General features: G+C 44.6%; 2 protein-coding genes and 2 pseudogenes across 2 annotated transcripts; 2 read left to right on the top strand and 2 right to left on the bottom strand.

Moving 5' to 3' along the window:
* The first annotated feature begins 37,595 nt into the window (after positions 1-37,595).
* LOC136475039 (transcription termination factor MTERF4, chloroplastic) lies at positions 37,596-39,167 on the top strand. Its single transcript, XM_066472597.1, has one exon. It carries the CDS (start codon positions 37,704-37,706, stop codon positions 39,165-39,167), a length of 1,464 nt encoding a protein of 487 aa, XP_066328694.1. The 5' UTR covers positions 37,596-37,703.
* A 3,051-nt stretch (positions 39,168-42,218) lies between these two features.
* On the top strand, positions 42,219-46,856 carry LOC136475037 (pectinesterase-like; annotated as a pseudogene).
* Positions 46,857-46,977: 121 nt separating this feature from the next.
* LOC136475038 (uncharacterized) lies at positions 46,978-47,669 on the bottom strand (annotated as a pseudogene).
* A 997-nt stretch (positions 47,670-48,666) lies between these two features.
* LOC136478214 (protein TONSOKU) lies at positions 48,667-61,659 on the bottom strand. The gene is given in 21 exon segments (XM_066476572.1): positions 48,667-49,273; positions 49,276-49,389; positions 49,473-49,590; positions 49,678-49,848; positions 49,991-50,111; positions 50,193-50,259; positions 50,354-50,458; positions 50,640-50,751; positions 51,316-51,428; positions 53,813-53,936; positions 54,043-54,143; positions 55,175-55,294; positions 55,453-55,600; positions 56,511-56,753; positions 57,161-57,192; positions 57,282-57,781; positions 57,854-57,952; positions 58,495-58,586; positions 58,756-58,932; positions 59,779-60,576; positions 61,314-61,659. Coding segments are annotated over 21 exon segments (4,059 nt in total). The 5' UTR covers positions 61,614-61,659; the 3' UTR covers positions 48,667-48,869.
* Positions 61,660-72,089: the final 10,430 nt, after the last annotated feature.

Raw genomic sequence — 72,089 nt, 5'->3', positions numbered from 1 at the left:
TGCCTATGTCCTTGTGTTATGTTGTGTTGTGTTCCCCTTTTATAGAAGAAGGGAAAGATGCAGGTTACATCAGAAAAAGAGAAGAGAGAGAGAGAGAAAGAGGAAGAAAATCGAGGAGAAGAAGCCCTCTAGGACCGCTGCATCCTTCTTCTCCTTCATGCGAGTCCCATCGATGCTGTAGATGGTGACAGGGACAGCTCCACGTCAGGCTCCTGTTCACCACTAGTGCTATGCCTCAACATCATCAGTTGGTTGTGGTGCTCCATCCTGTTCTGGCAGACGGCATGGTGAACCGACATGCCTATCAGTGGTCGTACAGGGATTAGACAGCATAGCACCCATGCACCCGTCACTGTTGGTGATGCGAACCCCTGGGCGTGGCCTATCATGGCCATGGGTCACGTCAAGGCGTACCCGTACCCCTTCTAGTGTCAGAGGCTAGACCCAGGCCCATACGCTTGGACCCATAGTGGTTGGGATGGTACGGACCCGCCGAGCGAGGCGAAGCCCATGCCTGAGGGGTCAGGCGAGACGGCTCCCGTACCCTCAGGGTCAGGCGAGACTGGCTCCCGTACCCTCAAGGGTCGGGCGACATGGGGCCCAGTGCTCGAGGGGTCTGGCGAGGTAGAAAATCGTCCCTTCAGGGTTGGTCGAGACTGAAATACATCCTTGACTATCTAGGCGAGTTGTCATCCGTGGTATCCCTAATACTGATACCTGACAATACCGGTAGTGATGGGGTCACATCACTGCCAGTAACACAAAACCACCAATGATAATCAGAGATCACTAGTCGGTTCCTGGTGCTACTCGACAGTGTCCAATTAAGCCAACACTAGTCGGTTTATGGCCCAAGCCAGCTGTGTTGGTGAAGGCAAAACTAGTCGGCTAGTAGCTCAAGTCGTCAGTGATGGCCTCAACAACATTGTCGGTTTTTTTGTCAAGCTGACAGTGATGTCTTGAGCAACAATGCCCATCGTAGCTCAAGCCGGCTAATGCCCTCTTTACCATCACTGTCGATTTATTTTATTATCTTTTCTGGCAACTTGTTTTTTTTCAGGAGCAGTTTCCTTACTATACCTAACAACTGATCGAAACCTTTATCGCTCAATCCGTTTGTAGATTTGAACTCTAACAGCATGATGCCGGCTTCTAGTTTGCTCACTGGACAATCCTTATACAATGGTGTTTTGCCATCTTGTCTCATTTTCTCTAGCTTTCTTAGATGTCTATCACTAAGAAATCCACTCTATATTACGTAGCAACTGAGAAATGCCATCCTCATACTCGGTGTCGTCAGCTAGCGTATTCCTAAACACATCATTAAAGGTAGTCATAGGTTATGTGTTGACACCGGTTTCCTCGTTAGTAACAACATCGTGGAGGGCAACATCAGGCACGTTCACATCATCATTGTTTTCCTGCGGATCATTCACACGAACCTCTCCATGCATACTCCATATCGTATAGTTTGGCATGAACCCCCTGTTAAGCAAGTGCATTCTTATAGTCTTAGTTTGAGCCCATTTTCTTTGATTCATGCAATATTTGCATGGGCAGAAGACAGGGTTTCCATCCCCAGCATCGGCTTTGGCATCGGCGATAAACTTGCTGACGCCTAAGCATGTATCGCTTGTCCGCTCAGGGACAGATACATCCACTCTCGATCTATCTCTGCACAAAAAAATATTGAGACAGTAATTACAGAGAAATTAAGAACAAGTGGAGCTTCATGAACAACAATTGTAGCTCGAAAGTACAATTTATTCTACACTTATTTAATTTAGTTATCCCATTTTAGAAAAAAAAATTATTATACACTAATTATTGAAAATTGAAATTGGTAGCCCTGATCATATAAATTAAAATTAAAAATCGTAGCCCCATAAAAAATAATTATTGCACAATAATGAAAGAACAATTATTCTACTCCATGCCACATAAAAATGGAGACACTAATTTAAAAAAGACTAAAATTGGAGACATGATCATGAGCAACATTGTGGCTCCAAACAATATGTTGGTAGGTGACACATGAATTAATTTGCTCATCAAAATTGTAAAAGAATCTACTCTACTCCTATCAAGAACTAATTATAGCATCACATACTAATAATCATCTTGACCATGTAATTAGCTAGGAATTTAAATGGGTTCATAGACATCAACCTTTTGGAAGATGGATTCTCCACAATTTATTTGGATGCCTTGCACAAAGTTCAATTGAAAAGTGCTCTCTAGAATGGAGAAAGAATTAGAATGAGAATCAATCAATGTAGCCATCAAAACAACACTAATTAAGCAACCAAATGATGCTTGTTACTAATCTTAAAGCAAAAAGATCAAGTCATTATTTAAAATTCAAGAGCTAGCTTCATGGTGAAGAGCAGCCGCAACAATGAAGGGAGGGGGCTAAACACACGCCTATGTGCTCAGGATGGAAGAGATGAGGGAGGAGAGGACAGCGCCAACTTTTTTTTACTGTCATTTTATCACCGTCGGTTCTTGGCTGGAACTGACAGTGATAGCACAAAATCATTGTCGATTTTTTGCTAGAACCGACAATAATAGGTGACCGTTCACTCACTGCCAGTTTTAACCCACCCTTAATCATATTCTGATTTTGAAGCTCATAACCGACCATGAAGGGTCATCAGGCCAAAATCCGACACCGATCAGACCGGCAGTGGTGCCCGATTCTATAGCAGTGTTTCCCTCTTTGCACTGACGAGTTTATTTTATATATACCAAAAGAACTAGTACAGTATAATAAAATGTCCGTAAAGAGCTATGCACTAAACAGCAACCATTTGAAACCGTACCGGCCTTCACAACATTCTAGCTCTCTCATTCGTTTCAACAGAAGAGCATGTCCCCAACCAAGAGATGTGCGGGCCAGAGATGGCTCGCCGTGACACGCCGTGACAAGCTTGCTGGCCCAGGCCAGCCGTGAAGCGTACGTGGGCCCGTGCCGATGTCATTAAGATGCAGGGCGTGCTGGTTGCTAGCCAGAGCACTCCACCGCCATTGCCCAAGGTGCGGCGTTGATTTCAGCTGTCACACTCAAAATCAACTGCGAAAAGCTGGAGTTGTCATAATTATTTCACACCAAGTAAACTTTTTATGTGGCGTCACCTAAGCTTCGGTGTGGTATCCAGTGGTGGGAACCAAACACGTCCGCAAATCATGTAAGTAGGATAACTGAGTTCATTAAGACAACTAGTAGCATACATAAAGCTAGCTTACATGGATGCATCAGTTGGCTAATTGTAACTGGACAAAGCATCATAAGAAAGACATCCAATCCAGGCAAAAAAAAAAAAAAAGCATGATCCCATTCCAATATATCTATCCAAGTTGACAGCTGCTTCATACTTAGCAGTTAGGAGATCTATTTCTTTCTGAAGATCCAAAGAGTACCCACAAGCTAACAATTTCAGTGCTTCATAACAACTTGAAGGAAGGAACATACGGTGTAATATAAGGATAACCGTGCCATAGAGTGCACAGAACACAAACTTCCCTGCTATCCATGTCGTATGATATCAGTGACCGGTCCAAGCGTTGAGCAGAGAAGATCAAATTGCGATATGTATGAAGGCCGACAAAATCGTATGCAGACCAAGCTTCAAAGTCCATTCATTCAAACAGCTGCGAAAAGCTTGCACTGTGCTTTAGAACCCATTCTTCTGCCGGAGAACCCAGATTGACAGTATATGAGAGCTAAAATCACTACTGATATAATAAAGACACTCCTATGATTGACTCAGCGGCGGATCCAGAAAATATTTCAGGGGAGGCTGAACAGCACTGCTGCTCGATCTTAAGTCTCAGCCCTCCTACACTATAGAACTTTGCCTAAAAATTCATGGGTGCTCTACAGGGGTTTCCACTGCTCCGGTATGGGTAGAGGGCTCGAACCCCCCCGCCCCACCGTTGGATCCGCCCCTGGATTGACCAATAAAAAGTAGACTGAGGGAATGGACGCTGATCTGGCCAGTGGATAACCCTGCATTTCTTCACTTGTCCATCCACTGTAACAATTTCATACACCTCATACCAAGGGCCTGTTTAGATGGCGATTTTTTTTGCAAAATGATACTGTAGCGCTTTTCGTTGTTATTTGGTAATTAGTGTCCAATCATAGTCTAATTAGGCTTAAAAGATTCGTCTCGTGAATTTCATCTAAACTGTGTAATTAGTTTTATTTTTTATTTATAATTAATGCTTCATGCATGCGTCCAAAGATTCGATATGACGGGGAATCTTGAAAAATTTGGCATTTTGAAAGGGAACTAAACTGGACCCAAGATAGGTAGACGAGAAAAAGTAGCACACCACTGACAAAGGCACTGTCATACCTAGGCTTTTCTATGGCTCCATAGCCTCCTCATTTCTGCTATACATCACCTAATTCACTTCTGTCACTCTACAACCTAGTTCAAGACGAGTAGGTACGCACCCCTTTCACATCTTCTAACTGCGAACACAAGGTTGACAAGTACCCTTGTGTGTTCGTTTTGTGATGAGTGATTGTCAATGTGATCCACGAAGTAGGTTGAGTGGTGACTAACCCTACCATGGCAAAAGCTATGTGTGTGACATGTCTTTTGGCTTGTGTTGTGCAGGTGTGGAGCTCGGATGCGGTGGTCGACGGCGAGGTGAAGGTCAAGGAGGACGTGCCGTGCCGACAGTCCAGGAGCGGTGAAGGACAGACGTGAGGCTTGGACCGAGGGACTCAGAGGCCGGGTGACTAGCCGCGGTGGCTGACACTTGGGACATCGACAAGTGCAAGAAGACATGGAGTGACGGTGTTGACCGGGTCAAGACGGCGGACGCGTGAGTCGAGCGAGGCTCAGGAGGACTTGGCGGGCCGGCCGGTCGAGGACGGCGGTGACACGCATCGGATGGCGGGGGACGCGTATGGAGTACGCTACTCGCGGACGGTTTGATGGTTTGGACCTCAAAACCATCGGATGGACGGTTTATGGGTTTGGGCCTCAAAACCCGGGCGAAGGTTCCAAGGAGGGACGGACGGCACGTGGCGGCATCGGGGAGTTCGCGTCGAGGCGAAGCTACCGATGAGAAGGCACGGTGGCCGTCGGATCAAGATTACACCGGGTTGGACAACAACGCCCTTGGGCTTAGCGGTTCAACTCATTTGTATCCAGGGGCAAAACTGGGAATGTGTAATAGCCCTGTTAAATAGGATGAGGGAGCCCCCATCTCCCTTACCTCCTCTAGTTCTCATTTTCTCCTTTAGGGTTTCTTCCTCTAGTTTGCTCCCATGTATGAGAGAGGTCCACAACTTAAATTGTGACTTGGTTTTGAAGGAATCGGTGGCCGTAACCACCGTATGCCCTCCGGGATTCATGATTTAGTTGTGTTCTTGATGTGATTTTGGTGTTCTTCACGAGCTCCTTTTGTCCCTTCTTGTTTCCCCTCTCGGTTCTTTGTTTTGGGATGGTTTTGGTTCGTTCTTGTTGCCTTGGATCGATCAATGACATGAGTAGAAGCTTTCCACCGAAGGAAATCCACTAATTCCTCACGAGATCGCAGATCCGGACAATTTTAGTTCTTGACCTATTTTTTTGGGGGATTCTTCAATTTCTTCGATTCACGGAGCTAGAGTTTGTCTCGGGCCATGATCCTTTAGAGGTTGCCTTTCTACTCGCTTGTGAACCCTTGTGCAAAGTTTCAAATCATTTGGAGTTGATTTGATTTTTTCCCGAGAAACTGCTCGCTCATACCGGACGTGTCCGATATGATCTAGGACGTGTCCGATATTTCTCACTTTAGAGTTTTGAGCTGAAATTTGGTGGAGATCTTCTCTTGGTGTCTAAAGAGCTATGGTTAAAATTTCATGATTTTTGGACACCGTTTGACGGGGTTTTGGATTTTTCTCTTTTGGTCAGCTTGCTGCTGAAAATACCTGACGTGTCCGAGATCATACCGGACGTGTCCGAAAATACCGGACGTGTCCGATATTTGTAGGGGCAGTGCTGTTTTCTTTTGGGAGTTTGCTCGTTTGGGCTCCGATCTGTGTTCCGTTTGCTTTGTGGTGACCCGCTGTGTTCTGAGGGAGCATCCACCCTTCTCTAGGGTCGTGGTTATCAAGTCTATTGTGTATGCTTTTTGGGGATTGATATTGGGACAGTGGTCGAAGATTTCAAAAGAAATTTGAGGCTCCCATTCACCCCCCCCCCTCTGGTCGCCGTTTCCGGTCCTTCAATTGGTATCAAAGACGGTTAAGGATCATTCCACCTTAATCGGTCCGTGATCCACGAAGGCGACATGGAGCGTGGTTCCGGCAAACCACCGCATTTTGATGGGTCCAACTATCCTTATTGGAAGATCCGCATGTCTGCGCATCTCCAGGGGATTGATTGGCTCGTCTGGGAAATTTGCGAGGATGCTACTTACGTTGTGCTCCCTGTTGCGGCCCGTACCACCCAGGATCACAAGGATCGGCACAACGCAAATAGCAAAGCTCGCAGTGTGCTTTTCTCAAGTCTTTCGCTTTCTGAGTTCGAGCGTGTCTCCAATTGTACTATAGCTCGAGAGATCTAGGTGAGGCTTCAGAGCTATCACGAGGGGACCGCACAGGTCAAGACCAGACTCTACGAGACGTACAAGTGCGAGTACGAGAATTTCTCTCAGCTTGATGGTGAGTCCATCGATGCCATGTTTTCCTGCTTTTAGACTATTATCAACAAAATGAAAGCGAACAAGGCCAACCTACCTTATAGTGATCATGAGAGGGCGCTCAAGCTTCTCTATGCCCTTGATCGAAAGGTATGGGATGTGAAGGTGTCGGCGATCATCGAGTCAGCCAACTACAACACCCTCACCATCGACGAGCTTTTCAGAAAGCTCAAGTCCACAGAGATCGACTACCAAACCCAAGCCAAGCTCAAGAATCCTTCTGCACCAACCATGGCTTTGGTCTCAAGTAGTGGTTCAAGTTCATTGACTAACCCTTCACAAGCTTCCTTCTCTTTGTCGTGCTTGATGTCAGTCACAGAGGAGCAGCTGGAGTCTCTTGGGGATGATGAGTTGGCACTCATCATCAGTCGGTTCTCTCGGTTTCACAACAACCGTTTGAACCACCGACGCAGTGGTGGCACGAAGGAGGGATGTTATGGATGTGGAGATCCGGACCACTTTGTCGCGCACTGCCCCAAGAAGAAGCCCTTCACCAACAAGTACGACTCCGGCAAGCGCAAGGATAAGCGTGACTACACCTCCGGCAAGCACAAGGCCAAGGGCGGTTTTGACAAGGAGGCGATCAAGAAGGCATACCGCAGGAAGGCCAAAGCTCAAGAACACACCTTCCTCGCTTCCCTCAGCGACCTCGACGATGACTCCGACGATGATCACTCTTCTTCTCCCTCGACCGACGATGAGTCCAAGAAGAAGCACGAGGACAAGCTCAACGATCTCTGCTTTGTCGCCGGTGCAAACCGTGGTGGGTTTTGCACTATGGCAATTGACGGTGGAGCAAAGCTCAAAAAGGACATCGACGTCGACAACGACGAAAATGAGGTACCGCCCACACTTGACTCACTTATGCTTGAGCTTGATACTATGAATGATACATTGATGAGTCAAGATAAGTTGCTTAAGCGTGCTGCCCGCGAGAGAAAAGAGTTTAAGGACCAGCTAGAGGTTGCTTTGAAGGAGTTGGAGCTTGCCAAGAGTGGTGTAGTGGTGTCAGAGGAGGAGGAGTGCGATGAGTGCGCTATACACATGTCTAACCTCTCTGACTTGCAATCCAAGTATGCTGTTTTGCTTGATGAATGTGATGAGCTGAAGTCTCGTTCTAGGTTGCTCGGTGCATGCAAGTCCTGCTCAGGCTTGCAATCTAAGTTGGCAGAGAAGGTTGCCAAACTTGCTGAGTTTGAGAAGGCCAACTCAGATAGCACCACCACTACATGTGTTCGATGTGAAGCTTTGGTGTTGGAGCTTAAGTCCTGCAGGCACGACAAGATGGGAACCGAGGAAGAAAACGCACAACTTTGGTCCATCTTGAGCTAGGTGTCGTGCAGTGAGCCTCAGTTGGGCATGATGGTGAGCCAGTTCATGCGGGGAACTGACTCATCGGGAGTAGGCTTTGCTATAGGTGGGAAGGGTGAGCATGTCTATGGCAAGGTTGGTGAACATAGTGGTTTGAACCCAAGTGAGAAACCCACCAACACTCCAAAATTGATCAAGATCCCTCCACCAGAGCCTACCAAGCCTATGATCAAAGATGGTGTGTTTGAAGAACCACCAAAAGCTCCACCATCCAAGCAAGTTTGGGTTCCCAAACCGAACCACTTTTGGAACTCACTCGATACTCTACCCAACATCTCTAGTGCACCCCTTCCTAAAGCCAAAAAGCCTCAGAGAGTGAACCACATCCATAAGAGAGTGAGTCAACCACCACCCAAGAGAGAGGTGAGGTACCACTATGACTATTGCCATAGAGATGGTCATTTGGCTGAGTTTTGCTTTAGGAGGAAGAGAGATGAGCGGCGCGAGTATGAGTTGAACAACCGAAACATGTACCGTCCTCCCCATGGCATACATGTATCGCCTGTTCAGAGGCACGGTGTTAGGCCTAGAGGTGCAATGCCTCAAGGTGCTAGGCCTCAGGTGGCAAGACCACGTGGTGGTCGTGCCCGGCGTGGCCCAAGTCATGATCTATATGACTCTGGACCTCACGACGGTGGCTTTCAGTCCCACACTCCTAGCGGACTACGTTTTTCCCCACATGGTGATCGCTTCTCTCCAATGGGACATGGTATGTATGGTATTTTTCCTAACACTTTTCTAGGGCAAATGACTCAACACTGGTATTCTCCTCATTTCACTAACCCCAGTGTTGTGCCATTTGCTCACCCCTGTCTTTCTATTGCTGCAGAGCGGAGGCCTGGAGAACACGTGGCTTGTTGATTCCGGCTGTTCGCGCCACATGACCGGAAGTTCCAAATGGTTCTCTAGCCTCGACCCCATGCAATACAAGGAGTACATCACATTTGGGGACAATAGCAAAGGTAAGGTGCTGTCTCGTGGGACCATTCGGGTAAATGAGTCTTTTATGTTGAAGGACATTGCTTTGGTTTCAAGCCTGCATTTCAATTTGCTCTCTGTTTCGCAACTCCTTCAAGATGGGTTTGAGGTGCGCTTTAAGACTAGACTTTCTCGTGTGCTCGATTCTCAGGGACATCTAGTTTGTCAGATCGTTCCTTTCGACCGAGTTTTCAGAGCTGATTTCTCTCAGTCTTTCGGTTCTTCTCGCTGTTTGGTTGCTGGATCTTCTTCGGATTTGTGGAAGTGGCATAGGAGACTTGGTCATTTGAGCTTCGATCTCCTAGTGAGGTTGAGTTCTCTTGACATGATCCGAGGATTGCCCAAACTTAAGTTTGAGAAGGATCTGGTATGCCATCCCTATCGCCATGGAAAGATGGTGGCTGCTTCCCATCCTCTAGTGACTCAGGTCATGACCACGAGACCCGGTGAGCTACTCCATATGGACACTGTTGGTCCGGCTCGGGTTCGATCAGAGGGAGGGAAGTGGTACGTTCTTGTGATCGTGGATGATTTTTCTCGCTATTCTTGGGTGTTTTTCATGGAGGGCAAGGATGAAGCGTTTTCTCACGTTCGTGACTTGATCTTGAGGTTGCAAATTGAGTTACCAAAGAATGCCATACGAGCTATCCACAGTGACAATGTCACTGAGTTCAAAAACTCTCAGTTTGACACCTTTTGTGCTTCCTTGGGTCTTGAACATCAGTTTTCTTCGCCCTATGTCCCTCAGCAGAATGGTGTTGTTGAGCGCAAAAATCGGACTTTGGTTGAAATGGCTAGGACGATGCTCGATGAGCATAGGACTCCTAGGTGTTACTGGGCCGAAGCCATCAACACCGCCTGCCATGTTTCAAACCGCATTTTTCTTCGTGCTTTCTTAAAGAAGACATCCTACGAGTTACGGTTTGGGCGTCCACCCAAGGTGAGTCATTTTTGAGTCTTCGGTTGCAGGTGCTTCATTCTTAAGCAAGGTAATCTTAACAAGTTTGAATCTAGATCTTCGGACGATATATTTCTCGGTTACGCTTCTCATTCACATGCATACCGTGTGCTTAATCTTGAGACTAACCGTGTTGTGGAGACTTGTGAAGTCACCTTCGATGAAACCATGCCCTCTTCTATTTCGGTCTTTGAATGTGTAGGTGATGAAGAGATGGGTGATAGCATTTTCGTTGAGGATGACGATGACGTCGATTGGGATGATCCCAAGCCATCTCAACCGGCTGCCCCGATCGAGCCAGCTTCGACCACTTCGGCTCATGGCCCTGAGCCCTCCACCTCTACTTCATGGGGTCCGTGCGAGCCGCTTCCTCAATCGACTGAGGAGGCCCCAGCTGTGGATGAGGGGGAGGCGACTTCGTCTTTGGGTGCACCTCGACATATCCAGCGACGCCATCCTCCTCAGACCATGATCGGCGACATCGATGAAAGGGTAACGCGTTCCAAGTCTTATCATATTTCCCATTTCGCTCATTCTGCTTTCGTAGCTTCTTTTGAGCCTCGAGATATTGGACACGCACTATCTAATGCCGATTGGGTTAATGCTATGCACGAGGAGTTAGAGAACTTTGAGCGGAACCAAGTGTGGGTTTTAGTTCCACCTCCACCAGAGTGTCACCCCATAGGTACAAAGTGGGTTTACAAGAACAAGCAGAGTGAGGATGGGGTGGTGGTGAGAAACAAGGTGAGGTTAGTGGCTCAGGGTTTTTGCCAAAAAGAGGGAATAGACTATGAAGAAACCTTTGCTCCTGTTGCCCGTCTAGAAGCCATTAGGATTCTTTTAGCATTTGCAGCTTCGAAAGGGTTCAAGCTGTATTAGATGGATGTAAAGAGTGCCTTCTTGAATGGGTACATAGAGGAAGAGGTTTATGTGAGGCAACCCCCTGGCTTTGAAAATCCAAAGTACCCCAACCATGTTTTTAAACTCCACAAAGTCTTGTATGGTTTTAAACAAGCCCAGAGAGCCTGGTATGAGCGTTTAAAAGCTTTCTTGCTTGATAAGGGTTTTAGGATGGGTTTCGTAGATAAGACTTTGTTCCTCCTCAAGCAAGGCACAGACATCCTTTTGGTTCAGATATACGTGGATGATATAATCTTTGGTGGCTCTTCTCATGCTCTTGTTGCTAAGTTTTCAGATACTATGAGCAGGGAATTTGAGATGAGCATGATGGGCGAATTGACTTTCTTCCTTGGGCTGCAAATCAAGCAAACTCATGAGGGGACGTTCGTGCACCAAGGCAAGTACACCAAGGACGTGCTCAAGAAATTTGATATGGGTGAGGCCAAGCCTCTTTCGATGCCCATGTCAACCACGACGGCCCTGGATGAGGACAAGGAGGGAGAAGCCATGGACTAGAAGGAATACCGAAGCATGATCGGGTCCCTGCTGTACCTAACGGCGATGAGACTAGACATCCAGTTCGCAGTCTGCTTGTGCGCGCGCTTTCAGTCTTCGCCACGCACGTCTCATCATCAAGCCATCAAGCGGATCCTCAGGTACCTTCGTTTCACACCCGAGTTTGGTCTTTGGTTTTCAGCCTCCTCCTCTCTTTCTCTTTGTGGGTATTCTGATGCAGATTATGCTGGTTGTCGTGTTGAGAGGAAGTCCACTTAGGGGACTTGTCAGTTTCTTGGATCTTCTCTTGTGTCTTGGTCTTCTCGCAAGTAGTCTAGCGTCTCCTAATCCACCACAGAAGCTAAGTATGTTGCTGCTGCTGCTTGTTGTTCCCAGTTGCTTTGGATGATAGCTACTCTGAGAGACTTTGGGTTAAAGTTTAGGCGAGTGCCTTTGTTTTGTGACAACACCAGTGCCATAAGTGTAGCCAAAAACCCAGTCCTTCACTCAAAGACAAAGCACATAGAAGTTCGCTTTCACTTCTTGCGTGACTACTATGAGAAAGGTGATATCGATCTACACCACATTGATACCCAAAACCAGCTCGCAGATATCTTCACCAAACCACTTGACCAAGCCCAGTTTGCTCGCTTGCAAGGGGAGCTTGGAGTTTGTTTCCCTTTTTAGAGGAGGGGAATTTTGGTTGTTGTATTCTAGTTTTGCTTTTCTTTGTAGTTTAGCCTTTGTTTTTGTTTTTATATCATTCTTGCATATCATATCATCATGTATCATATTGCATCCTGAGCTTCATCCTTATAGTAGCTAGATTGACACTATGCTCTTGTTGGGGATGTTATGGATATACAATGATGTGCTTTTGGCTTAGGCTCCTTTTGATCAATTGATACATGTTATGAGCTAAGCTTGTTTTCTAAACTGTGAACTTGATTAAAACTTGTTGAAACATGAAATGTGTTCACCACTACTTGTGGCACTAGCATGTGTAGAATGTGTCGAGATTTTTTTCTTGCTTCATGTATATGCTTAGTTGCTACGGCTCATACTTTGAGTTACACACTTGCTTGAGAAACTTGAATTTGTGCTAAAACTTGAAAATCAAACTCAGTGATTTGAAAAGATCGGGATGGGTCTGTACTATCCTATGTTAGAGTATCGAGATAGCTCCAAATTGCACTTATTGGTGAACTTGAGCTCTGTAATGGATACTGAGATCATTGTCTTAAGTTTCTGATTGCCTTTGGCATAGGCTTGACATAGTCGCTAAGTCAGGTTTTGATGGCATAGATAACCTCCCGCACACACTTGTCTGACAAACTTTGGTAATAAGCTGCATAACTTCGATAAATTTCAATTGGTGTCTAAAATTTGATCAAACCACAAGTTTGTCTCATGACATGATGTGTGAACTTTGTTTGGGGTAGTTCACTTTGCATACATGTGTAGCACAAGGTCGATCTCCTGTCTACTTTTGCTATGTGCTCCTTTGGTGGTGAACCCTCTTTTAAAATTGCTCAAACTTGATCAAAATTGCTTAAATGTCATATTTCGTCTCATTTGGTCACTTTGAGCATTTGCTAGCACTTGTATGTGTTGCTATATATACATGACAGCATCAACTAGAGCCTCTTTTCAATCTACTTACTATAATCTTGAAGCTTCTGCATTCGTGCATTTCTGCATTCATAGCATGATTTGAGGGGGAGATGCAATCTTTGGGCTCTAGCTTGATAAGTGCATGTGTCAACAAGGGGGAGAAGTTTTCCACACTCACAATGACACAAGGGGAAGAAACTTCCAATTTCACCTAAAGTTGAGAGATATGCATTCATTTGAGAGAGATTGCACTTGTTCAGGGGGAGTTGCATTTGAGGTGTTTTGCTAGATGTGTTGAGCCTTTGCCTCTTCTGGAGGGTCTAGCGGTTTTTCGGTTTTTCGAGCTTTGCTAGTGGTGTTGAGCCCGTTGCCTCTTCTTGAGGGCTAGCTTTGTTTTACTTGGTTGCGTCGAGCCGTTGCCCATATCTTTGGGGACCAAGTTTTGCTCATTTTCAAATGACCCGGTTCTTGGCTTTTCTTTGGCTTTTGGTCATTTGGGTGAGTTCTTTCTTTTCTCTTCTTCTTCTTTTGCTCAAGCTGTTCGTGTATTGGTGTTGACAATGCACTCATCAAGGGGGAGATTGCGAACACAAGGTTGACAAGTACCCTTGTGTGTTTGTTTTGTGATGAGTGATTGTCAATGTGATCCACGAAGTAGGTTGAGTGGTGACTAACCCTACCATGGTGAAAGCTATGTGTGCGACATGTCTTTTGGCTTGTGTTGTGCAGGTGTGGAGCTCGGATGCGGTGGTCGATGGCGAGGTGAAAGTAAAGGAGGACGTGCCGTGCCGACAGTCCAGGAGCGGTGAAGGACGAACGTGAGGCTTGGACCGAGGGACCCAGAGGCCGGGTGACTAGCCGCGGTGGCTGACACTTGGGACATCGACAAGTGCAAGAAGACATGGAGTGACGGTGTTGACCGGGTCAAGACGGCGGACGCGTGAGTCGAGCGAGGCTCAGGAGGACTTGGTGGGCCGGCCGGTCGAGGACGGCGGTGACACGCGTCGGATGGCGGGGGACGCGTATGGAGTACGCTACTCGCGGACGGTTTGATGGTTTGGACCTCAAAACCATCGGATGGACGGTTAATGGGTTTGGGCCTCAAAACCTGGGCAGAGGTTCCGAGGAGGGACGGACGGCACGTGGCGGCATCGGGGAGTTCGCGTCGAGGCGAAGCTACCGATGAGAAGGCGTGGTGGCCGTCAGATCAAGATTACACCGGGTTGGACAACAACGCCCTTAGGCTTAGTGGTTCAACTCATTTGTATCCAGGGGCAAAACTAGGAATGTGTAATAGCCCTGTTAAATAGGATGAGGGAGCCCCCATCTCCCTTACCTCCTCTAGTTCTCATTTTCTCCTTTAGGGTTTCTTCCTCTAGTTTGCTCTCATGTATGAGAGAGGTCCACAACTCAAATTATGACTTGGTTTTGAAGGAATCGGTGGCCGTAACCACCGTATGCCCTCCGGGATTCATGATTTAGTTATGTTCTTGATGTGATTTTGGTGTTCTTCACGAGCTCCTTTTGTCCCTTCTTGTTTCCCCTATCGGTTCTTCGTTTTGGGATGGTTTTGGTTCGTTCTTGTTGTCTTGGATCGATCAATGACATGAGTAGAAGCTTTCCACCGAAGGAAATCCACTAATTCCTCACGAGATCGCAGATCCGGACAATTTTAGTTCTTGACCTATTTTTTTTGGGATTCTTCAATTCCTTCGATTCATGGAGCTAGAGTTTGTCTCGGGCCATGATCCTTTAGAGGTTGCCTTTCTACTCGCTTGTGAACCCTTGTGCAAAGTTTCAAGTCATTTGTAGTTGATTTGATCAAGTTATGGCTTGATTTGATTTTTTCCCGAGAAACTGCTCGCTCATACCGGACGCGTCCGATATGATCTAGGACGTGTCCGATATTTCTCACTTTGGAGTTTTAAGCTGAAATTTGGTGGAGATCTTCCCTTGGTGTCTAAAGAGCTATGATTAAAATTTCATGATTTTTGGACATCGTTTGACGGGGTTTTGGATTTTTCTATTTTGGTCAGCTTGCTGCTGAAAATACCTGACGTGTCCGAGATCATACCGGACGTGTCCGAAAATACCGGACGTGTCCGATATTTGCAGGGGCAGTGCTGTTTTCTTTTGGGAGTTTGCTCGTTTGGGCTCCGATCTGTGTTCCGTTTGCTTTGTGGTGACCCGCTGTGTTCTGAGGGAGCATCCACCCTTCTCTAAGGTCGTGGTCATCAAGTCTATCGTGTATGCTTTTTGGGGATTGATATTGAGACAGTGGTCGAAGATTTCAAAAGAAATTTGAGGCTCCCATTCACCCCCTCTGGTCGCCGTTTTCGGTCCTTCACTAACATTCTCAGAAATGCACTAGATCGAAGTGTGAGGAAACAGACGAGTCAATGATGATAAAGGTGTGCATGTTTTTTTCACACTCATCTACTACTTTTTTTTTGTGGGGTTGGAGTTCAGCTAGAGGAGGGCACCGTCACCCACCCACTCGGTGACAGGGTTGCACACCATGTAGCCTAGGCAGCCGCTCTCCCGTGGGTGAACACCTTCTCCCGTGTCCCGTGGGTCTAACATACTCCTCTCTCTCCACTCCCGCAGCACGGCAGCAGCAGCGCCAAGCGCGCAGCCCTGTGACAGTGCCGACGCCCCTGTCCATGCCCCGCCTCTCCTCCGCGTCTCCAGTTTGGTGGCACGTTCGCAGACCAAAGCTTCTTCCATACTGCTCGTTCTCTCAGGCCTAGAGCTGGAGGCCGCACTTTTTAGCTTCTGTTTAGTCGGGGAGGTGAAAATTTCTGGGTGTCACATCGGATATGTCGAAAGGATATTAAAAGGGGTTTTTGAATACTAATAAAAAAATAAATTACAGAAAATGCGAGACGAATCTAATGATACTAATTAATCGGTCATTAGCACATGTGGTTTACTGTAGCACTTAAGGCTTTTCATGGACTAATTAGGCTTAAAAGATTCGTCTCGCGATTTCGCCGAGAACTATGCAATTAGTTTTTTTTTTTTGTCTACATTTAGTACTCCATGCATGTGTCCACCCATATTCTTTTACTGTAGGAGGTAAAAAATTTTGTAAAACAGGGCCTTACAGTAAAAATTCCGGATTTTTCAAGGTGCCAGGCCAGAACGTCATCTGTCATTCTTTCTGGAAGCTTGATCTTGGCAGTTAGCTCTACATCTGCCGCATTAAAGGTCGCGTTTATGGTCCAAACCTCTCCCCTCAGCATCTAGCAACTCCGAAACCCAGTGCAGACGGCCTCTTCCCCTCAGTGACGTGACCCTGCAGGTGTAGTCCCCGGGGATCCACGGATCTCGCCAATCGCCATATTCTCACGCTTTTGCCATTGTCGATCCTCCAAATCAATCCTTTTATTAGCAGCTCTAGTCCATGCAGAATCGCTTGCCAAGTTTGGGAAGCATTTTGCCTGAGGAACTGTATAAACCTCGCGGCAAAATCGCTAGGCAAGCGTGGAGACTGTTAGAACTATGGATGAAAACGGTACGGATATTTATTCGACCGTCCGTTCGACCGAACAAATATGAACACTTATCTGGATAGTTACTCGGATATCCGTAATTTTTTTTGGATACGGATAATAAAACGGATATCTTAGGCGGATATCAAATACGAATGTAATATCATCGATATACGGCGGATATCGGATAATCCGGTTAAGTATCGGATATATCCGGATATTATTAAAACGGATATTATCCGGATATTTTTCAAACTTTCTCAAATGAAAAAATGGCCTATATAAGGATTGTAGATCTTGATGAGCTGAACAAACTTGGTATTCAAAACTTTTCAATTTGAGACAATCTAGGGTTCCGAAAACTCGTTTGTAGGTGTCAAAATTTAAAAATCATAAATTTGAACCATCCAAACTATCTCCAATGGAAAGTTGACCAAAACAATAATTGTAGATCTTGATGAGTTGAACAAACTTGGTATTCAAAACTTTTTAATTTGAAGTCATTTAGAGTTCATAATACTAGAGTCAAAGTGTTGTTTTTTCATTTGACCAAATTTGACTTGGTCAAACTTGCTCAAATGAGACACTAAATGACCTCAGATGAAAAAACTCTGAATACCAAGTTTGATCATCTCAGCAAGATCTACAATTGTTACATAGCTCATTTTCTCATTTGAGAAAGTTTTATCAAACACTAGTCACAAATTCTTGAATCTCATATAAACTTTCTAAAACTATGTCACACACTTGTGAAATTTAAACTACATTTTATTCAAACTTTCTCAAATGAAAAAATAGCATATATAAGGATTGTAGATCTTCATGAGCTGAACAAACTTGGTATTCAAAACTTTTCAATTTGAGACAATCTAGGGTTCTGAAAACTAGTTTGTAGGCGTCGAAATTTAAAAATCACAAATTTGAACCATCCAAACTATCTCAAATGGAAAGTTGACCAAAACAACAATTGTAGATCTTGATGAGTTTAACAAACTTGGTATTCAAAACTTTTCAATTTAAAGTCATTTAGAGTTCATAATACTAGAGTCAAAATGTTGTTTTTTTATTTGACCAAATTTGACTTGGTCAAACTTGCTCAAATGAGACACTAAATGACCTCAGATGAAAAAACTCTGAATACCAAGTTTGATCATCTCCGCAAGATCTACAATTGTTACATAGCTCATTTTCCCATTTGAGAAAGTTTTATCAAACACTAGTCACAAATTCTTGAATCTCATATAGACTTTCTAAAACTATGTCACACACTTATGAAATTTAAACTACATTTTGTTCAAACTTTCTCAAATAAAAAAATGGACTATATAAGTATTGTATATCTTGATGAGCTGAACAAACTTGGTATTCAAAACTTTTCAATTTGAGACAATCTAGGGTTCCGAAAACTAGTTTGTAGGCATCGAAATTTAAAAATCACAAATTTGAACCATCCAAACTATCTCAAATGGAAAGTTGATCAAAACAACAATTGTAGATCTTGATGAGTTGAACAAACTTGGTATTCAAAACTTTTCAATTTGAAGTCATTTAGAGTTCATAATACTAGAGTCAAAGTGTTGTTTTTTTATTTGACCAAATTTGACTTGGTCAAACTTGCTCAAATGAGATACTAAATGACCTCAGATGAAAAAACTCTGAATACCAAGTTTGATCATCTCAGCAAGATCTACAATTTTTACATAGCTCATTTTCCTATTTAAGAAAGTTTTATCAAACATTAGTCACAAATTCTTGAATCTCATATAGACTTTCTAAAACTATGTCACACACTTGTGAAATTTAAATTACATTTTGTTCAAACTTTCTCAAATGAAAAAATGGCCTATATAAGGATTGTATATCTTGATGAGCTGAACAAACTTGGTATTCAAAACATTTCAATTTGAGACAATCTAGGGTTCCGAAAACTAGTTTGTAGGTGTTGAAATTTAAAAATCACAAATTTGAACCATCCAAACTATCTCAAATGGAAAGTTGACCAAAACAATAATTGTATATCTTGATGAGTTGAACAAACCTGGTATTCAAAACTTTTCAATTTGAAGTCATTTAGAGTTCATAATACTAGAGTCAAAGTGTTGTTTTTTCATTTGACCAAATTTGACTTAGTCAAACTTGCTCAAATGAGACACTAAATGACCTCAGATAAAAAAACTCTGAATACCAAGTTTGATCATCTTAGCAAGATCTACAATTGTTACATAGCTCATTTTTTCATTTGAGAAATTTTTATCAAACACTAGTCACAAATTCTTGAATCTCATATAGACTTTCTAAAACTATGTCACACACTTGTGAAATTTGAACTACATTTTATTCAAACTTTCTCAAATGCAAAATGGCCTATATAAGGATTGTAGATCTTGATGATCTGAACAAACTTGGTATTCAAAACTTTTCAATTTGAGACAATCTAGGGTTTCGAAAACTAGTTTATAGGCGTTGAAATTTAAAAATCATAAATTTAAACTATCCAAACTATCTCAAATGGAAAGTTGACCAAAACAACAATTGTAGATCTTGATTAGTTGAACAAACTTGGTATTCAAAACTTTTCAATTTGAAGTCATTTAGAGTTCATAATACTAGAGTTAAAGTGTTGTTTTTTCATTTGACCAAATTTGACTTGGTCAAACTTGCTCAAATGAGACACTAAATGACCTTAGATGAAAAAACTCTGAATACCAAGTTTGATCATCTCAGCAAGATCTACAATTATTACATAGCTCATTTTCCTATTTGAGAAAGTTTTATCAAACACTAGTCATAAATTCTTGAATCTCATATAGACTTTCTAAAACTATGTCACACACTTGTGAAATTTGAACTACATTTTGTTCAAACTTTCTCAAATGAAAAATGGCCTATATAAGGATTGTAGATCTTGAATCCATGACCATGACTCCATGAGACCCATGAAGCCATGAGCTTGGCTATTTCTACTCATGCCGCGAAGATTGGTGCTTGTATGATGTTTGATGTATGATGTATCTGTATCTTTATCTTATTTGTTGCTTTACTCTTTAGTCTTTTGGCTTAATCTAGATGGATTATGGACTCATAGAGTGGTGTAATGGTTTGCACACGTATGATATATATATATATATATATATATATATATATATATATATATATATATATATATATGTGCTGCTTTTACTCAATATCCGAATAGATATTTGTATCCGACCTTCTCCGAATCCGATTCATACCGTATTCGATACTCATTATTCGTATCCGTAACCGAGTCAATCCGTATTCGTATATGTATCCGAACGCTATCCATGTCCAAATCCGAATCCGAACAGAAATATGAAAACAAATATAATATGAGTGATATCCGTTCGTATCCGATCCGTTTTCATCCCTAGTTAGAACACCCGGACAGCCTGTGTGCTCGATTGTTGAAGGCAAAATACCACCCTCGCGGTTTGCTACACCTGATTTGATTCAAAAGATTTTTCACCTTTCTTTGGTACCTCTAAAAAGCCTGGAACGATTACAGATTCAACAATTGCACCATGAAACTAACGCTGACGTACAATTAGCAACCAATTATTTTCTTGCAGGTAAACAAAAAGCAATCACCATCGCATAAACGGTACAGAAGATCAAAAGGGAAATCAATCGATTATCAAACCAGAAGCAAGAGATGTTACTCAGATGCATCCCTCAGGCCTGATGACCTCGACACCCCTTCAAGGCCTGCTGGATTGGGCGTTTTCATTCTAAACAAAGGTGCAGAACAACCAATCTCCATAGAGGATAACTGCTGTTCAATCAGTACTCGATCATGGCAGAAGCAGCTGCTATTGCTTTGGCAGCTAAAACCATATCTATGCTGAACATTACAGATTTACAGCACCCAAATCCATTTGAGCGAGCGTTCACCCGATTCCTGTTCAGCGAACAGCGCACGCATGGACTGGCTGCCGGCAGCTGATGTCATTTTTTGGAAAAGGAAAATATTTATTTCAAAATGCTATAACTTTTGAACGATATATCTGTTTTTAATTCCATCTTCACCAGTGTGTTCTCACTTGCATATGTTTCGAAGAATTTTTTCAGTAGCAATTTATGTGTATTAAATTATGACATATAATATATAACTTATAATTTATGCATATAAGTTGTATTGAATAACTTTTTGCTGGTCGGATTCATTCGGTGGCATGGCTACACCTGCACGGACATTCCTTTTTTCTTCCTTTTTGTTTTTTCTACCATTTTTTTCTTTTTTTGTTATATATTTATAGGTTATACTACATAATTGTTTTCGTACATAGTTTTTGTATTTCTACTAATATGTTATGATATTAATTTGTACGTCTATGTTCTTAATATAACTTATACGTCCAACTTTGTATCTAAGTCATTCATCAAGTTATATATCTAAGTTATATAAACAAATTATACATAAAAGTTTTCTATATATTTTTTATAGCTTTCTATGAAATCATGTTAATAAATTTGTTCCATAAAATATTATACATAAAAGTTATGCATATAACTTTGTCACGTAGTAAGTTATATATAGTATAAGTTATGTGCTTTAACATTGTCACGTTGAAGGTATATATTGAAGCCATGTGTATAAGTTATATGTATAAGTTGTACCTAACTTGTCTTTTCATGTGTATGCTAGTTAACTTATTTGATTAACTTATGGCATATAGTTATGTATCTAACTTGTGTTCTCATGTGTATGATATCTAACTTATTTGATTAACTTATTGTTCAGAGTTATGTACCTAACATGTCCTTTCATGTGTATGCAACCTAACTTATTTGATTAACTTATCGTATAGAGTTATATATGATCAACTTACTGTACTTAGTTTCATATTTATCACCCTATGTTAGATTATCATGTTAGTTTTTTCTATTAGGTTATGTGTTTCTTTGTTGATAACTTTTGTTCTTTTTGTATTTATGCTTTTTAAATATTAAATATTTTGTAGATCTTGCAATTGAAGACACAGATGTTGGATATCATAGTTGTACAAGCTATGCAAATCTATTTTGTAACTTGTTATTGAAGTTTGCATCATCTCATGGGATTTTGTTGTGTAGTCTATGGTGTAAAAGTTACTTTTATTTTCCTCCATCATCTTTTTTTAAACCCCTTTTCCTTGTTCCCAAATGATTAGTTTCTGAAACAAAAAGAAAAGTGCTGATAAAACCAAAAGAGAATATTTTATAACTTAGCACGCTTAACTTATTCCTTCGAAGTTACATTGTGTAACTCAATTTGTGTAAGTTATGCGCGAGAGGAAAGAGAACGACAGGTTCGCGTGCATGCGTGTGAAAAGATAACGAGATCAACACGTTCGTTTGTGCAAAAATAAAATAAAGTGCATGCCGAAAAGGGAAAGTGGCAGGATTTGTTTATTCCTAAAATAAAATAAAAATTACAGCGGCTGTCGGATCGTTCGCCCGACTAAAATCCGGTGAACGTTTGCGGTTTAGCCTAGTCGCTTACAGCAGCCAATTACATATGTGACAATAAACTTCTTGTTAACATGCTGTCAAGTCACTCTCCATCGGGACTACAAGACTGGACTCTAAAACCTCTATTAATAGAGTTCAAGAGCAACAATAGCGAGGTACAACATCAGGTCTACAAAATTCACAGAAGTCAAAATATCACTTCCCATAATCTAGCATCTCAAGCTAAGGACCTTTTCTAGTAATTTCCCTCTTTCTGTTTGCTCAAACCTTGACCATAGGCAATCATGCCCTGTAATACAATCCCAGCAATCCGTGCACTGGGACAAAGTTCTCTTGCTGCATGTAAGATGTTCTTGATTTAATAGAAGCCGTTCATTATTAAAAAAAAAATAGAAGGCAAGCTTCAAGGAAGATGAACTCTGGCAGAACCCAAATAAGCCCAAGTTGATCAACTTGTGGGCCTTGAATGGGTTGGCTCGTGCCCCCATCTTTGCCCTCACGTGTCGAGCCATGACCTCAAGGCATCAATCATGTGAAGATTTAGAAAGTTCATTACAAGATCAAGCCAAGATAACGTTAAGAACGACAACGGCACTTTGTATTATCACTTCATACACTAAGAATGCATGCCAGCAATGTCCGATCTTTTTCGAAAATAGGAAAAACTTAAACCCTTCAGAATCATGCATGGTTGCAACATACTACTGAAGATGAATTTATTAATTGCATACAAATAAACATAACAAATATATCTATAAAAAATGATGTTTCTAAAAAATGAAGTTTCAGTTGATAATCAGTTAATCACTCGCCTGTAGTTGTACTGAAACGAAAAAAGATCACAGTATATAGAATTATTATATATATGAAACTTGAAAGGTAGCTTTTGAAACACCAAACACTTAAAGACGCACAGATTATCTTCAAGAGAGAGAGAGAGATGCACATCATGTAAGTTGGCTAACTGAGTTCATTAAGATAACTAGTAGCATATATAAAGCTGGCTTACATGCATGCATCAGTTGGGTAATTGGAGTTGGACAACAAAGCATCATAAGGACGACATCCGATCTGTGCAACCAAAAATAAAAGCAGGACCCAATTCTAGTAGATCTATCCAAGTTGTCAGCTGCGTCATACTTAGGAGTTTGGAGACCTAATTCTTGCTGAATTGAAGATCCAAAGAGTACACACAAGCTAACAATTTCAGTGATTTATAACAACTTGAGGGAGGGAACATACGGGGTAACATAAGGAGAACCATGCCCGGCCTGGAGTTAGAGTGCATAGAACATGCACCTCCCTGCTATCCATGTCGTATGATATCAGTTTCTGGTCCTCATCGTGAACAAAGAACATCATATTGCGATACGTATGAAGGCCAACAAAACTATAGCGAAAAAGGCCTAGAGGATCGACTCCTTCAAACAGATGCCAAAGGCTCAGGCTGTGCTTCAGAACCCATTCTTCTGTATCGTAGTCCTCGAGAACCCAGATGGACAGTCCATAGGACTTGGTACTACTACCCTCGTACAATGGACTAACACAGTGAAGGCGCCCCTGTGGCTGACCAATGAAACCACCAACATAAGGATGCATACGATCATCTGGCCATTCAATGACCCTGCATGTCCCCCTTGGCTATCCAGTGCAACTATTTCAAACACATCTATCCCCACTTGGTGGATGAGAATATGCAGCGTGTCATTGACTAAGGCGGTGTTTGGTTTCTCCTCCTAAACTTCAGTAGCTGTCCCATCAGATGTTTGGACATATGAATGGAGTATTAAATATAGACTAATTACGAAACTAATTGCACAGCTCGTGACTAATTTGCGAGACGAATCTTTTAAGCCTAACTAGTCCATGATTTGACAATGTAGTGCTACTATTAACATGTGCTAATGATGGATTCATTAGGCTTAATAAATTCGTCTCATGGAGTATTGACGGATTCTGTAATTTGTTTTTTTATTAGTATCTGAACACCCGATGCGACACCCTCACGTGACACCTACTAAATTTTAGTCACCGGGTCCAAACACCCCCTAAGGCCCTGCCACGTTCGGGTGATTTTATGTCTGCGTCGTATCCCCATATCCCCCATCCACCACCCTGTCCACTCCATTTGCTTGACCTGTTACTCCATAGCCCAGTTACAGATGAGTAGGTGTGCACCCCTTCCACTTGATGAAGGAGACCATCCTGCCAGAACTGCACTAGGTCGAAGTGCGAGGAGATAGACGGGTCAAAGATGAGGAAGGTGCACACGTCCCACTTGTCTTCATTAATTTCTTCCGGTGGAGTCGGAGTCCAGCCTGAGGAGGGTGTTAGAAGTAAAGTTTGTAGCGTGTAAACATGCATGACACGTATGTAATCTGCTAACATGGAAACCTGTCATGGCGCTAGGATTGGGGTTGATTGTTAGTTGCCTTGTAAATAGGATCTGCTAGGATCCCACCTGCGCCTAGAAGGTTCCATGGGCGCATATATGTACTGCCATGGATGGGGTTGTTCCATCCACTGATTTAACAAGCAACATCGTCGGAAGTCCCCGACGTTCAACTACGCAAGTTCTGCCCTCTATTATTTTTCATGGTAATCAGAGCCAATTCCACCTAGAAACACCTCGCCGCAATGTCGTCCTCTTCAGCCCTCCCGCCCAACCCTCTCTCGGCCACGGCCATCACCGAAAAACTCACCAGGACCAACTACCCCATCTGAGAGGCTCAGGTCCTCTCGACTGTCAAAGGTGCTCGCCTTTATGGGCACCTTACTGGATCCATGGTGGCACCAGAGAAGAAGATTGGGGACAAGGAAGGCAAGCAGGTCCTGAATCCGACGTTCGAGGAGTGGGAGGCCCGGGATCAGTAGATTCTCATCTTCCTCTTCGCCAGCATTTCCACGGACATCCTTAGCCACATCGCCAAGTCCAAGATGGCACAGGCTGCATGGGCAAAGATTGAGGCGATGTTCGCCTCACAGACCTGTGCTCGCGCAGTGAATCTGCGCATCGCTCTCACCAATACCAAGAAAGGTAATCTCTCCGCTACTGAATATTTCACTAAGATGAAAGGTTTCAGTGATGAGATGGCGGCGGCGGGGTGATCTATCACCGACGACGAGCTGGTTGAGTACATTCTCACCGGATTGCCCGCGGAGTATGAGTCGCTGGTTACCTCTCTCGTTACGAGGGTGGAATCGGTGACGCTTGATGAGCTATATGCACAGCTCCTCAACTTCGAGACCAGGATAAATCTGGTCCATGGCGGCGAACAGACGTCGGCCAATCTGGCCGGTCGTGGAGGCGGGCGCGGTTCAAACCGTGGCCGTGACTCCCCATGTGGGCGTGGGCGTGGTCGCGGTCCTCCCAGCACTAGAGGCCGTGGTCGCGCCCAAGGATCCAGCACCAACAGTCAGCAACGCGGCGGCTTCAACAACAACAAGAAACATGACAAGCCAATCTGCCAAGTGTGCGACAAGGAGGGGCACACCGCCCTTTGTTGCTGGTACCGGTTTGATGAAAACTACACAGATGAGAAGGTAGGGGCGGCGGCTTCAAGCTCCTACAACATCGACAACAACTGGTACACAGACACTGGTGCCTCTGATCACATCACCAACGAACTTGAGAAGTTGGCGGTTCATGAGAAGTACAACGGAGGAGATCAGATCCACACTGCGAGCGGTGCAGGTATGGCAATTAGTCACATTGGTCAGTCTATGATTACTACCCCTAGCTGTAATCTTCTTTTGAATAATGTTCTGCATGTTCCTGAGGCACACAAAAATCTTATATCAGTTCATCGTTTCACATCTGACAACTCAACATTCATGGAATTTCATCCAAATTATTTTTTGGTAAAGGATCTGGACACCAAGAAAATTCTGCTTAAGGGTCCGTGTCGGCGTGGACTGTATCCACTTCCTTCCACTTCAGCAATAAAGCAGGCCTTCACCACGTCCAAACCATCTTTGTCCTGGTGGCATGAGCGTCTATGTCATCCTGCATCTCCTGTAGTTCGTCAGATTGTTAGTAATAATGAATTGCCATGTACCTCTGATTCTAGTCATGAGTATGTGTGCGATGTGTGCCAGCAAGCAAAAGCACATCAGTTACCATATCCCATATCCACTAGTGAGTCTAGTGCACCTTTAGATTTGGTATTCTCTGATGTGTGGGGTCTTGCTCTTGAGTCTGTTGGTCACAAATAGTATTATGTGAGTTTTATTGATGATTACAGCAAGTTTACATGGATTTATTTTATAAAGTTTAAGTCTGAAGTATTCTAGAAATTTCATGATTTTCATAACCTTGTTGAGAGGTTATTTGATCGAAAGATCAAGGCTATCCAAACGGATTGGGGTGGTGAATATCAGCGACTTAATTCTTTTTTTTACCAAGATTGGTATTTCGCATTTAGTCTCATGCCCGCACGCACATCAACAGAATGGTGCTACGGAGCGAAAACATCGACATATTGTTGAGGTCCGGCTTGCCCCTGAAGTTTTGGGATGAAGCCTTCATAGCCGCAACATACTTAATTAATCGCCTGCCAAGCAAAGTCATTGCCTCCTCCACGCCTCTAGAGCGACTATTTCATTAAAAACCAAATTGCTCAGCCCTCCGTACATTTGGGTGTGCTTGTTGGCCAAATCTTCGACCATACAACACACACAAACTTCAATTCCGATCCAAACAATGTGTCTTCCTTGGCTATAGTGTTCTTCACAAAGGATTCAAGTGTCTAGATGTATCTTCTAGACGGGTATATATTTCTCGCGATGTAACATTTGATGAAAATGTGTTTCCCTTTGCAAAGTTATACCCTAATGCAGGCGCACGGCTAAGGCCAGAAATTCTCCTGCTTTCGTCCGAAACAATGGCTAATCCTGGGGCTAGTGACATAGCTGATCAATCCACTAATATGCCAGTTAGCACTGTTAAAAATTTTGAGCGTAGGAACTCTGTATATCAAGAAAATCCAGCATCAAATGATACTTCTACCTGCCACATGGAGTTCTAGGAGGATTCAGTGGAGACAAATGGCGCAACACCTTCTGCACCAGGTTCTGCATCTGCGCCAACATCCCCCTCGAGATCGCGGCGTGAGACTCACGGGCCCTCGCCTCCTCACGTGCTTTCTCCGTCTGGCGAACCCGGGGGCGCCACGCATCCTTCGCTCTCGTGCGTGGGCCTCGATGGTGGTCCGCTCACCAAATCTGCGGGTGCCACGGCCTCGCCACGTGACGACACCGACGGCGTGGGCATCTAGAGCCCTGCGTCATCCACGGATGCGACAGGTGCATCGAAGGCTTAGCTTCCGAGGGAGATTTCCTTGCCAGAATCTGTTGTGCCGCCAGATGCTGTGCACCGCCCTACAACGCGTCTTCAACGGGGCATCAGAAAACAAAAGGTATACACCGATGGAACCATTCGTTATGGATTACTAACTTCCACTGGTGAACCTTCTGGTCTTGATGAGGCATTAGCAAACAAGAATTGGAAAGAGGCCATGAACTCTGAGTATGCAGCACTAATGAGGAACCAGACATGGCACTTGGTTCCACCGTAGAAATGAAGAAATATAATTGGGTGCAAATGGGTTTACAAGATTAAAAGGAAGGCTGATGGGACTTTGGACAGGTATAAAGCTAGGCTAGTAGCTAAAGGGTTTAAACAGAGATATGGCATCGACTATGAAGATGCGTTTAGTCCGGTTATTAAGGCAGCGACAATCCGAGTTATCCTGTCTTTAGCTGTCTCATGTGGCTGGTCCCTTCGGCAACTGGACATACAAAATGCCTTCTTACATGGTCTCTTAGAGGAAGAGGTGTATATGCATCAGCCTCCAGGTTTTGAAGATCCAAAGAAACCAAATTTTGTATGCAAGCTGGACAAAGCACTGTATGGGCTCAAACAGGCTCCAAGGGCTTGGTATTCTCGCCTCAGTGACAAGCTAATTCAGTTGGGATTCTAGGCGTCCAAGGCAGACACTTCATTGTTTTACTTTAGCAAGGGAGGCATCACGATGTTTATACTTGTCAACGTCGATGACATCATTGTTGCAAGTTCAAGTGAAGCAGCCACGGCCACCTTACTTCAAGATCTTAAAGGGGAATTTGCTCTGAAGGATCTCGGTCCTCTACATTACTTTCTTGGTATTGAGGTCACAAAAGTGCGTGATGGCATTGTTCTCACACAGGAGAAGTATGTGTCAGACTTGTTAAAAAGAGTTAGCATGGGAGATTGTAAATCGGTAAACACACCTCTTTCTAGCAGTGAGAAGTTATCTTTGTTTGAAGGAACTCCATTAGGTCCAAGTGACGCAATAAGGTACAGAAGTGTCATTGGGGCATTACAGTACTTGACTCTCACTAGACCTGACATTGCATTTGTTGTAAACAAGGTGTGTCAGTGTAAGGAAAATGGACCCTAAGCCCATTTACTTTGGATTTTGGTGTTTAATGACCAACACAACCAAATTGGACTAATGAATTTGCAAGTGTTTGCTTTGTAGTCCAACAGGGTGCAAGACGTGACTTGGACGAAGGCGACGTGATGATCCAATGATCAACACCTTAAGCAAGACCTTAGGAGCACAAGAAAAGACCCAAGATATCAAGCAAAGTCCAAGCATAAAGATAGGAACCAAGCCACACGCAAGATCACGAAGAAACGAGCTCGCAGACGCAACCGGACGCAAGGACCAGACGCTAGAAGCACGACCGGATGCTGGACCGGTGGCTCGGTAGACAAGCGACCGGACGCAAGGATCGGACGCTGGCGGCAACCGACCGAACGTAGGAACGCAGCGTCCGATCGAGTACAGAAAGGTTCCAGAGCGGCATATCTATGACTGGACACGTCCGGTGGTAGGTGACCGGACGCTAGCCAGCGTCTGATCAGTGTTTTGCCGGCTCAATGGTCGAGATGATCGGATGCGTCCGGTCAGGACGATTCAGCGTCCGGTCAGTAGCAGTTTCACGGAAATTCGACACCAACGGCTACTTTCTTAGTGGGGCTTATAAATACAACCCCCAACCGGCCATTTGAGGTGTGTGGAGCTGAGGAAACATACCAAAAGTGTTGATACACTATTTGAGTTATCTCCACATGCATAGTGCTTAGTGTTTTATTAGGTGATTAGCATAAGTGCTTTGCGAAGTGCTTAGGTTGATTAGACCACCGCTTATGCGCTTGCTCTAGGTGTTTGCCTAGTATTTAAGTGAGGTTTGCATACCTCTTGCCACCTCGTGCTTGCGAGCACAAGTGTTGTACATCGGAGGGGCTTGAAGTCTTGCGAGATCACACCAACCGCGTTTATGGTGTGGCCGCCACCGTGTACCGGAGGGAACAAGGCCCGCGGCATTTCGGCCGGAAGCTTGATAGTGAAGATGGCGGGGAGCATCCAGGAGAGGCTTGTCGAGAGGCACATCGGAGACCCACTTGCGCGTGGGGAAGGCCCGAGGCTATCCATAGAGTTATCCGACCAGGAGCTTGGCCCTTGCGAGGGATTCCTTGCGAGGGGCTCCAACGAGGACTAGGAGGAAGCTTGCGCGCTTCTCGATACCTCGGTAAAAATACCGGAGTCATCGACGGGAGTTTGCATATCTCTACCTTGCTCTTTAGCTTTCGCATTTACTTTGTTTACTTTACTACGTTTGTGGTAGAGATAGCTATACACTAGCAAAACCATAGTTGCACATCTAGATAATTTATCTATTGCATATGTTTTTGCTAGGGTTAGAAAAAGAGGTCATAGTTTAGAGTTAGAATTTTAAGTTGCCTAATTCACCCCCCCTCTTAGGCATCACGGTACCTACAATTGATATTAGAGCCGGTTGGCTCATATTTGGACCTTTGACTTAACCGCCATTGAGCCGACGCTATTGTAGAGTGGTTGGGATGGATACCGCTAGGCCTCCACAATTTAACGGCACTAACTTCCCATACTATAAAGCTAGAATGGCTTGCCACCTTGAGGCGGTTGATTTGAGTGTATGGAGAGTCACTCGTGACGGGATAAACCCATCAAGAATCCCAAAAAACCCACAAAGAGTAACGAAAAAGAAATGCATTTCAATGCTAGAATTAAGAATTGCTTGTTTGAATCCTTTAGCATGGATGTATTTAACCAAGTGTTCACCTTAAATACGACATATGAAATTTGGTTAAAACTCCAAGAGCTCCATGACGTCACAAGTAATGTCCGTGAGCAAAAACATTATCTAGCCAAGCAAAATTATGATTCCTTTGCTATGAATGATGATGAGCTTGTTTATGATATGTATTCTTGATTGAATCTAATCATCAATGAGCTCCATTCAATAGGATTATTAAAGCTAGATGATGCGAACATCGTGAGGAAGATCATCTTCGTTCTACCACAAAAGAAATATGCAAGCATCATCACCATCCTTCACAACATGGAGAACTTGAGCACCATGACCCCAGGCATTATCATTGGAAAGCTAGTGGCATTTGAAATGTCACGTAAGATGGGTCAAGGAGAAGCATCTTCATCAAGCAAAGGCAAAGCTCTCGCTTGTAGTGAGAAGAAAAAGTTGAAGGGTAAGAAAGTTGAGTCAATCTCAAGCTCAAAGCTCCTCAAGTGAAGAAGAAGATGAGGAGGATGATGATAATGAAGATTCAAGTGATGATGATCAATCTTCCTTCTCCACCTCCGACCTTGATGAAGAATCAATCAAATTAATCAACAAGGTGGAGAAGATGATCCAAAGGCTCAATGTCAAGGGTGTGCCCATCCAAATTCAAGATCTCATTTTCACCAATCAAAGAAATGAGCAAAGAAAGAGAGGATGCTATGGATGCGGCGAGATGGGGCACTTTGTGGAAGTTTGTCCAAACAAGCCCACACCCAAGGTAAAGAAGAAAGCGTGCAAGAACAAAGCCCTCACATCAATAAGGTCATGGGATGATTCTTCAAGTGAAGAAGATCATCACAAGAGGCAAGGGCGCAAGCACTCATCATCAAGCTCTTCTCGTGTGTGCCTTATGGCATGAGGTAATGAAAGCTCATCCTCTAGTAAGAGCGATAGTGATGATGATTTGCCTTCTTATAATACAATTATGCAACAAAATCTTAAATATGCTAAAGTTTGCACTAGTCAACAAAAGAAGCTCAAAAATTTAAAAGAAGAGCTAGGTAGTTCACAAGAAGCATACAAAAATTTGCTTGAATAATATGAAAACCTTGTAAATCTCAATGTTGAACTATCCACTAAAATTGAGCAACTTGAGGCTAGTGCAACAACAAATGCATGCACAATCAATGATGAGCAACTTTTAAAGAAAAATGAAAAATTAAAAGAAAAGTTAGCTAGCTCACAAGAAGCATATAAAAGTTTACTTGCTAAAATGGAAACTATGTGCAAACATTGTGATGAGCTAACTAATAAAGTTGCTAATCTTGAAGCCATTAGCACAAACCCCACCAAGGCATCTAAAAAGAAAAGTTCTATCTTTAACATGTCAAAAAGGGATGCCTCTACTTCTTTTAATGATTTATGTTTAGACTCATCTTTGTGCAACCAAGTTTGTATTGAGAAAGTTATTGTAGATACATGCACACAAAAGGTTGCAAAGGAGAATGAGCAACTCAAGTAAGAAGTAGCTCGCCTCACCAAGGACTTGACTCAAGAAAAAGGCAAGGCGAAGCAAACCCAACTTCATGAAGATAACACCGTCAAGGGAGTGAAGAAGCTTGATGAAGGACAAACCGTGGTTTGTTACGTGTGCCACAAGGAAGGTCACAAGTCCTATGAGTGCAAGGTGAAGAATGGGGGAGGAGCAAAGAAAAAGGAGAAAAAGCAAACAAGCAAGCTCTCCAACACCTACACCAACAAGGTGGACAAGAAGGCCTCCACACCTTATCTCTTGAAGAAGAAGAAAAGTGACAAGGTGGTGGCCATCAAGGTGAACAAGCAAGCCAACAATGGGGTCAAACGTTTTTGGGTGCCAAAGGAAATCATCTCCAACATGAAGAGCACCAAGAAAGTTTAGATCCCGAAAGGGAAGTGAGAAGTCCGTCAGAGTTCAGAGAATTTGGAGACTTGGCAAAGTGTGGGTGCACTTCATGGGGTGCATCATGATGGACAAAATCATTACCAAGTGGGTTAGTGAATACTATGGACCCAAATTCCCCTTCCCATGTTAGGGTAACTAGATGTTATTACTTTTAATTGGTACATCTTGCAATTAGATTTTCCTACAATTGGTATCTTTAAGCATCTAGTTACTCTTCATACCTAGGTTTGCATTTGTATGCTTATATCTTTTGTCATGCATACACTAGGTATTTCATATGGTAGGCTTGCTCGATTACATTCTTAACCCTTGGAGCAAACCTACATGGTGTTAAAATTGCTTAGAAGCATGGCACATAGCTTGTCTTACTTTTGTTTATCTAATATGTGCCAAATTCTAAAATTATAGATAATCTCTCCCGAATATCTATTTTGAAAATGATTCTCACATTCATGAGATGTCATCTTTCAAGTGGTATTTTTTATTCTAAAATCAATGTGCATGATTTCTACAAAGTATTCTACTTTTGTGTGCACATATTTTGGAGGAGTAATTCTACAACTTGGATGCTTTGAGACTAACACTTTTTCAAATGGTATCAATTTTTCAAACATATGTGTAGTAGTCTCATTGTAAGGAAATTGGAGTCCCCGGAGTTAAGCATCATTCTTTAATTGGCATCATCATGTTGATTTCATTTCATATTTATATGCTTTCTCCATGCATTATATAGATTAAACTCTTTTGTGCAATAAATTGCTATTTATGCATATGCTTTGCGTTCTACCATATGTATGTATACATTTAGGGGGAGCTTAGTCTATATAATGTGAGAGTCAAATTTTGTGTTCCATTTCATTCTATACACAAAGGATCACGAAATTTGACCCTCTCTTGTGCTACTAATGTCTTCCTTTTCGGTGCTTGATGCCAAAGGGGGAGAATTTAAAGGACCAAAGGCAAGCATCAAGTTGATGTCTACAAGTGGTAATGGTCCAAGAAAGGGAGGAAAGTGGATTATGGATTAGACTAAGTAATGGTAAAATTTGTAGGAATCTATAATGACACATAGGGACTTTTGTAAGGGCAAGATGGTCTTCGATTGGTATCGGAGTAGGATTTTCTAGCATCATATAACCTTGCCCTTTGCATTGCATCCTAGCAAGTAGATAGTTTTTAAATTTCAAAATCTCTATCATTTGCTTGCTTTGGTCGTGTTGTCATCAATCACCAAAAAGGAGGAGATTGTAAGAAAAAAGGACCCTAAGCCCATTTACTTTGGATTTTGGTGTTTGATGACCAACACAACCAAATTGGACTAATGAATTTGCAAGTGTTTGCTTTGTAGTCCAACAGGGTGCAAGACGTGACTTGAACGAAGACGACGTGATGATCCGATGATCAACACCTTAAGCAAGACCTTAGGAGCACAAGAAAAGACCCAAGATATCAAGCAAAGTCCAAGCATGAAGATAGGAACCAAGCCGTACGCAAGATCACGAAGAAACGAGCTCACAGACGCAACCAAACGCAAGGACCGGACGCTGGAAGCGTGACCGGACACTGGACCGGTGGCTCGGTAGACAGGCGATAAGACGCAAGGACCGGACGCTAGCGGCAACCGACCGGACGCAGGAATGCAGCGTCTGATCGAGTACAGAAAGGTTCCAGAGCGGCATATCTGTGACCAGACGCGTCCGGTGGCAGGCGACCGGACGCTAGCCAGCGTCCGATCAGTGTTTTGCCAGCTCAACGGTCGGGACGATCGGACGCGTCCAGTCAGGACGATTCAGTGTCCGGTCAGTAGCAGTTTCGCGGGAATTCGACCCCAACGGCTACTTTCTTAGTGGGGCTTATAAATACAACCCCCAACCGGCCATTTGAGGTGTGTGGAGCTGAGGAAACATACCAAGAGTGTTGATACACCATTTGAGTGATCTCCACATGCATAGTGCTTAGTGTTTTATTAGGTGATTAGCATAAGTGCTTTGCGAAGTGCTTAGGTTGATTAGACCACCGCTTATGCGCTTGCTCTAGGTGTTTGCCTAGTATTTAAGTGAGGTTTGCATACCTCTTGCCACCTCGTGCTTGCGAGCACAAGTGTTGTACATCGGAGGGGCTTGAAGTCTTGCGAGATCACACCAACCGCGTTTGTGGTGTGGCCGCCACCGTGTACCGGAGGGAACAAGGCCCGTGGTGTTTCGGCAGGAAGCTTGATAGTGAAGACGGCGGGGAGCATCCGGGAGAGGCTTGCCGAGAGGCACATCGGAGACCCACTTGCGCGTGGGGAAGGCCCGAGGCTATCCACGGAGTTACCCGACTGGGAGCTTGGCCCTTGCGAGGGATTCCTTGCGAGGGGCTCCAACGAGGACTAGGGGGAAGCTTGCGTGCTTCTCGATACCTCGGTAAAAAATACCGGGAGTCATCGACGGGAGTTTGCATATCTCTACCTTGCTCTTTAGCTTCCGTATTTACTTTATTTACTTTACTACGTTTGTGGTAGAGATAGCTATACACTAGCAAAACCATAGTTGCACATTTAGATAGTTTATCTATTGCATATGTTTTTGCTAGGGTTAAAAAAAGAGGCCATAGTTTAGAGTTAGAATTTTAAGTTGCCTAATTCACCCTCCCCTCTTAGGCGTCACGGTACCTACAGTCAGTTTCTCCATGCTCTGACTACAACACACTGAGAGACAGTAAAACGAATTTTGAGATATGTGAAACAATGCACCAAGCTCGGTTTGAAGATTCATAGGTCGGCTTCTACCCTAGTTAGTGCCTTCTCTAATGCTGACTGGGCTGGCTGTGTTGATGACCGAAAGTCCTACTAGAGGCTTTGCAGTATTCTTAGGCGGAAATCTTGTATCATGGAGTGCAAGGAAACAACCCACAGTATCTCGCTCTAGTACAGAAGCAGAGTACAAAGCGATTGCCAATGCCACAGCTGAGGTAATGTGGATCCAGACTTTATTATATGAGATAGGGGTTAAAGCACCTAGAGCAGTCAGATTATGGTGTGATAATCTAGGAGCCACCTATCTGACAAGCAACCCAGTGTTTCATGCTCGAACAAAACATATTGAGGTGGACTATCATTTTGTGAGAGATCGTGTGAAGCAAAAGCGACTTGAGATCGACTTTGTGTCTTCTAAAGATCAGATGGCGGATGGATTCACCGAGGCTTTGTCGGTTCGGTTAATGGAGAACTTCAAGATCAATCTCAACTTAACAATTGAGGGAGGCTGTTAGAAGTAAAGTTTGTAACGTGTAAACATGCATGACACATATGTAATCTGCTAACATGGAAACCTATCACCGTCACCGTCACCGTCGCAGTAGTAGTCGTCGTCGTCGTCGCCGCTTACAACGTCGAAGTAGAGGAACCCTTGCAGGGTCCGGGGGATATCCTTGCAGTAGAGGAACCGCTTACGACGTTGAAGATGAGGTCGAAGTAGGGGAACCGCTTACGATGTCGAAGATGAGGTCACGCCAGGGTTTGGAGACGCACTTGGATCGACAAAGCGCCTTTGGCGCGGAGGCGCGATAGGATCTCCACGAGGGCGTCGTCGGGGAGGCGGGGCACCACAAGCGAGCTGCTATCGGATCCATCCATGCCGTTGTCTACTGAGGGAGATAAAGGCGAGGCCGTGAGGTGCTGAGCACTGCACACTCGCACGAAAGAGAGACTGAGAGAAAGCAACGCACCGTGGGTGGAGCGGGAGGACGATCTCGTCAGATGCCGAAGAGGTTGGGGAGATCACTGAGTGTGCCGCCAGCCAGTGACTCTTTTTTTTTTGGCTAGCCAAGTGACTGATTTTTGTGAAGGAAAGAGAAAGAGGAGGAGCCGAGGAGAATTTATCGTCCCGTTCGTTTGGCTTATAAGCCGTATTTTTCAGTCAATGAATATTATTTTTCTCTCATAATAAATCAGTCAACAGTTCAGCCATGGTTTATAAGTCAAACGAACAGGACATATGTTTAGGCTGACGGAGGTAACCTGGTAGGCGTGCTCCTCATTTATTTTAGGCGCGCAACCCAAGTCGCACTTTCGTAAAAAAACCCGATCAACAGGCCTGTTGGCTTCGAGTGGAAAGCCATGCTGCCGTTGTACACAGCCTGTTCGTTTCATCATAAACGATCGTAGATTATTTACTACTGGTTGGTTTGGTATAAGAGAAAAATACTATTCCAGCTTATAATCCACGATCGTATACGAGCAAGCGAACAGGCTGACAGTTTTGGAAACAACGGTTGAAGTTGACCATACCTAATTTTTTAGAACAGAAAATATGTGCTCCAACACAATTTTTTTACAACAACTTTTAATATATAACATTAAAGCACAGTACATCGGTGTCGAAAAAATTCCCAGATTACAAAGCACAGTCAAGTAAAATCTACTGCTGATTTGTTTCTGAAGATATAGGTGATGCTTCCGTCGAGGACGTGGGGCCCATCGGGGCCAAAGGGCCCATGAGAAGTGGTCACGATAGAAGCTTCGGTTTAATCCTATTTATACATGGGATCCACGCGTCCGTGGTAAAAATAGAAAATCTCTTCTCTTATTTATCTTCGGTTTAGTCCTATTTATACATGGTATCCACGCGTCCGTGGTAAAAATAGAAAATCTCTTCTCTTGTTTATCTGTATCTCCTCTTCTCTTGGTGACGACGGAGCACTGACGGGAGCAGCTGCTCATCGGCACGGCATGGTATTGTGGCTACTTCCCATACAACGCGCTGTAGCTTGTGTTGTGCTCGCCTAGCTCAGCGGTTTGATGCATGTACATCTTGAGACAACCAGTATAAACTCGTTTTATTAGACCGTTGTATTTTTCATATAGTGTTCGTACGTCATTTTGTATAAACAAATATATCTAAATAAATGTATGATGAGAAAGAGAAATGTGCACTACCGTGAGCGTTCTAGAGTACCGCTTTAATTCCTTCCCTTCTTGTATCTTTATCTAGGTTATATTTTCACCGTGTCTGGAAAGACGATATTTCTATTGGGAGTTGTTTGCATCCCATAAACTAAAACCAGTATTTGGAAAATGCTTCTCATTTCAGTATTATATTATTTTGTAATTCTTCTCAATTCCTGATAACAAAATAGGGTCCTAACGAAATTCCACAGTGTGTAACGAGAGGCACAGGCCGTGTTTGCATATTTTCGCTTTGGCCTTTGTTTGAATTCTCTGCTCTAACGTTTAGTGGCTAAAGTTGAGAACAAAAACTTTTCACTACTTCTGCTTACTTGTATGATATAAAATTCTTGTGAGATTGGCTAAATTTTAGACAATAGTTTAGATCTCGTGACCTAAAGTTTAGACTTTAAATCAAACTGGGCCTTAATAAGCCCTAGCGTCGTAACTGCTGCCTGCCGGATCAGTCCACAGCCCACTAAAATCAGCAGGTCGCCCAGGTGGACGCCACCGCGCCACTTAATCCGCCGACGCCATTGCGACGGGGGCCCAGATCAACGCGCTTCCCAGCCCACAGCCCACTAAAATCCCAGGTCGCCCAGGTGGACGCCACCGCGCCACTTCGGCACGGCCCAAAAGGACAAGCCGCCGCCGGCCGAACCCCACACCGCTCAATCCAGCCTCCGCCTCGCCGCCGCCGCCGCCTGTGCCGCTCCTGGCGCGCCGCGTCCATCGGCCATGCCCCCCCTCGCCCGCGCGCTCCGGAGCCTCGGCCAGGCGGCGGCCGCGCGGGAGGGCCCTCTCCTCGCGTGGCTCTCCTCGAGGTCGGCCGCCTTCTCCTCCGCGCCGCCGGAGTACGACATGCCGTCGGTGACGTGGGGCGTTATCCAGGGGCGCAAGGAGCGCCTCGTCTCGCGCGTGCTGGCGCTCGACTTCCTCCGCTCCGCGGGCGTCTCCGACCCCGCCGGCGAGCTCGAGGCGGTCGAGCTCCCCTCCTCCCTCGAGGTGCTCCAGGAGCGCCTCGACTTCCTCCTCCGCCTCGGCCTCTCCACCGACGACCTCTCCAACTACCCACTCCTCCTCGCCTGCTCCCTCCGGAAGAACGTCATCCCCGTCCTCTCCTACCTCGAGAAGCTCGGAGCCACGCGCGCCCGCCTCGCCGCTTTCGTCCGCGCCTACCCGGCCTGCCTCCACGCCTCCGTCGCCGTCGACCTCGCTCCCATGGTCAAGGCGCTCCGTGGCCTGGACGTCGATCGCCAGGACCTCCCCCGCGTGCTCGAGCGGTACCCCGACGTCCTGGGGCTCAAGCCCGACGGCACAATCAGCACCTCCGTCGCCTACCTCGTCGGCATCGTCGGCGTGGCACCACGAGACATCGGTCCCATGGTAACGCACTTCCCTTTCTTCCTTGGCATGAGGGTTGGCACTACCATCAAGCCGTTCTGCGACTACATCACCTCCCTCGGGTTGCCCATGCGGATCCTGGCGAGGATCCTAGAGAAGCGGCCTTACATTCTCGGCTATGACCTTGAGGAAACGGTCAAACCAAACGTGGAGGCACTGCTCAGCTTTGGCATTCAGAAGGAGGCCCTGCCATTGGTGATTGCACAGTATCCACTTATACTCGGGCTGCCACTGAAAGCGAAGCTAGCAGCACAACAGTACTTCTTCAACTTGAAGCTCCAAATTGACCCCGATGGGTTTGCCCGTGCAGTTGAGAAGTTGCCACAGCTTGTAAGCTTAAATCAGAATGTGATATTGAAGCCTGTGGAATTCCTCCGTGGACGAGGGATCTCCAATGAGGATGTTGCTCGGATGGTGGTCCGCTGTCCTCAGATTCTACTGCTGCGGATCGAGCTCATGAAGAACAGTTTGTACTTCTTCAAGAGTGAGATGAAGAAACCAATGAGTGAATTGTTGGAATACCCAGAATATTTTACTTACAGCTTGGAGTCAAGAATCAAGCCTAGGTATATGAGAGTTACAAGTAAGGGGATTAAGTGTAGTTTGGATTGGTTCCTGAACTGCAGTGATATGAGGTTTGAGGACAGGATGCAAGGGGATTTTATTGAAGGGGATGCACCAGGACCTTCGTTTACTATGGGTGGGAAGCTTCAGATGCCAAGCAGCCAGCTAGTGTCAGATGATGATACCGAGGATACCGATGATGAGGTGCTATATAGGCGGACGGTCATGATCTAGTGAGTGTAATTTATTTCTTGTTGGTTTTCTTTGAACAAGGCCTTAGCTGCATTAGCTTTTGTGATGATTCATGAAATTACAAAAATTCCCATTTTTTGTTACAGATTTGGTGGAGGATAATCCCAAAGGTCTTTCATGTCATGTTTCCCGCAGTATCATATAAGCAAGTAAGTACTGGTTTAGTAATTTGCTCTTTTTCTTGAACATGTCAAAGAACATCTATTCTAGTTCTGAACTTCTGATAGTTAGGGCTTGTTTGTTTTAGCTCTGGATTCTTAAAGGCTAATTATAGGTTGTAGCAATGTTTTCAAGTCGTCCGATTAATCGCGATTAATTGTCCTAATCAGTCCCTGGTGACTGATTAGGGGTACCGTCGACTTGTATTAATCATCCTAGTCGGTCCCATGGCGACTAGGTTCGACTGGACGACATGAAAACATTGCCTATAATGTCAACACCCTCTTGGAAGTTTTTGTACTGTTCAATATAATATAGTCTGGGGTTTTAATCATAAATTAAATAATTGTACAAAATTTTGAAGCTAATTCTAGTTTGTTGCGTAATTTTTCAAGGCTTAAAGTTTATACTATTACTATAAGCCAATTGTATAGTAGCTTGTTTGCATTTTTAAAATATAAATATGTTAACTATGTAGGCATCCTCACATGCTAGGTGATAAGACACCAGAACATGATTCATGAGCGTTCTCTTGGCACCAGCTACAGTAGTCTGAGGGCTGCCCTAGCAACAACTCAGAGGCATTATAACGACTCTGATGGTACTCGGGCACAACCTTTGATCATATGCCCCAGGGATGAAAGTGGGAGGTCCATTGATAATGTAAGCAGGAGATTGAAGAGTTGTAGTAAAACAATATGACGCGCTGGTATCAAAAATCTCCTTCCATCTGAACAGGTGATTGTTTCATTGATTAATCAATGCTACTCTAAGACAGGTCAGGGGGTGATCATACAATAGGATCAGATATTTGTAGCATGTGCACTATCTACTATTTGTAACTGAAATGTCCCACATAACTTTTACCCTACGAAATAGAACCTCGTGTACAGCTCGATTGTGTTCCATGAAACCATCTTGCCATAGCCTATTAATTACTATATGCTCATGATTTTCTTGAAAATTTGACGTTAAATGCATTGTGGACATTTATGAGCTTCTCACTGTTCAAAGCATCGTGGCATCTTTTGATCTGAGTGCAGTAATACAATTTGGTTCATCCAATCTTAATTTCAAGTCAGAAGCAAAGATAGATTGATGATCTACTGAAGTTATTTAATTTGGTGAACAGTTGCTCTCCTTTCTGGTGTGTCGTCCTAGTCCTAGTACAGGTGGTGGAACTTCTTCTAAATTGTGTTTTTCTTTGTAACGAATGATCGAGCTACTGACATACTTGTCGTGGAGAGAGAGCGCTATTTCTCCTGCAGTCTGCAATTGGTAGTTGTGTTCTGCATAGTTTTTTTTTCTTTGGAAAGACCAAGTTCTGCACGGCATAGCTGCATAAGCCTCAGCAGATGTTCAGGTGCATGCAGATATTTGCATTGCACAGGTCATTGCTGGAGATAACATAGGTAGTATTGTTCTGAACATGGTTATCAGTTATTGTAGAAACAGAACACATGGAATGATGGAAGGGGAAAGCTCTAATCATTTATAGTAACTCGTTAAGCTATCAGTCAGCCAGTCAATCCAGTCCGAAGTTAGTTAAGGTTAGCAAAACTTTCAATGCAAACGCTTGGTAATCTGCCAAAAATCGATATAGTTAGTGAGGATTTCATCCCAAGCTAATTTTTTGGTTCATATTATGGGATCCGAAGGAAAAGCTAATTTTGCGGTTCTTATGACATCTGCAGAAGGACAATAACAGGAGTGTTTTGGTTTGAAGAATCGATCCATTCTAGATAGAGTGACTCATCATGAGTCTAGTTCTCAAATATAGTGGAATAATAACTTCATTGATAAATTAGTATTATTTATTAGCTTATGAGGAATAAAGTGGTGATGAATCAACTTATTCCATTCAACAAACCACACAGAAAAACTAAAGAGTGAGATGAGATGGACTACTTCATTCCAAGAAAAACACCCTCTAAAACAGCTTATGACTATTTACTCCAACTAAATTGAGGCCCACGTTGTTCTTATGTCAGCTATCTCAAAATTTGGTCGCATGAAATTTTTATGTGTTGAGCTTAATTTTACTGGAAATGATATGCGTAGATTTGTTCAAAATGTAGCTTTCATAATTTTTTCCCTAAATTGTAAGGCATTCTTGTGAATTAACTCTCACAAAACACGCGGATCATATGTGTACCACAAGACTTGAAGTATGGTAGGTACAAGATGACCCAAACAAAATTAAAGGCTTATTATATGCGTCATTTGCTTTGCCTCTTAATTTGTCATAAAATTATAAAGATGTTTTGTATTTTAGGACGAATGGAGTAAAAAATAGCTTTATTATAATACTTCTAGTAAAGTTGTGTTAATTTGGAGTACCGTTAATGTCCAAATCATAGGGTGCAGTTTCTCCCTTAAGACCTTGTTTGAATGTATGTGTATTCACTTCAATCCACTTGTGTTAGAGTGGATTGTAAATGAAATTTAGTTTAATTCCACTCCAATCCATTTCAACATATGTGAATTGAGACGAATACATGTGCATCCAAACAAGTCTAAGCGAACATCAATGAACTAGTCCTGCAAAAGGCACTGCACCAGCTCTATAAATAAAGGGAATTGCTAGCGCCCGGATGTCCGATCCGGGCGCTAGCGTCCGGACGCTCGAGGCAGTTGCATCTGACCGCGCCCGCCTACCGCCTACCCGCCCCCGTTCTCGCGCATGCCTCGATCCACGCTTGTTTCCCCGTGCTTGCCGCTCGCACCCCTGCGCGCCCCCAGCTCACCCCCGCAGCCTATCCCCCACAGCCCGCCGCTTCCGCCTTCGCAACGCCCCATGTGCGCGACGAGCATGCCCCATTCGCCCCCCTGACCGCAGCACCCCCATCCGTTGACCCCCAATGCCTCCGCCCACTATCCCTCCCGCGAGCCACGCGCCCCTGGCCGACTGGCTCGCCCCCCCGACCGAACAACATAGAAAGCTAGAATAAAACGCGTGCAGCAACATGGAACAACTACTGCAACATTAGGCTCAAGCAGCTGAAACACCATGAACATATTATTGCAACAACATGAAACAATTGCTACAACATTTGGCTGAAGCAGCTGAAACACCATGAACATATTATTACAACAACATGGAACAACCGCTGCAACATTAGGTTGAAAGCATATGAAACAACGCTCAAATAAAAAACACTTGCAACAACGTGGAATAACTACCGCAACATAAGACTGAAAGCAACTGAAACAATTTGGAAAGTATTATTGCAACAATTGAGTGAATCATATGAAAACATCCAGACCAGAAAAACGATTGCAACATCGTGTAGAAACACGTGAAACATTTTGAACAAAGTGCTTGCAACAATCCTTTGAAATATTTGCAACATATCAACAAAAGTGCAACATGCCAGATCTACTTTTGCAATCAACCATATGATTCTACTGCAACATACCTCTAAAGCTTCTGAAACAATTGAAAGACACAATTGCAACATGGGGGGAAGAGAAGAGAGCCTGGCGCGGGAAGCGCCATGGCCACCGGATCTCAGGAGTCCGGAGCTCCTTGTGGGGGAGGACGTCGGTGTGGGGGAGGGGGGAGGAGGGACGTCGGGGTGCGGGAACGAGCAGCCGCGGAGGAGGACACCGAGGTCGGGGAAGGAGCGGTGCGGGCGGGGGCGGTGCCGCCGGGGTGGGGGAGAAGGGACGTTGGGGTGCAGGAAGGAGCCGCCGTGGATGAGGACGCCGGGGTCGGGGAAGGAGCGGTGCGGGTGGGGGCGGCGCCACACGAGCAGCTCGGGAGGGGTGCGCCGGCGAGCGGCCTAGGCGGGGGCGGCACCAGTGAGCGGCTCGTTGCTACGGCGAGCGGGGGTGCACGGCTCGGGCGGAGCGGCGCCGCGAGCGGCTCGGGAGGGAGCGGCGGCGAGCATCTCGTTGCTAACCGAGAGGGGGCGCACCGTATGGAGCGGGTGGAGCGACGTGGGGCAAGCGGATAAGGATAAGCCGCGAGCGAGTGGAGAAGAGCGAGCCACGTCCGGAAGTGAAGTGATGGGTCGGACGCCCGACATATATCATTACCCATAAATAAAACCCCCTTTTGTCTTGCACTCTGTACCATGCAGCTAACGACTCGAGACGTACACAACAGCTAAGCTACAAGTTTCCTGTGGACAACGGGCAAGCGCAGCTCAGCTAGAAGCCTACTAGAACAATGGCAACGTTTGGTAGGGCAAGACCTGCTCTGCCAGTAGTCCCATGGTCTTGCGCCATGGCCACGGCGCTGGCTCTCGCGACGGTGATGCCTGTTACGTCCGGAAAGGGAGACGAGGCGGCCGCCGTCTCAAGGATCGCGGCAACCTCGCCGGCGTCCACCACGAACGTGAGGTCGCTCTGCCGGTCGACGCCGTACCCGCGCGCGTGCGAGACCGCGCTCACGTCGGCTGAGGCGCGGTCGGCGCGGGACCCGTTCGCGGCGTCCGTCCAGTTCGCGATGGCTCGGGCGACGACGGCGCGCGCGCTGGCGCGGAACCTCTCCGCGTCCGCGGCGTTGCCCGCCCCGGCGCCGGCGCCGTCGGGCATGCACGACTGCGCCCTGCTGCTCGGCATCAGCCTCGCGCAGCTCGGCGACGCGCTCGCGGGGTCCGCGGCCTACGCGGACGGGGCCACGACGTGGCTCAGCGCCGCACTGACGAACCAGGGCACCTGCCGCGACAGCCTGGCCGCCGTGCCGCTGCCGGACGATCCCGCGGGTAGCGACGCCGTTCGCAGGCAGGTCGCCGCGCTCGCGCGGTTCATAAGCCGCTGCACGTCAGGAAGGTCAAGAAGGGCGGGAGCGGCGGGGGCGTCCCGCCGTCCACGCCGTCACGTGAAGGCACCGCGTTCCCGTCCTGGGTGTCCGAGCACGACAGGAGGCTCCTGGAATCGCCGTCCCCGGCGACCACCAAGGACGACGACATCGTCGTCACGCCGGACGCCGTGGTGGCGCTGGACGGCAGCGGGACGCACACGAGCATCAACGAGGCGATCGCCGCCGTCACGGCGGAGGTGAGCACCGAGGCGAGCGGCGGCCGCGGAGCAGGAGTCTCCACAAGGAGGAAGGTGATCCACGTAAAGGCCGGGCGGTACGAGGAGAGCGTGAGCATCTCGTACCAGCAGGCAAACGTGATGTTGGTGGGCGACGGCAAGGGGAAGACGATCATCGACGGCGACAGGAGCGTCGCCGGTGGATACACCACCTGGTCCTCCGCCACCGTCGGTACGTACTACATGGCACATGCACGCATGCATGCCTGCATCTTCAGCCCTTTGCACGAGCACGTACCTAGCTAGTCTTTTGATTGAAGTGCAATCAATAGCTTAAAGTAGATCTCACAAAAGGCACGACAATTACCAATTGAAAGGCATCGTCGAAGCTTTATTAATACTCCTATTCAGTAGCCACTCGTCTAAAGTATACTAGTACCTCCAAAAATCCGTTGTTTTAGTTTTGTACTAAGATAAATTTCTTGTAACTCTGACCAAGTGTATAGAACCTAAAGTGAGATTCTTTAAATCCATTTATTAAATATATCTTGATGGTGGATTTACTTGTTAGTGTAGATAACGTGTGTCTTGATGTTTCTAAACTACTCCACCATCAAGATATATTTAATACTCTAATTCTACGTACTTTGTCATAAGTCAAACTTATCTACTCTAATTCTAGTTTTGTTATAAGTCAAACTTATCTAACGTTGACCAAACTTTTGAAAATGTTACTCTAATGTTAGTGGAGTATACTCTAATTCTAGTTTTGTCATAAGTCAAACTTATCTAACGTTGACCAAACTTTTGAAAACAAATTAGCACCTACAAACTCAAGCAAATGCATTAAAAATATTTCATGGAGAATCAACAAAACTAAATTTGGCGTTGTAGATGCTTGTGTATTTTTCTAATGGTTAAAATTAAATAAGTTTAGCTTAGTATAAAGCCAAAGTGAATTATAATTTGGAACGGCGACTGTATTTTTCTAAAAAAAAAATAGTTCAAAGTCACAGGTCTTTGACTTTGGACAAGACTAGAAAGATCTACAATTTAGAGTGAATGAAGTAGCGTACACCCTCTGTCCCAAATAAATTAAGTGCATGCTCCGTATCTCGTATTCCATGAAATCAATCAAACTTAAATTTGACTAAAGTTTATAGAAATAGTATCAACATTTATGTCTAAATAGATTAACTATAAAAAATATATTACACTACGCATATTTGGTATCATAAATGGTATTAGTATTTTCAATAGATTTGATCAGAGTTGAAAATAACACAAAATTAGATGACTTTTTAAAAATGAGATCGTGCACTCTTTTTTGGGATGGATGGAGTATACAACTACTGATGGTTGCGCTATGAGCACCAGCAAATGCAAGGAGTGTGATGCTTCTTTCTTCACCACCGTGCCTTAGCAAGTTTTTCATTGTGACAGCTAGTTAGCGACCTGTAATCCTGACTCACCGGTAGTTAAGGAGTATTCCGGGCAGGATAATTGTGACAGCTAGCCTTCCAGCTAAACTCCTAGCTAGGACGGAGACCGGCTAGAGATAGGCTAGCGACCGCAATTGAGAGATGCATGATCCAGATGCTTCACTTACCATGTCGTTGTTCACGATCACATCTGAATGCCGTTCTCGACACGACAGCATCGTATAGTACACTCCATTGGCTTTTGTGATAGTAGATAATTTGAGTGGGTCCATATGATGCATGCATGCAGCTGCCATGGGCGCGGGCTTCATCCCCATCGCCAAGGGCGTGAGCATCCTCAACAGCGCCGGGCCGGGGCAGGGCCAGGCGGTGGCGCTGCTGGTGAGCAGCGACCGCTCCGTGGTGTACCAGTGCGAGGTGAAGGGTCACCAGGACACGCTGTTCGCGCACTCCAACCGCCAGTTCTACGCCGACACGGACGTCTCCGGCACGGTGGACTTCATCTTCGGCAACGCCGCCGCGGTGCTGCAGCGCTGCGACATCCAGGCCTGGAGGCCCCGACCGGGGCAACAGGACGTCGTCACGGCGCAGGGCTGCGCCGACCCCAACCAGAACACGGGGTTCTCCATCCACCGGTGCCGCGTCACCGGCACGCCGGAACTTGAGGAGACGCCGGTGTACCTCGGCCGCCCGTGGCGGAGGTACTCGCTGGTGTCCGTCATGGCGACCGCCCTCGACGCCGCTGGAGTGGTCCGGCCAGCCCGCGCCTGGTACCCTGTACTACGGGGAGTACCGGAACACCGGGGCCGGCGCGGCAACGGCCGGGCGGGTGACGTGGACTGGCGTGCACACGTCGATGTCCACGGAGGATGCCACGGGGTTCACCGTGGCGAATTTCATCATGGGAGATTCGTGGTTGGATGCCACTGGAGTCAAGTATACTTCGGGACTGTAATTAAGGAACGTTGTCATATCTGTATAACCTCCTACTAGTGTTATCGTCCATGCTGGTTCATATCACATCTCTATATGTTTTAATTTATTAGACACTTTTGGATATATAAAAACATGGACAGTTTGGTCTGATGCTTCAGAAAACCACACGAATTTCATCTCGTTCTTGTACTGAAAGTCGATGTATGCTCATACTCATGTAAATAAACGAACTAGAAATATTGCTGAACTCTAGATAGCTGATCGCTCCGTCTTCTTATTCTTGTGGTTGCTGTCACACGAAAGAACTCCAGATAGCTGATCCCTCCATCTTCGTATCATTTCAGAGCATCCTCGTCTTCCAATACCCGAAGCGTCGACAGCTCGATGAAATCAGTGACCCGGATTCCCATGTGCCTGCACCACAGTTTGATGGCAACAGAAAAGGCAGATCTGGGTTCAGGCATTCTGAATTTGTTCTGATCCTGCCCTGTTGTGTTGAGTTTTGTAAAGGAACAAAGTGATCGATCGAGTGAAATGAGATGCTAGCTACGTATACTAGAATGGGTTACAAGTCACTACCATGGGAAGCAGGCCTTCTCCGGCAGCCGCATCCCGAGCCGAGGCCCTTCGTCGAACCCTTCGCAGATCGCCTCCCCGCCGTCGTCTCTGTAGCACACCATCCCTCTCACCTGGTCCTCAAACACCTGCGTGCACAGAAAATTCTCACGAAAGAGTCACCCAGCCAGATTCATGTGCAGCTTCACTAGAAGCTATGGGAGCAGTAGCTAGACGGAATGCCGCTCACCGTCTTGATGGATCTTGCGGAGCTGGAGGACGGGTGCTAGTGGCTGCTGTGCGCTGTGGCGCTGAGCCTCAGTGTTGTTACCTTGCTTTTCCTTGTGCTGAATCTTGGGACGGCGGTGGTGGAAGGAAGGCCATGGCAGGAGCTCCTGATCGTCATTATTAGACTCTTGGAGCGAGCCCCGCTTGCCGGTTTTGGAAAAGACAAGTGTGGGTGGGGTGAAGTGGTTGATAAGCTCTTTCCGAGAACGAGCTTATTGCATTCTCGATTTGGCACACTGGTGCTTGCCTGACAGTGGTTGGTTGGTGCTGAACAAGATGGCATTTCTTATATGCAATGCTGCTATGTCCACAAGCAACTATCACCAAAAGGAGAATGGCTCACATTTGCTAGTGGAAATTCCTTCATCTTTTTTTTAAAAAAAACACACAAATATAGAGCTTGAGTTTTTTTTTTTACAAACAGATGTGATAACTAGTAAACACTAGTAGGAATATAACTCCAAATGTTTGAATAGAGAGGTTGCACACAGAGCTGCTTCATTTTCTTTTGGTTCTTTTGGAGGTGTTTTAAGGTTCATTTAGCACTACTAATAAAAAAAAGGTTCATTTAGCACTGTAATCTCATTTGGGTGTAACACATCTGCTTATCATGCTCCTTTAGTCCTTTCGGGGTTTTGCGGGCCTAACCAATCCCACCAGACAATATCCGCAAGATTGTTGATAATATTCTCTAATTCGTAGAACCGACAAATCCTTATCTGGTGATGTGGTACACTAGTATAATATTATACACAAAACAATTAGATATGTGTTGCCGATGGGGAACAAGACACCAAATCTGGTATCTTTACGACTATTCTGTTCCATGTGGCGTCTCGGTCATGATTTACGATTTCAAATGTTTTTTTTATAAACGATTTGAAATGTTTATGTCACTGTTTGTAGTGAAGATAGAAATTGACCTCACCGCTTCAAACATGCAAAGGAATTTGTTCATTACCCCTCACTGCCTCTCCCCATCCAAAATAGTATGTTCAGATCCCACAAAATTCAACCAAGACCTTTGAAGGAGTTTCACTCTAGCCAACCAGATTTACCTGTAATGACATGATGGTAACATACTAGTAAGTAGTAACTGCAACTTAAGAAACATCTGCAAGCCCAAATCTCAAGCATGTAGTGTATACATTCCCGCGAATCCGCATAACTACACTCCTGAAAGCCAGATTTCTCTGAGTCAGCCAGCTATTGTGACTAGTGTGAAGTTACATTGACAACGCGTCAACACCTAGTTGATCCACTGATGATTTATTTACAGAGTGCAATCATAGTTTAGCATTGGAAAGCCGTCCAGGGTTCACATTTGCAGGTCTCTTCTGCAGCAGGGTTTTAGGCCGCAGCACCTCATGCCATCCACTGAAAAGTGGACCACTTCCTTATTTACATGTTTTCGAGCCATTCCATCGCCTCTTGGAACAGAAGCCCAAGCAGAATACAGTGACTGTATGGCCTCTTCAGACAAACCGTTGCAACTAAGATCAAGCACCTTCAATTGCTTTGCTGAAATCAGGGCCTCCGCCAGTTCTTCAATAATATGACAAGAGTAAGAGTTTTTCTGCGATGAACTTGCACAGCTCCTATGTGGACCAGATATGGCATGGTGGGCATCATTATCTGCTTCATCTTCACTATCTGGAACCTGCATGTTCGCAAAATCTATGTCCCCTGGAGCTATATCATTCTTTGTTTCAGGGTTATTACATTGTTTTGCTCAGCAGTTGTTGATACTTCCTGCATGTCTTCGTCATACTTTATTGTTCTCTCTGACTCCAAGTTCGTGTTCTTAGACATGCGCAGCTCCTCTAATTGGCTATTTTCTGAAAGTAGAAGAAGATTATTAACTTGTAGAGACTGGTGTTTCAACAAAATTGTTCCTCACCTGATAATGATTGAATAATACCTGATAATGATTGAATAATACGAACAATTCCAGCAAGTCCAAGATTGCATTTGTCAAGGGTGAGAGATCTAATACTGCATTGGGGATTTACAAGCATTCCCTGTATAGCATCACATCCCTGCATAATATAATGTAACACAACAGATCATTGCTACTGAAATATGGGGATATATGTTACCAAAGCATATGAGAGTAGGAATTAAACCTCCAGGTTAATTGGATTTCCTCCAAGGTTTAACTCAAGAATATTGATCCGAGAGAGATTTGTACAGATTTGTGTGAAATCAGGTGTTGTAAGCCCACAATTAGACAACTCCAACCTTAGCAATTCTTGAGATGTACAAGACAATGACTCAGTAAGCCTAATTGTCTCCACCTGCATAAACAGCAGCACCAGATGAGATGACATTGCTTGTGTACAGGCTGCAAACACTAACCACAAATGGAAAGCAAAGCCTTTCTTTTTTCTCGAACACAAAGCCTTTCTTTTGAATGAAAGAAAATGGAAAGCAAATTACCAGTCCAATGGAAGTTCCACCTAGCAGAAGTCCTGATAGGCACGAGGATTGTGCAAGGAGGCACAGCTTATCAACCATTAACTTGTTCAGTTTTATACCAGTCAGGCTTAGTTCTGAAAACCTGCAATGACAACATGCATGGCTGGTCTATACTTGCCAACACCTTAGTATCTATCAACAGATATGGACAGTTTCTGCTAACCTTGTGAGAGACGCAAGTTTGGATAGAAGGTTAAGCATTGTATTGCTAGAAATTGGGTTGTTCTTTCCTGTCGAGGGTACGGAATTTTTGGGCGTTTGTAAATGGACATTGCTAATATACAAATCAGAAGAGAAGTTGGCCGTCATGAAAACAAGAAGTACCTAATGAGAGATGTGAAAGGACAGACTCTTCATGAAGTGCATCTGTCATCTTCTGAACAGTTCTTGACGTGATAGAACACTGCTCGACATTCAAGCTATAAAGTGCTGTAAACAAAGCAAATACATAACATACAGTAAGCAAAAAAAAAAGGCTTACGGCAGTCAATGAAACACAACAATAAAAATCAGGGAAAGCCCCGGCTAGCCCCCCACCACCACCACCCCAGTCTCCAAAAGAAGCTATATGCATTTCTACAATTCTACTGATCTATCAAGTGCTACATACCTTTGCACTTTTGCAGGATTGTGAAAAGGTAAGAACTGCATGCATCAGTGAGGCGATTCCCAGATAGATTAAGTACTTCCAATCGATTGGTCAAAATAGAGCACTCACATATCTATTCAGTAAATAAGGAGGCAAAAAGTGGCTTAGCATTTTACAGAATATATGCTGTAAAGCAAGAGAAATTATGTTGACTCGGGTCAAGAAGTGAGATCACTTGGAACAAAAACCAAATGAACTAAAACAAGTAACCAGCTAAAATCCCTAGCAGATTCAGTCAAAGAGGATTCTAGAGTTTGTTTTATAAGAAATATTAATTTCTAAAAATACCAAAGCATCAAGAAATCTTTAGAAACTAACAGATTGTTCAGCAGGTTTTTTGTATCCTGTTCCAGAACCATTTTGCAAGAAGACCCGAGGTCTTCCTTTGATAAATAAATAAATACTAGTGGACCTCAAAGAAATGGCTTAAATATCTTGCATTCTTGTAATATAACTCCATTAAGAAAGTGTATCAGATTACCACATGCTAGAATGATTTTCCTCATCTTTTTTAAACAGGACGCATGTTACAAATGTGCAGAAGCTGAATGCAGAATTTCAAGCAAAAATCCCGATGGGGTGATAGGAGTATCATATTATTTCACTTTGACAGATAAGTTTCTGGGATTGTAAAAACCTGAAATAAAGCAGTTGGACCCAATCGATTACAATGTAAATCCAGAGTCAAACCACCATATGTGTGACTTGATGAAGCAAATATATGCTGAAGTCTTTCAATTGTTTGGTTTCCTGAGATTTGTGGGCAGGAATAACAAATCAGTCCAATAAACCATAGTATAAGAGCATAATTATTCTACACCATCCTACAAATTAAAACCACAAAGCAGCACAATCATCAATGAATTACTAACTGCTGAGTGATTCAAAATAATGTCCTTGAAAGGCTACAAAAGTCACGGCTTTAACTGCTTGGAACAGCACAAAGCACTACATAAAAGGGGACTGCTAGAACATGTTATGTGCTGCACTACAAGGGCCTAAAGAAACAACCATTTAGCTGTAACTGATTTATAGAGCACTGTTGAAGTAATTATGAAATGAAATTGTTAGCAATAGGCGCCCTAATGGGCTGTTATGGGCCGGTGCGGTTAAGCACCTTAGGGATTAAGATAGATTGATAAGGCAAGGATCACCGTTGATTGGGTGTTTCTATAAACCCTTAGGGATCCTTGCCTATATAATGTACCCCTGTACCCCTTTAATCAATCAATCAATCCCGAGGCTAATTGCTCTCATGGTATCACGCTTAGGTTTAGACTTCCGCTGCACCTTCCTCGCGCGCGCCGGCTGACTGCCGCGCTGCCCGCTTCCCCCGCGCGCCGGCCCCCAGCCGCGCGCCTCCCAGCCCAAGCGCGCCGGCCCCCAGCCGCGCGCACCCTCGCGCGCCGGCCCCTGCTGCGCCGCGCCGCCATGGCCTCTGCTCCGCCTTCTCCCAGAGACGACGCCAACGGCTCCGCCACCTCCCTCCAGACCGACGAGGTCACCCGGCGGTTCGCCCAGGAGCAGGCGAATGAGGCCGCCGCCACCGCTCAGCGCCTGGAGCGCGAACGCAAGGCCACGCGCAACGCCGCCCTGGCTCGCGCCCTTGAAGCCGAGCAGCAGGCCGCGGCTGCCGCCAAGGAACGGGACGAGGCGACACAGCGCGCCAGCGACGCCCTCGCGCGCGCCGCCATGGAGCGGGCAGCCGCCGACGCTGCCATCGCGCCCGAGTCTTCGGGAGGGCCCACTGCGCCGCCTCCAGGAGCTCCTGCGCCGACCGACCTCCGCGCGGCCATGCTTCACCACGAGGCCGTGGCCCTGCTCCAACTCCACTCTCAGGCCGTCGCCGTCAGCAACATCCGGAACCACGTCACCACCATCCTCGACGTCGACTCCGGTAACTTCAACCGTTGGTGCGATCAGTTTCTGCTCATCCTCGGCAAGTTTTCACTCCAGAGCCATGTCCGCGAAGACCCTCCAGTCCCGATTTCTCCTGATTGGGCCCGGATGGACTGCGTCGTCAAGTCCTGGATCATCGCCATGCTCACGGATGATCTGGGCGAGATCATCAGTGCCCAGGGCTCCACAGCCCGGCACGCCTGGCTCGCTGTCGAGTCGCAGTTTCTCGGCAATCGGGAGGCTCGCTCCATTCAGCTGGAGACGCGGTTTCGCAACTTCGTCCAAGGCGACCTCTCCGTCGCCGAGTACTGCCGCCAGCTGAAGAAGATGGCCGATGATCTCACGGCTCTCGGCGAGGTCATCACCGACCGCACCCTCGTCCTCAACGTCATCCGCGGCCTCAACGAGCGCTTCGCCCACGTCGGCACGCTTCTTCGCCGAGCCAAGCCCTTCCCCACGTTCCTCGAAGCCCGTGAGGACCTCATCCTTGAGGAACTCACCATGGCGACCGACTACTTCGACTGATCTTGTTGTCTACACTGACGCTGATTGGACTGGTTGTCCCGACACTCGCAGATCCACCTCGGGTTATGCAGTGTTCCTCAGTGACAATCTCGTTTCCTGGTCTTCCAAGCGCCAGAATACAGTATCAAGATCAAGTGCTGAAGCCGAGTATCGTGCAGTGGCTAATGGAGTTGCAGAGGCGACCTGGCTACGTCAGCTTCTTTTGGAGCTACATGCCCCTCTTCGACGCGCCACACTGGTGTACTGCGACAACATCAGTGCCGTCTACATGACCTCCAACCCGGTGCAACATCAGCGCACCAAGCACATTGAGATCGATCTTCACTTCGTCCGGGAGCGAGTCGCCATTGGTGATCTACGAGTTCTGCATGTTCCTACCTCCTCGCAGTATGCTGATATCTTCACCAAGGGACTGCCTACCTCAGTGTTCACGGAGTTTAGGTCCAGTCTAAACGTGCAAAGTGGCTGACGTTTCGACTGTGGGGGAGTGTTAGCAATAGGCGCCCTAATGGGCTGTTATGGGCCGGTGCGGTTAAGCACCTTAGGGATTAAGATAGATTGATAAGGCAAGGATCACTGTTGATTGGGTGTTTCTATAAACCCTTAGGGATCCTTGCCTATATAATGTACCCCTGTACCCCTTTAATCAATCAATCAATCCCGAGGCTAATTGCTCTCAGAAATGACTGTAGTTACTGGAAAAAGGCTACCTAGTAAATTATGAGAAAGATCCAAAACTGCTATTGTTTTATGAGATCTTAGGGCATCAAGAAAGGACGCAATTGACATATCCTGCAGTCCGCAATCAGGAACAATTATTTCATCTTCAGATACCTGTCAGAAAATAGAAGGAACATATTTGGCATTAGTTAAGTAGAGCTGCTTTTTGACACTATCATTCACATACGTCATACGAGCCAAGCATATCTAAAATGTTTACCTCAAGATTATATAGTTTCGTCAGCAGCTTCTTATTGGGTGCTTCTGAGGACTTCATGCAGAAATCAACATACAATTTCATCAGCCGCTTTGGCACCCAATCTTCATTACAAATATGGTACGTCAGAAGATATTGACTGATAAAAATATGGAAATTATGTTTCACAGTTTCATCATGATGCGTTTCTATGCGAAATAATGAACTTCGTCAGTGGAACCAGGGAGAGGGAAAGGGGCACACGTGGGGGAAGGGGTGGTGGTGGGGGACAGACAACATATAGATCTAGCAGGTGCTAGCTCTGTGTGACAAGCTCAAGTACACAATGGGTGCTGAAGAATCCAAAAATAATTTTAAGCGGACAGAGGTAAAAGATTGTCTTCCAGCCAGAACTCAAAGCCTCACAGCAACTACTAACAAAAAATAGACTGAGGACCTTATTTTCTTATCGAAGAAGTTTAGTGCTCTTAAATAAGGAAACCCGAAAGTTGAGAGCTGCTGCTACATGCCATTTTTCCATAGCCCCTTAAGAGTGAACGTACTGTAAACCAAGATGAGTCAATGATAGTCTAAACTTGTATGAGGCAGTGTAATAACCTGCACTGGAAACTTACACAGATAAAGAGGAAGGTTTCTTAACATTGGATGGATAGGAACATTGTTAAGAATTTTTCCTATTGTCATTACAAGACATTGGAGCAGTTGCTAAGTTGGCACTGTCATTGTAGTAGGCTAGTATGATGCAGTATATAAATTGCATATTCTATATTTCTATTTGGCACTGCATTGTAGTAGGCTAGTATGATGCAGTATGTAAATCACATACTCTATTCTATTTGTGTATTAGACATTTTTCAATTGTTGAATTTGTTAATGCATATCCTATGCTAGCAAACAAGGAATCAAAGGTGGGTTTCTGGGCAAGGGTTCGCTTGCATTTGAGAATAGATAAATGGGCTCTTCTCCACTGAAAGGTTTTTCTTGCCTACCAGCAAGGCTACTAGGCAAGGAGAGCAAGGGAAACAAACATGCCAAACGATCTTCATGTGTCCTAGTATCCATGCAAGAGTAGTAGTCCTAAGAATATAGTTGAGAACAAGGCACTCCATTCTATAAAGACAATGAACATGCATACCATCAATAACAACATCAACACACTTCTGTTCAGAAGCAAGCTGATCATCATAATATAAGGATGCCGCATCTTCCAATACCTTTCCACAAAACTTGAGTTCCCCAATGATAGGCAATAGACCTAGAAAGTAATATATGAATGTAAGATCCCATCAGCAAGTATAGAAAATTAAAATGTAGGTGTCCCAATAATAGAAGACCAACCAAGCTAAGTAGGACAAATGCAAAGGCAACAAATTAAACAGTAATTGACGAGAAAGCAGAACTTAGAAGACAAACCTTTGGCCCTTTTTTCATCAGAAATCTGAAGATAATATACACATGCTACTTCAACTTTGAGAGAGTCAATGCTAAAAGCACCTTCATGTACACAAGCGCGTCCATCCAAGTAAACCAGATGGCCACCGATTCTGAAGGCCCAAAAGTGCTGCAGAGGAAACATCCCATTTTATTCTACAAGAATATCCATAGTTGGAGTAACTGGGTAACTTGCAAGTAAATGCCTGATGAGGGTCTGAGGCCAAGGAGTATGCACAGATCCATCAGATTTAGCTATGCACCTCCTGCTTCTTCAAAAAAAAAAAGGCGTACCCAGTGCAGAGAGCTCCCGCTCTATGCGGGGTTTGGGGAAGGGTGTCAGTGGCAAGCCTTACCCTCGCCTGTGCAATGCGAGGAGACTGCGACTCGAAGCCGGGACCTTCCGGTCACAGGCGGTAAGACTCTACCGCTTGCACCAGACCCGCCCTTCCCCCTCCTGCTTCTTCAAATAAATAAATATCACGAAGTGCCTACTTTTTTTTTCCTCAGATATGCAAGAGAACTGTGTCATTTTATTAAATAGCAGAAAAAGGAGTATGCATGAACAAACACCGCACAAACAATAAGACAACAAGACGCACTCGAACCAACACCGTCTCAGACATGTAACTGCACATACACAAAGGTGGCAAAGTGATACAGAGTGATGGTAGTAAAAGGCTAAAAGCACCCTTTGAGAAGGTTAGCAGCTCGATTTTTTGTTTAATTTACTCTGGTCTATGGCGTGCCTCAATATCAGGTGCCAGATCAGCCGCCGCGGGGGGCAGCTGCCCCTGTTCACAAAGTATTATCCGGGAAAAAAAAAGTCCTGTTAGGTGCGAGGATCTGTTTTAGCACATCAGCGCATGTGTAGACATGTTATAGTAATTGGCTGAAATGAACATAATACTATCACAGAAACTTTCCACTAAACTAAGCACAGGGGGATAGAATAATTTGTGATGCTTTTCACTTGCTGGCATTCTCGAGAAATTATAATTTTGAAAGCATGGAAAGATAGAAGTAGCTATAATACTTACATTATCAGCATCTGTGGATTGAAGACCAACAACATTTTGGCTCTCATGCAGACTGTTTGAGCCAGGAGTACTGAACTTGGAACCACTTGCTGCTGATTTGGAGGCTGATCCCTTTCCTACACTGGAAGCACCTAATCCTATGCCTTCAAAAGCATGGCCAGTAGGACTACTTGATTTGAATGAACAAATACTCTCCTCAGCAGGACAGGGTGCATCCCTTGTTTGATTAGGTTGTAAAGTATCCTGCAGATGGATAGAAGCGCTCAATATCTGGTGCTTCAGGTGAATTACAATAAAAAGTCAAGAACTGACTGCTTTAAATTGCCATCAACATCTGGTGTAACCAAAGAGAACCAGCAGATGCTGTAAACCACATCATGGCCCTTTTAGCATATCTCCAGCTTCGAAAATTCTTGGATGGGGATATAGTATACAAGAATTAGTGGAATTGGAGCTTGGGAGAGGGATATATTGAGGGTGTTTGGGTGAAGAAATTCTTTTTGCATTGCAAACTAAAAATAGATATTTAAACTGCTATATATTAGCCTACAAACTCTATGCTCATGGGAGCTCGATCCCTGACAAATATGGCTTAGATTTCAATTCCCAGTCAAGAACATAAGCCTAACGGATCATCAGTGTTTTGTTACCTGGTTTCTGCTGCTGTTTGCTCCATGATCTGCTGGCCACGAAAATGAGGCGTCAATACAACTAGGAGGTAAATTTTAGCCATCCCAACATATGAATATGCAATGCTAATCAACGCTGTACCTGAGATTGACATACTATCTGCTGGACTAGTTGATGTCCTTTTAAATTGAACGATTTCAGGATTCTCATCGGATTCATCATCTGATAAGATCACACGGACACGTTTTCGGCCAACAGAGTGATGAGCACGTGATCTACTTAAAACTGTCCTAGTGCCTTCAGCCATATCACCTAGTTCATCAACCTTCTTAGAAGAACTACGTATGTCTTCAGCCACATCACATAGTTCATCAACCTTCTTAGAAGAACCCCGTATCTTGGGTGCCTTAATCTTGGATGAGCTCCCACTCCTATGAACGAGTGAAGCAAGCGTAACATCATCATCAGGTTCCTCAGAGTAGTTATTTGCAGCCTGCCCATAGTCATTCTCAGCATCAAGCATATTACCTGATGCGCAACCACCTTCAGTGTCAGTTTCTGAGCAATAGTCACTGATAGTATCCCTTGCTTCACATTGATTCAATGTTTGCTTCAGATTGTCTATTTTTTCCTGCATTTTCCTAGAAAAGGAAGTCCCTTTAGTTTGCATAAAATAAAATTCTTTTGTGCAAAATCTGTTCTTAGTAACTTACTTGGCTTCTTCAATATTATCAAATCTGACCATATGACTGTAATGCATATTCTCAAGGGCAGAAAGTTGCACATTATGTAGGTCTCCTTCCAAAGCAATCCTACATATGAATATATGATATGATGCAAGCATCAGAAACTAAAGATGGAAGCACCATGCTGTTAAGGACGAGAGCAGTTAATTATTACAAAAATAGGTGGCACGGGCACAGACCCAACACAATAATGTGACACAAAAACTAAAACGGCAATATGGGATTAAACAAATAAACTCTGCAATATGTTAGAAGTATAAAAAATGCTGGATGTTTAGGACAAGCTCAATCCCTTGATATATAAAGTGTTCCCCAAGAAGATTGCTGCAATCCAGAACTAAAGATGCAGCTATAATCAAGATATTAGCACTCACAATTTCTCATTTCTAAATCGCAAACTTTAAAAAATATAGTTTCCATTAATACAATAAATGGGTTACATTAAAAAAAACAGTAAATGGGTTCTCAAATGCCTAAAAGAAATGTTAGTGAATAAAGCCTCCAATGTCATGTCCTATGTGTTGTTCATGGCCATTTACTTAAGATCACAGCATGCAAGCTTACTTAAGATCTTCTGACTTTTGGACAGGAAGACATCAAGATAATACCTGTAGCCTTCTTCGTAAGCTTGCAATGCACCAGGCCAGTCAGTACAAGAATCAAGAACATTGCCAATGTTCACTTTCGCTAATGCTTGTCCCTGAAAGAGGACATCTCTTAGATGAGCACAATTTGAAATCAGAATCATTGCTCGCCAAAAAAAAAAACAGAATCAAGTAAACGAGTACAATGGAAAGGTGGTCATACTAGTAGGAGGCATGTCAGCATATTCACAAATACAAATGAGGAAATATAGACTAGTGACTCACCTCCAAGTTCCCAATCAACCGATATATGTTCCAACTTCTCATGTACCACTTACGAGCTTTACTGAAGTTTCTAAGCTTTTGGTATGATTCCCCTATCGACAGAAGAGAATCACTCAACTTTTCGTTATCGCAAAGTTCCTTTGCTACCCTTTTTTTTCCTTTTGAGAATTCCAAGTGCTGGAGAACAAATAGTTACATCAATGAGTCATGAGATTATTATATTGCACCTCAGTGCATTGTTGATATTAGTGAGGTGAGCATAAATGCATTTGTCCTATTTGCACAATGTTTTAATCATTTCAGTTCTGAAATTCAGAAAGTAAATAAACTGATCAATAGTTGGTTTTCAAACATAATATAGCAAATGAAAGTTATCTATGATTGGTTTTATCAGGCTCCCACATTTATGTTATGTCTCAGGACATCAAAATGGGAATGGGCAATGTGACTTTTCTGACGAAGCTGGTCACACAAAGACTATGTACCAAACCATTTCCCTTGGCACCAATCTAACATTAGAACAGTAACAAATAGTTCCATCAAGTCAAGGTTACTTTTCTTTGCATTGCTCAGAAAAGTTTCAGGTTAACAGAGTGCAGTGCAAACATAGAATACAGGTAACTAAGTTGGAAGTTATAATCCCTAATTGTGCAAATAAGTTAGTAAGAGGTTCCAAATAAAACATTCATATTTCTGACAAACAAAACATTATTTCCTATTTAAGTAAACTTTATGTTCAGATTCAGCTAACCAGTTATTTTTTTGGAGAGATCATATACAGTTCCAGAACTGCAATTCAAAAGATAAAACCAAGAACAATTGTGTCTCAGTTCTTTCAGTCATAAAAGCTATCATGCTGATTCTTCATGCACATGCACAACATAGGATAAGAAATGAAAAAAAAAAATCCTACTTGTGAATAAGATAAAAAAACTAATAAAATAAATTCTGCTGGATATGATGGTCCAAGTTTATAGCAAGGTGACTAAAAATCATCTACTAGTTACCATGCGGTTCGCTTACTTTTTTCCATGCACATATCATGCTGGCCTTCTCAATAAGATTATCCAGCCATGCATGCTGATCAAGGAGGAGTTTTCTCTCTTTAGACGTTCCACGAGCATTAGAAGTGTCTCGGACAAGTTTTTTTAGCTTCTGTTCATCCTCCTTCAACTGCTCAAATACTTCAACTGCTTTTGTAACAGTTTCAATATTCTGGTGAATTTGTTCAATTAGAGCATCCTCATCTTCCAAGGATTTTGCTACTTCAAGAGCTTTATTGTAACATTTTTTTGCATCGTCATAATTCTGATCTCGATAATGCAACTCCCCCAGATTTATGTATCCTTTTGCTTCACCTTGAAGATGGCCTATTTTTTTACATATCTGTATATCCTTGTCGATGTGCCCCCTGGCTTTTTTCCAATTCTGTAGTTCAGTATAAACATTTCCTAGATTATGATGGAGCCTAGTGCGAGCATCATCATATGAATCTACCTCTTCATCGTCACATATCTTCAGACCCTGTATAAGTAGTTTCTCAGCTTGTTCAAAATTATCAAGTTCCAGCTCAAGCATGCCCATATTATTGTATGCATCAATAAGTTCTTTTAGAAAGTCCGACTTTTGAGAAGGGGATTTCTCCTTTAGAATCCTTGCCAGCTTCATCGAAAATTTAAAATACTTCTTTGCATTCCTTATGGCACTATGGTCATTTTCAGATCTTAGAAGGATCTCATGGTATGTTCTCCCAAGCTGTGTGGTAGCTCGCTGCTGCTCAACAAGGTCATCAGAATCCTTTGCAAGCTGTAGATGCTTCTTCTGTCAAGCCAACAAACGTCAAGGGAAATGGAAGTTTGAGTTCATGTAGCAGAATCAGCAAAATGTAAATTTTGGGTTTATAAAGTGAGGTCTGAGTATTATTCTAATTCTTAGCATCCCAATTATAACAACAAGAGGTTAACATTTAACACCACAGAGGCAGTGACTAAATCACCTAATGATCATATCTTGATAGATGTACATGTACTGTGACACGGTAGATACAGCATGATCAGTAATGTAATGTAATGTAATGCAATCCAAGGTCAATAAGCGTGTGAAACAACTAAAACAATCAGCATGTACCTAAACCCAACACTGCGAGCCAAGTATAGGCCAAATCGAGGCAGGGGGTCACATATACATCACTAAATATCAGACATTTCAAACAATTTATCATATAAAAATTTAATATACAGATGCACTACCAAAAAGTCCACACTACAGTGGGTATTCAATTGTATATATACAGTCCCTGATAACATAATAATTTGATAACAACCAAACCCTACACTTGACACTGCAGTCCAAATGCATGTCCAGATCAAAAGGCCACCAAATGGTCGAAAAACTCATAAATTCAGCACCGAAATTACCACTGCAAGTGGGAATGCATTAGCGTTATACTGCACAGCCCAGCTCCTGTCGTTTTAAACATCTGAAAATTATGGTCGGTACTCGGTACGCAAGTAATGAGAAGCGAGGCGGGTGGTGGGATGTGAGGACTGAGGAGTGACCTGGTACTTGAGCGCCTCCGAGAAGTGGCCGAGGCGGAGGTGTACCTCGCCGAGCGACTGGCAGGAAGGGAGGAGGTGCCTCTGCGGGAGATGCTTGACGGAGACCTCGAAGTCCACCCGGAGCCACCGGAGCGCCTCGACGTACTCGCCGCGGCGCTTGTAGATGTCGCCGATGACGTTGGCCCAGCGCGCCTCCTCCTCCCGGTTCCCCTCCGCCACCGCCTCATTGTACCCGCGCTTCGCCCCCCGCAGCTCCTCCTCCTCCTCCTTCTTCGACCGCCCCCCGCCGCCGCGCGCCATCGCCACTGCTAGGGTTGAGGACCCGAGGCCTGTTTTTTCTTTTTTTCTCTTTCTCCACCCAGATTTTCCTTCGGAGGCAAGGAGGGAGAAAATGCCGGAATGGGGGATTCTCCCGCCAAATTATTTCGGGGCGCGGCCTCTTCACTATTTTTTGGCTGCGTTTCTCGTGGGCCTAAGTAGAAAGCATACACATAAGATGGGCCACGGCTTGTAGGAGCAGGAGGTGTAAAGCTTCTGGGCTGTGTCACCTCATTGTTCGATCCTTCGAGAAAAGAAAGATAGCCCACGCCCAGGTATAGGGCCCAACATCGTTTTCCATGGAGTGCTGGGGCTTGTGTGCTCAGAAGAGCTGGCTGCAACAGCCCTGCAAGCCTACTACAGCGGCAACACACTAGCAGTATTAAATCGAACTAAACCAGTTCGCAGTCCAGTTATTCTCCTCGTTCGTTCGGGCTTGTTTAGCTTGTTTTTTACTTGTTTTTAGTTCTCTTTGTGACTAAAAAAACTTGGTTTTTTCTAGGCAACAACGGGGCTGCTAAGGTCGCCCTCTTGAACTTTGATTAACTATAAACCAAGGTTCGCAAGGACAAGGAATCCCCAAGGGCATGTGAGAGAGTTTACAGGGTTTTGAAATTACATCACGCGGTCCAAGGCACCAAATTTCTAGAGGATCGGTGTCCAGGGCGATGTGGTGCTCTGATTCCGTCACGCACTGGGCGATCACTCGTCGGATTGGGTTTACATTGTCGTCAAAGACCATCTTAAGAACAGGTGGTTGTTGTCTTATTCTACCGGACCCGACGGAAGGGGCAAAGGGGCGAGCCGAGCGCTCCATGGACCATGTCGCAGCCTCTATGTTTGATCGGCATGGTGTAGATAGTGATTGGTTTATAGACTGATAAGTCTGGTTGATGTTGAATTATTGTGAGACAACGAAATCAACGAGAACGGACCGAGGCTTCGAAATTTCCAACTCGCCGAAAAAGGAACAAACCATTCCAACCAAAACGCTGACGAGTCGTTCTCTTCCTTCATGCCCATCCCATGTCCATGCCCCCGCACGGGGGCGGGCCGCCCCGTCCAACAGGAGTACATACGGCGCCGCGCGCGCTGCAGCTTTTTACGGGCACCGCCCACGACGCGCACGTACGGCGCTGCGGCGCGACAGAGGAGTCATGACTCGACGCCGACGACGATGTCGGCATCCATCCAGCTGCTGAGCTGCAGATGCAGATGCCCCTTCCCAGGTTCAGCGAAAGCCACGCGGGGGGGTGGGGGCTCCTGCTCACCGACGGGTGAACAAGAATAACTGACGACCGCCCCGCGCGGCGCGCGCTGCTCTCGTCTGCTGTCTAGCTGTACGCGCTACAAATAATGCAGCCAGCGGATAGGACACTCCTCCGTTCTTTCTTGAATGCGTGCAGATGGCCCCTTCTTTCTAAAAATACTACCAGCATCTATCTGTTGGTCTTGGTGGTCTATTTAGAGTTGTTTGGATGTAATTTGTTCATGTTACTGTATTGCATTACTTGTAGTCACGATAGTTATTTATTTAAATTATTGGTTTGCACGTTGTTTTATGTTGATCACATGATCAGTCGATACCATGATGTTTGAAACACTGCCACCGGAGCTATTTTTGTCATTCTAAATCGACTCTAGCTCCACCAAAGAAAGAATTTTTCTTTGAAATATTATTATTTTAATAAACAATTACAGACCTAGATGCTGCTTTCAAAAAATTACAAAACTAGTGTCCGCCTATCGGCAATTCAACTGTCGACAAGTCTGGTTTGTTGTGAGAGAAAAATACTGTTATTTTGCTGATGAAACAGTACGGCTGATAAGTTCCAGCGAACAGGACGTTATGTACTGTATCCACGTGGAGATAATTTTTACTGATAGATCTATCATTGCCATAGACATTAGTCGGCCGTCCAAACACCGATAAGCTGATGAACATGCTTGTTTATTTATTTTTTTCACCGAAACCAGCCCCTCCTGGACTGGACATGTCCTTTCCTTTCTTTTTTGCGTGGCTGCCTGAGAGGGCACAGGACCGGCCATGTCCTTTTTCTTTTGTTTTTTACATGGGTCCTGATCTCAACACCGAGGTTGAGAGCATAGGCGTTTCAGGTTGAGGGGCACCGAGGTTGTCTACAAGTCAGTGAACAGACATACAAGTTAGGCGTGTTTAGATCCCACCTAAAATTCAAATTTTTTCAAGATTTCCTGTCACATCAAATCTTGCGGCACATGCATGGAGCATTAAATGTAGGTAAAAAGAATAACTAATTGCACAGCTTGCCTGTAATTGGCGAGACGAATCTTTTAAGCCTAAATAGTTCATAATTGGACAATTTTTGCCAAATACAAACGAAAATGCTACAGTAGCCAAAAGCAAAAAAAAAATTCGCATCTAAACGGGGCCTTACGTACTCCCTTCGTCCAGAAAAAAATATAATTGTAGCTTTGAATCTGGACACAGATTCAAACTACAATTACGTTTTTTTCTAGACGGAGAAAATACATAACTTATTGTTCATATCTACTTCCTTTGTCCAGAAAAAATAAATAATTTAAAGTTTAACTAAAATTATATAAAAATATACTAATAATTATGAGATAAAATAAGTATCAGATAACGCTGGAATAAATCTAGCGTCAACCACTAAAAGCACAACGCCCCTATAAACGCATGCACGCAAACACTACCTATGAGCACCGTCGTTAAATCCTATAATAAATCTAGTTGCTATCACTGAAAGCACAATATCGTTAAATCCGAAAATAAAACTAGCAGAATGTACGGTGTATGCAATACGTGTAGGCATAAGAAGCAAGTTGGCTATTAAATTGAGCCTATAATTAACGGCATAAGAAGCAAGTTGGCTATTAAATTGACCCTATAATTAACGTGACAACATCTACGTCTACGCCAACATCAAATGAATGAGGAGGAGCAGCGGGAAGTGGTGGAGAGCGGATTTATTTAGCTCTCGGCTGGTAGTGTTTAGGTATTTTATTCGAGATAGTAAGAAAATAAAATGCAAAAATAAATGGTCCATTTGGAAGCGTGGCTGGGGAGTAGTCCAATCGGCCATCCAGGGCCTATTGGCACTTGGCGACCCGACTGTGCTCTTCGGTTGCTGAATTGCCGACTCGTCTTCAGTTGGCTTACTGACCGCCGACTAGACCGTACTTTAACTTTTTTAATGGCCACGTTGGGTGTCGGATTCCCAATAGCCGGTAAGTATACTAGTTTTACAATTTCATAAAAATAACATCTATATATGCAATTTATTTATTAATATAATATTATTTCAAAAAAAAAGTCTCAAAGAAGCTGCTCCACATGAGGAGCCAGAGCTCAAAACGAGTACTAACCCGCTTCTTATATTTAGAAAAATGTCATTTTTAATTTTTTAAACTTGGCTCTAGGTGTCATCTACTCATCTAGGTGGAAACGAGTACTGACCCACTTTCTCCACTAAACATGGATGTGTCATCTTTGTCGTTTCTGTATGATTGTTTTTTTCAATAGTGAGTTTGCATCTCAACTTTCTCGCTTTATAAAAGCAGGGTTTCCCTCCGTAAAAAAAAGTTTGCATCTCAACTTTTCTTGTGACTATATATATGAATACACCAGGGACGTGCTAGATTTTTTTTTACTGAAATAAGTTTTTTAATTGATTTATTATGTAATTAAGTTTTGTTTTTTGTGTTCCAATATATCATGCACACCTCATCACAATTCTTGTTGGGTTGCACTTGCACCCTCGTTCGCTTGAGTGCATTTGGCTTAGAAGAATGTGATTTATTTGGTGCCATGTTGTAGAGAGAGTTAATTCTCGACGCTGTGGAATATGAGAGCGACAAGTAATCTAATAAGGAAAGAAGTTCTGAATTCATGCATGTAATGAGTAATGACAAATATTGAAACAGAGGAAACGAGGTCTGGACAGCGGTCAGCGAGACAGAGCAAGATGCTTGGGGAAATCAGCCACTGATGTAGTAGTGCTATCGCTACAGTAGGGGGTTGTCCGGTGTGTGTGTGTTTTTTTTAAAAAAAAACTCGGCCTACGGAGACAGCCCCGCAACTTTGTGCTTAAGGAAGAAGATCTTCTTACGCAGGCCGAGAAAACCCCCGAACACCGTGTCCCGCCCTTACACAGGGGCCCGTTACCCTGTTGTCGATGCAGGACCCACGGGATACCCCGCAAGGTAGAAAGAAGATCTAGTCCAACTAGGATTCTTCCCATATAATCGTAGTAGTAGAACTATTAGATAATCCTATTAGGAAATCTCATTGTAAACCGACTAGGACTCTGGCCTCCTGACTATATAAAGGAGGGCAGGGCTCCTGAGAAAAGGACAATGGTACAACACAACATATCACAATCAATCCAACGCAAAGGCTAAGGCCGACTGGACGTAAGGTTATTACTCGATCTACGATTGAGGGCCTGAACCAGGATAAATCGGTTGTCTCTTGCGTAAACCATCGAGTTCGGCATACGCCGAAGCCCGAACATACTGCCCCGGGTACTCCCGTGGCAGGCTATCGGTGGTGAAACATCGACAGCTGGCGCGCCAGGTAGGGGACTTCGGCGACTTTGCTTCCGAGAGCTCGATGGACCTCGACAACATGATTTTCCCGATGGGATCAACTTTCATCTTCGGCTCATGGATCTGCGAGGCAGACAACAACGGCAAGCTTCAAAGCCATCTCCTCGAAGATTTAGATCATCTAAAAGAAGTTCCTATTCCAACAACTACAACGGATCAGCTCACTAGGAAATTCGCGCAGCTCATAGTATCCGAGTCAAATCGGATTTCATGACCACTCGTATCCGATTCGAATTCAAGCTCCAAGGCGAAGTTTTATCCGAGTTTTCAAGAAACCGAGTTCTTTTTTGGCAAGATTCCGGAGCACAACCCAAAACAACTCGGATTACCCCTAGAATTCTCTCAAAAAGTCGAGTTCTTTTCCATTTGGGCCCGACAACATGGCAAAATCCTATCAAGGACAGGTCGAAAGATTTTTCAATCCAAGATTCGGGATACCACTGACAGGAGCTCAGGAGGGCCTCGTGCTAACGATAACATCGCAGGACTGTATCATCCACTGGCCGGATTCCGTTCCTGAAGGTAGCGGAACCCAACTAGTCGGCACGACAACAACAGCTATTTTACCTTACCAAGAAGGAAACTCGATCTACGACACCGAGGCATCCACTAAAGTTATCAGCGACTCCGACAGTATGAAAACTAACGCCAATAACAGAACGACTCATGCGCGAGAAGTGTTCATGGTTCGACGACCACGATCACCATTAAATCCCCCGGAAGCACCCGATGTCAGATCATCAGATGAATCAGAATCCAACATATCACCCTTTGCCTAGGGCTACGACGGAGAAATAGATAGTCAGAAACAAACTAGAGAAAGAAAAAACAAGTTGAAGCAAGGGCGCCAACACCGTGCTAGGCAGCGTAGGGAAGCTTGGACCAGATACGAGTCAGAATTGGCTGAGTACGACAAAAGAAAATCACAACGAGAAGTCGAAGGGAGACACACGACGAATACGCCTTACGATAAGATTCGAGAAGCATTAGAAGAACTCGGAGCAACTTCGCATCCTGGTGAGAAGTACGAACAGCTCCAGGACTTGCTCCGATCGACAATCCCGAGAACATATGAAGAGAAAGCTCGATCAAGACTACCCGCCAGATCAACAACCCACCGGCAAGAAGATCAAAATCAAAGGAAATCCGCCTTCGAAAGACTTGGGCCGGGTGGAAGCCATGACGGAGGAAGTAGGAAGGAACATAATCAAGGCCACCGATTTGAACAACTAAGGAAGACTAGGAGCAGGGTTCCTACCCAGACAACCTCGCAAAATTATTCCCATCAGAACGACAGTTGGCCAGAGGAAGACGCCGAATCTAAATTCAAAGAAACCAAGGCACATGACAAGTTCCCCTGTTTCGCGAACAGGCTCGCATTGGTGCGATTACCTCACAAATTCAAACCATCTAATCACTCCAAGTATGATGGCAAAACCGAACCAAAGCAATAGCTCAGAATATATTCACAATTGATTGAACTAGCCGGAGGAGACGACGATATCAAAGCCCTTTTCTTCCCCATGGCACTGGAGGCCATGCCCCTCCAATGGTTCGATAAACTAAATCCAGGATCTATCAGAAATTGGGAGGATTTGCAGAGAGCTTTTTGTGAGAATTTCGCAGGAATCATTACACACCCAATCACTCATGCAGAACTAAAAGGACTCAAGCAAAAGAGAGGTGAAAGTCTTAGAAACTATTATCGACGATTCGGCGAACTACGAGCTCAAGTGCATGACATAATCGAACGAGAAGTAATTGAAGCTTTTTCTCATGGAATCATGGCCAGATGGTAATTTCAAGACTTCTACAAAGAAAATCCGAGAAACAATGAAGAATTCAGACGTACAGTAGAAAAGATGATTACTGCAGAAGAAAAAACGCGAGAGAGGTTCCCGGACAGAAGCAACCAAGACAACCCGGACAAGCAAAGTCAACAAAATAGCAGACATCAAGAAAGAAAACGTAGACCAGACAATACTATGGCAATGGCCGACAAATCAAAGAAATTTCCCAAACCAAGAAGATATGATGACATTGAAAACATACGTTGCCCATTGCACCCTAGTGGGAGGCACACTATCGGAAATTGCTACACTTTCAATGATCGATACACAAGAAAAGATAGTAAGAAAAACACTAAAGAGGACAATCAGAAGAGAGAAGAAGACAACCACGAGGACAAAGGATTCCAAAAACCTAGGGGAACGGTAGCAGTGATTTTCTCAGGGGCTCCGGATTGCAGAAGCAAACATCAAGAAAAACTAGCACTGCGGACCATTATGATAGCAGAACCGGCTACACCAAGATACCTCAATTGGTCACAGTATCCTATCCAATTTACCAGAGAAGACCAATGGACTAGCATGGAAAACGCAGGCCATTATCCATTGGTTCTGGATCCGACTATTGCTGGTATGACCGTCACCAAAGTACTAATCGATGGACACAACATATCACAATCAATCCAACGCAAAGGCTAAGGCCGACTGGATGTAAGGTTATTACTCGATCTATGATTGAGGGCCTGAACTAGGATAAATCGGCTGTCTCTTCGTAAACCATCGAGTTCGGCATACGCCGAAGCCCGAACATACTGCCCCGGGTACCCCCATGGCAGGCTATCGGTGGTGAAACATCGACAGCTGGCGCGCCAGGTAGGGGTTCTCGGCACTTTGCGTTCGAGAGCTCGGTGGACCTCAAAATCAAGATTCGTCGCACCGCCGTATTCACGTTCAGCATCGGCATCAATTCGTGTGAGCACGAGACCTCTTCGTCAACATCTACTCCGACTTCGTCAACTTAGCGAGATCCTAGTAGAAGCGCGACTGTATCATGTTCCTACTACACGCCAACCAGCATCAAACATGACTAATACAAGTACAAGTCGGACTGCAACTCAAACTCCATCACAACTCAGCTATATGCGGATTCAAGTCCAACTCCGACACAAGAAGAGTCCTACTCCCACACAAAGCCAACAACGTGTGGGCCAATTATGAAGCAACATATCCAAGAGATATACAAGCTATGAGATTGGATAGAAAAGGATAACGACATGCAAGTCAGTCAGGATATACGGAATTAATGGATCAACCCATGCATACACGCGCACACCCCCATCTCCAAGTCAACTTCGTATACGAATACATCACGTACATGCAAGAAGCTAACAAAGGAAGCAAGCAAGCAAAGCCAAAGGTGTTTGTGCATTGATTTATACATACGACATACTCATATGAAAGAACGTCAAGAAATACAAGCTATATGGTCAATAAAGAGAAGACCACCTACAGCAAGCCGACAAGTCACGAGCAAGCAACCAAATTCTAGGAACCCGGCAACACGTTCCGAGTTGTTTCGAGTACTCGACATGACAGTCACTCGTTTGGTTAAACTCATCAGCAAACAACTCGGATGAACTGTCCAACGACTTCATCATGCTGTTTGACTACATCAAGCAAGTTGTCGACCCCGCCTCCATCAGCTCAGATGCTACGCCAACAACTCAGCTGCAAACTGACTACTTGCCACACCGACCGACTACCCGGCTACGGTGGTCAACTCTGCCATGAACCAAGCTAAGTAACGCTTTAATTTTTTACATTTCGGATATTATTCGTATGCCTCTGTGGCCATATCATCTTCCCCTAACGGCTGTTAGTTTCCTTGGATAGTAAGCCTTAATTCATGAAGCTTGTTTTCTCGAATGGATGGTCACGTCAAATGAACCTCTGAACCATACGGATGGTCACGTCAAAGAACCTCTGAACCATACGGGTGGTCACGTCAATGGACCTCTGAACCAAACGCGAGATTCAAGTGCTTAAACGTAACAGGCTACTACCCAGGAAATTAACCGACCTAGCAAGGGAAGGCACAAAAAATCATCATGCGAGCAAACATAGTGCTCAACATACAAAAAAATCATCATGCGAGCAAACATAGCGCTCTAGGTCTTCTCTTAACGGTCGCCGAATTCCTCAGGTAGAACACGCCTTAATCCGTGAAGCTTGTCTACTCACATGGACGGTCACGAACCGAATACCAGGCTCACATGGTCACGTCATGAACCTCTGAACCATACGCCAGAGATTCAAGTGCTTAAACATAACAGGACACTACCTGAGGAATTTGCATGGCCTAGCAAGAGCAAGACGCAAAAAGTTTATATGCATTTCATAATGCCGGGGCCCGCCCCTGATTGATTATTCAAATATGGGACATGCTCCCCACTTCATATCTGGAATGTCATTTACAACATATTTTTATATTTAACATACAGGGGAGCTACATCGGTATCATGAGATCAGGAAAACACGCTCCTGAGAGCTAGTCCAGAAACAACCCGAATTGATCAGAAAACAACCCGGATGAGGTACATATAAATTCAGAAAGAACCTGGATGAAGCGCAAACAACCCCAAAGAGGTGCTGCAAGTACCAAGACAAATTCAGAAAGAACCCAGATTGATCAGAAAACAACCCGGATGAGGTACATACAAGTTCAGAAAGAACCTGGACGAAGCGCAAACAACCCTGAAGAGGTGCTGCAAGTACCAAGACAAATTCAGAAAGAACTCGGATTGATCAGAAAACAACCTGGATGAGGTACATACAAGTTCAGAAAGAACCTGGACGAAGCGCAAACAACCCCGAAGAGGTGCTGCAAGTACCAAGACAAATTCAGAAAGAATCCGGATTGATTAGAAAACAACCCGGATGAGGTACATACAAGTTCAGAAAGGACCTGGACGAAGTGCAAACAACCCAGAAGAGGTGTGGCAAGAACCAAGATAAGATCAGAAAGAACCCGGATGAATCAAAAACAACCTGGAAGAACATTTTAGAAAGAACCCGGATTGATAAAAAAACAACCCGGATGAGGTACATACAAATTCAGAAAGAACTTGGACGAAGTGCAAACAACCTGAAAGAGGGACATCAAGAACCAGAGAAGTCTAGAAACGACCTCGTTGAATAAAAAACAACTCGGAAGAGCATCACGGCTTAGTCAAAAAACTAAGCTCGGGGGCTCGAATTCAAGGATGAAAGACCAAGAATACAAGTACTCAAGACTACAACAAAGACAACACATCAAGACCCTTCATCTGATTTCTATTCTAAAGAAAAGTACTCGGAGAAGGCTCGGGGGCTGTGGGATACATAACCCCAAAAAATTTTTTGAAGACAAGAATCTGGACCCTCCAACTTTTGCAAGCAAAAGCAAGAGGCTCGGGGGCTACACTCAGTGAGTGCAATTTTTACGAAAAATTGCACCCACCGAAAAAGAACTCGGAGCAACCAAGAAGACTAAAGGGACCCTCTGGCTTCTTGTCCCAACAAGCAAGAGGCTCGGAGGCTACACTCACTGAGTGCACTTTTATCCAAAAGTGCACATCAGCCGAAGAAAAGACAAAGAAGACCATCTCAAGGTTTCACTTCAAGAAGAACCTCGAACGGATTTACAATAACTCAACGAAGACCAAGAAGAACAAGAAGGCTTCCGAAGCTCATCCATGAGATGCTCGGGGGCTTGTCGATACGGGACCCATGGGGTTTCGCACGGAGAAGAGAGAAGAAGACCTAGTCCAACTAGGATTCCCTACATATAATCCTACTAGAACTAGTTACACATAATCCTACTAGGATCTCTACTTTGTAACCGACTAGGACTCCCGCCTCTCCTGGACTATATAAAGGAGGGCAGGGGTCCCTAGATCGGCAGATAAGAGACATAGGAGAGACAGACATAACCACAACATACCTCGCAACACAACAAATAGCGTAGGGCGCAATATACTATCCACCCCACACTGGACGTAGGGCGCCGTGATTTTCCGGC

The sequence above is a fragment of the Miscanthus floridulus genome, chromosome 8 (assembly GCF_019320115.1).
Source record: "Miscanthus floridulus cultivar M001 chromosome 8, ASM1932011v1, whole genome shotgun sequence".
Classification (NCBI taxonomy): domain Eukaryota; kingdom Viridiplantae; phylum Streptophyta; class Magnoliopsida; order Poales; family Poaceae; genus Miscanthus; species Miscanthus floridulus.
This window is presented reverse-complemented; position numbering and strand designations above follow the sequence as displayed.

Coding starts and splice junctions, on each gene's coding strand:
- LOC136475039 (XM_066472597.1), top strand. CDS start 37,704: ATGCCCCCCCTCGCCCGCGCGCTCCGGAGCCTCGGCCAGGCGGCGGCC.